Below are 72,089 nucleotides of genomic sequence, written 5' to 3'. Positions count from 1 at the left end.
GACTGCTATCAAAGGTAGGATATGTGTCAATAAATGTGCTTCGACTCTGGCACAGTGCTGTTGACTGTGCGAGCTTCGGATTGTTCTTTGAAGTCCCTTTGGTGTGGGGCATATTGACTCCCTTCTGGCTGTTGACCCTGTTGCAGTGGAGGTGGAGGCGGAGGCTGCTGCCAGGAAGCTTGAGGTTGACTTGCCGAAGCTACAGAAGCTGCAGGGTGGTTGTCTATGTATTGTGGGATGTAAGGTGGATGATACGAAGCAGTATGCATGACCTGCTTCGGCTGAGCTTGTTGAGATGCAGCTTCGGCTATTTCCTTTTGCTTCTGGATTGTAATATGGCACGTCCTGGTGGTATGGCCCTTGCTTTCTCCACAGAACAAGCAAAACAGTTTCCTTGGTTGATCTCCGAATCTTCCGCCGAAGCCCCTGGCGCCTCTGCCTTTTGGAGCTGGTGGCCGGAAGAAAGTTTGTTGTTGCCCCGAAGCCTGTGAGGAGCACTGCGGTCTGTTCTGCTGACTCCCCTTATCATCATTCTGAGTAGAGTTGTGGATGGACCTGACATGCCTCGGATAGGATCTTCCTCCAAAGCCCCTGGTCATTTCAGAAAATCTGAAGGCCTCCTCCCTTCTTTGGCGAAAGTCATTGTCAGCACGAATGTACTCGTCCATCTTTTGGAGCAGCTTCTCCAGGGTCTGAGGAGGCTTCCTAGCAAAGTATTGAGCTGGTTGGGGTCCAGCGGTTGCAGTGCTGCAACCCCAGTCGCTGAAGCTTTCTTCGGCGCCATAGCGAGGGTCTATAGCTTCCGAAGGTGTTCAAAAAACTCGAAGTGGAAGTGAGTTCACCGGAGGTGGGCGCCAATGTTGGGGACTTGTTCTCAAATGCTAAGAGTTAAGAACAAGGCAACATAAAAAGTGTTAAGTGTTAAAGTCCTTCGTCCTTCGAAGCACTATGTCCCTTCGGGAAATAATGAGTTTCGGACGAAGGTCATAAGAGACGTACCTTCGTAAACATAACAAGTAATGACGAAGGATTCATATAAAGCATGAAATATAATATAAGCATCATCATAGAATCATTTCTATTTTATTAACATGGAAAAATAGAAATGATTTCAAATTACAAATGTACCTTCGGTCCTGAGAGAAGATAAAAAGTACAAGCGTGACGCAAAAGCAAATGCCCAGTCAGCGTGAACAGTTCGGGAGTACTGTTCATCTATTTATAGACGTGGGACGCAGCCCACGTAAAATTACATTTATGTCCATTACATTTGTCAATGACTTATGGAAATCTGACAAGGTCCACGTAGTCTTTTCATCTTTAAGTCGGTTTGCAACGCCGAAGCTCTATAAAAAGGAACCTTCGGCCATTTCCTGGGGACGATTTCAGCCGAAGCTGCTTCTTCACGCAAGACCTTCGGCGCAACGAAGCATGGCCCCAACAGTTCCATTGTCCACAGTTATGGCCTTCGGCACGCCGAAGCGACAAACAATATTCTGCCAGAAGAATTTTTGGACTGTGGCCGAAGTTATTGTAGCCAAAGGCTTTGCTTCAATCCACTTAGAAAAATATTCTACAGCCACCACAACATACTTCAAATTACCTTGTGCCGGTGGAAGTGGACCTAACAAATCCAGGCCCCATCTTTGTAATGGCCAAGTAGGCTGTATCAACTGTGTGAGAGACGAAGGTTGCTTCTGATCTCTTGCACATTTTTGACAATTCTCACACTTTTGAACTAACTCTGCTGCATCCGAAGCTGCCTTCGGCCAATAAAATCCTTGTCTAAACACTTTTCCCAGCAAGGACCTAGACCCAATATGAGATCCACACAGACCTGCATGTATCTCCTTCATTAATTATATACCTTCGGTTCTAGATAAACACTTGAGACGTGGAGAACAGACTCCTTGTTTGTATAATTCCCCTTCTATCATCACATACGGTCTTGTCCTTGCTTCCATTCTCTTATTATAAGCTTCATCATCCGAAAGACAATTACCTTGGAGGAAAGATATAATTTCAGTCCTCCAATCTTCACTATGTACACTGCTCTCTCCATAAGTTCAACCGAAGGTGCTTTTATTGTCTCGAAGAATACTTCCGGTGGTAGAGGAAGCCCTTGTGCCGCTGATTTGGCTAACAGATCTGCATGCTCATTTTCTCCTCTTGGAATATTCTTGACAGAAAAACCTTCAAAAGAAGCCTCCAGCCTTCGAATTGTATCCAGATATTTTTCGAGCTTCGGATCTCTCACCTTACTACTTTTGTCTACATGACCAGAAATGACTTGAGAGTCAGTTTTAAGGATGGCCCTTCTTATTCCCAGTGCCTTTAACTTCCGAAGCCCCAACAGAAGTGCTTCGTATTCAGCAATATTATTTGTACAACTGAAGTCAAGCTTTGCTGCATAACATGTTCTGACTTTGGAAGGCGCAACTAGGACAGCAGCCGCTCCTACGCCGAAGGTTCCCCAGGAACCATCGCAGAAGACTGTCCAAGCTTCAGCGTCTTTATTTGTTTCCTCTTCCTGATCCCCTGGCATCCAATGAGCAATGAAGTCTGCTAACGCCTGGGATTGAATTGAGGATCTATGTACATAGTCTATACTAAATTCATTAAGCTCCGCAACCCATTTTCCAATCCTTCTAGTAGCTTCTCTGTTCCTCATTATGTCCTTAAGAGGCTGTGACAAAGGAACAAGTATGTGATATGCTTGAAAATAATGCTGAAGCTTCCTGGAGGCCATTAACACAGCATACAACACCTTCTCCAATTCTGTATAATTTTTCTTTGATAAACTTATAACTTCGGAGACGAAGTATACTAGGGCCTGCTTCTTGATTTGGCCATCTTGCTTCTCCTGTACAAGCGCCGCACTAACTGCAGATTGAGAAGCTGCTACATACAGGAGTAATGGAGCCCCTAGCGAAGGTGGAGTTAGAGTTGTCAGATCTATCAAGTATTGCTTTAATTCTTCAAAAGCTTTTTGCTGAGCCGGACCCCACTGAAAAACTTCGGCCGACTTCAGAATTTCAAAGAATGGTAAATTCCTCTATGTTGATCTTGATATGAACCTATTCAACGACGCAAGCCTTCTTGCCAATCGTTGAGCCCCCTTTTTTGAATTTGGTGGCTCCATCCGAAGGATAGCTTCAATCTTGCTCGGGTTGGATTAAATTCCCTTCGTTGATACCAAACAGCCAAGGAACTTGCTCTTCTTTACTCCAAAAACACACTTTTCTGGAATTAATTTTAGGCCAGCTTGCCTGAAATTGGCAAATGTCTCTTGCAAATCAGCAATGTGATTTTCTTGCTTTGTGCTTTTCACTATGATATCATCAACATAGGTCAGTACATTCCTGCCTATTTGAGAATGAAGGACCTTGGCTGTCATTCTGCTGAAGCTTCCCCCAGCATTCTTAAGCCCCTCAGGCATCCGAAGATAGCAATAGGTGCCACTAGGGGTTATGAAGCAAGTCTTCGGCTCGTGTTCCTTCTTCATCCAAATTTGATGGTAGCCTGAGTAACAATCCAACAGACTCATGAGCTCTGAAGAAGCTGCTGCATCTACAAGGGAGTCTATTCTTGGTAGTGGAAATTCGTCCTTTTGGACAGGCCTTGTTGAGATCTGTGAAATCAATGCACATTCTCCATTTACCATTGGCATTCTTCACCATAACAGTGTTGGCTAGCCATTCTGGGTATCTGTTGGGGACTTGTTCTCAAATGCTATGAATCAAGAACAAGACAACATAAAATGTTAAATATTAAAGCCCTTCGTCCTTCAAATCATTATTTCCCTTCGGATATAACGAATTTAGGACGAAGGTCATGAAGAACATATCTTCATGATCATGATAAAAGATGGAGAACATTCAAACAAAGCACAGAAGGTAACATAATTTCTGTAAACATTATTATTAATCTATTTCCATTTATATTACTTATGTAAACAATGATAAATTACAAATGTACCTTCGGCTTGAAGGAAAGAGAATACAGGCGTGACGCAAAAGTGAATGCCCAGTCAACGTGAACAGTACGGGAGTATTGTTCATCCATTTATAGGCACGGGTCGCAGCCCATGTAAAATTACATCCAGGCCCTTTGCCTATGACAACAATTCTATAGTAATGTATCCGGGTCTAAATAGTCTTTTCCTTTTTAAGTCGGTTTCCTCTTTTCTGTCATCATGTCGAAGCTCCCTTGCGTACAGCTTCGGCTCTACTCCATCCTTCATGTTGTTTCTGTGCTTCTTCACACCGTGGGACTTTGTTCGAAGATCCCTGTTCATACAATATACTCTAGAGACATTGTTAAATCATGTTTTTGAGGACCTTCGGAAGCCAAAGGCCCCCAACAGTAGCCCCTCGCAATATTAATTTATTAGAATGATGAATTTATATTGCGACATGGACGAAGGCCTTAAGCCGAAGGTCCGAAAAAACACCTTCCCTTTGCTAGAATAGCAACAGTCACTGACAAGCGGGACCCTCCAGTTCTCAACACGCTAGGCGTATAAATAAGAAGTCACCACGGGTTCATTTGGCACGCTTTCTTGCCATCTGTTCTTGCTTACTCAATTTTTAGCTCATGCGCACCAACACCTGGTTGGCTTTTTTAAATTTTTAAGCTTCGGCTTTGAGAGTACCTTCTCAGCATTTTCGAAGATGTCTGAAGACAAGAAAGTTGTCACTGAGTCGAGGCTGAGCCTTTCTGAAGAGAAGAATCTTGGTTTTCTTGAATTAATGGCAAAGACAAATACAGAGAAGATTACCAGGGAGATTTTGGAAGGTTTATCTGAAGATACTGGCGATAGCGACAGTTATGATGTGGAAAGTGGTGGAGAAGACTCCGAAGATCGACCCTGGCGACCAAGCCATACAGTCTTCGGCAAGTCGAGCATTAAGCAGAGTCATCTTGATACCATGAAGGGAAGGTACTTTCGAGACATGTCTATTGTGAGGGCGGATATTGGGGAGAGAACTGTGCCTACTCCCGAAGAAGATGAAGTCGTGGTATTCCGAAGCTTCTTGAAAGCTGGACTACGATTTCCCTTAAGCAGTTTTGTTGTGGAAGTACTGAAGGTTTTTGAAGTCTACCTTCACCAACTCACTCCTGAATCAATCATAAGGATGAATATCTTCGTGTGGGCCGCGAGAAGCCAAGGCTTGGAACCTGATGCGAAAAGTTTCTGCAACATACACGAATTGTTATATGAGACAAAACCCTGGGGTAAGGAACAGTATCATAACAACTTTGGCTGCTACAGCTTCGGCTCCCAATCTGGGTCAAGCTGCCCAGTGCCGACCTTTCGAAAGAGATGGCCTGGCGACTGGATGACGGAATGGTTTTACGTGAAGAATGACTTGAAATCGCGAGAAGATATAAAGAAGATCATTATGCGTCCCATCTGGCAACGCTTCGGCCTGCGGAGGCCGAAGGTGGAAATGAATGAAGCAGCCGAAGAATGCCAGAGAGCCTTCGGAGTTGTTTGCTCTTTTATTGGGACGAGGGATTTGGTCCAAGAACACATTGCCTTCAGAGTATGGCCGCTTGTGGAAAAATGGGAAATGTCGCAGGAGACCATTAAAGAGACTGACGGAGGTGGACTAGTCAGGCTGAAGTACACATTTAAGTTCGGAGATAAATTCGTTGAGCCAGATGACGACTGGATGAAAAGCATTGAAACTGTAAGCGATGAATTGCTTGGGGTATATTCGAAGGCCGAAGACACTGCATTGTCAGCGGCCTTCAGAGGCCGAAAAAAGAAAAGACTCAACCGAGTATTTGATGCAATTGGTTTTGTTTACCCCGACTACCGCTATCCAGCGTGGGGGCAAAAAAGAAAAGGCACAACTTCTGCAAAAGAAACTGCTTCAGCTGCTCCTAGCGAGCCAGCGCCGAAGAGAAAAAGGGTAAAGGTTCTCACACACCGGCCACGCTATATTGAACCAGCCACGGTGCCTGAGTTCGCCGGTGAGACCTCTTCGGCCACCGAAGCTAAAGAACCAACCCCGCTACCAGAAATCAAAGAGTTGGCTGAATTGCCAGTAACAGAAAAGATGGAAGAACCAAGGATTGAAGAAGCAAAAACATCAGCTGAGGGAGTAAAAATATCAGAAATTTTAAGTCCTTCAGGAGAAATTGAAGTAGCAGAAATTAAAAAGGGGGCCAACAGTGACCCCGAAAAGAAAAAGAATGGTAAATGTGTTAGATGTTTTGGAGACAATTAAATCTTCAAGCATAACTCCAAAGAAGACCACTGAAACTTCTGAAGCGCCTGCTGAAGCATCTGTTGTTGAAGCTTCGAAGCAACATACTGGAACTAAAGTCGGGCCTTCAGAGCCAACCAAGGCAAAACCCTTGGAAACAGAAGAAACAAAAGTTGCAAAGGCAACCGAAAAAATGAAAATTCCAGAGCCAATTTTGGTTGAAGAAATTGATACTGCTGCCCCCGAAGCACCTTCCAGAATATACGATTATATCGTTTGACACGCTTCGGGGAAAAAATTATCCGAAGAAGAAGTTTTTGAAGCTAATCACTATGCCAAAGAATTGAAATATCCGAAGGGGGCACTAGTGTTCAATGGGACAAACGAAGATGACTTCCTATACTGCCTCCCAGACGACAAAGAATTATCCGTCTGTCGGGAGATGGCTAGAAGTATGGGGTTTCCGAAGCTTGAAGCTGGATTATGCGCTATGACGAAGGACGATCTTGCGGATAGTCTTGCATACAATAGCCTGAAGGTATGAGAACTGCGTGTTTGGAAATTTTATAATTTGCAACTCATTCTTTTATTCTTATACCAACTCTTTCACATAAAGGGTTTAATACTAAGCAACGCGTTGAGAGCGCAAAAGAATGCCGAAGACGAGAGCTATGAAATTGCTTTCAACAACCTACGATCAGAGGTTATTAAACTGAGAAACGAAGCTCTGGAAAAGGATAAAATTCTGCTTACATTGGTAGACAAGATAAAAGAGGACGAAGCTGCCTCAAAGGCCCAGGCTGAAGCCCAAAAACGCGAAATCAAAGATCTTCAGAAACAGCTAGCTAGAGCTAAAGAAGAACGTATACTTGAAGGAACAAAACGAGAGCTTAGTGATCAATGGGCCAATCATTTAGAAATAAGTGTTAAAGAGCTTCGTGCATCCTAGAGAAAATGCTATGTTAAATCCATAGAGTGCGTTAAGAAGATAAAATCCAGCTTCGCCAACGTTGGCGCATTCTCTAGTGAAGAGAATTTCTCAAGAGGCAATCCCGAAGGTCAAATGGAATGGATCAGTCACGAAGCTGAGGCCTTCGAAGAAATCCTGAATAGCCGCGGAGACATATGTGCTTTTTCGGGTGCTAGGGGAATTGCTACTGTTTTGGAGAAGAAGGGTTGTGAGCATGTAAAATCTCTAGCGCAATCCGAAGCTACCTTGTCCTCCGAAGACATTAAAGACCCCTCAGCCGAAGCAAGCATGATCGACGGAAAATTTTTCACCGATATCTGGGACAACGGTGGCCGAGAAATGGCGCAAGAAATTATTCAAAAGAGCGAAAAAGGCATCCATGATGCTAGAAAAGTAACGGAGGCTGCCGAAAAAAGTACAAAGCCCGAAGGGCAAATAGGTATTAATTATTGGTTTTTATTATGTTGTAACTTTTGATTCCAGACTTTGTTCGCGGTTTGTAATAGTAATACAGTCGTATCTTCTCTTTCCTCAGAACCTGCTGAGGCATCCCCGGGCCCCCACCCGAAGGGGGACGATAAAATTAGAAAAATGGCCGAAGCCATTATGGACAAGGTTGTCAACTAGCTACTGAACGAAGCTGCAGAAATAGTTCTTAAGGAGGATTAAATGATGTTATAGAAACATTTGGAACGTAATATGTGTAATACATTGTAACTTTGAATGTAATATATAATCTATTTGTAGTTTAATTCTTTACGATGCATGAAATTTTGCATACATACCATTTTTTGAGCCTTCGGCGAAAAAACACCTTCCCTTCTTTTCATGCTTCGTGAAGAGAATCTTTTCTATATCACAAGAATTTGCATACTTCTCTGATGAAGAATATCCAAGCTTCGTGAAATATTCTCCGAAGCTAAAAAAGCCTCTCTAATGAAGCTACAATTCTTCTCGATTTATCTTGTGCTTTAGCACGGTTTTCTCTTTTTTCAAAATATTCTCCGAAGATCAATATTGTATCCCCTTCTTGTTCCACATGCAATATGTTGTATGATGCTTATGTTATGCAGAATGATGTGATGATGTTATGTTATGCAAAATGATATTTGTGCCGCAAATACATATCCCTGTAATAGAGCACACACACTTTTTATATCAGCGTTGACTTTTCGCTGTAAGCCTCCCTTAGGAGCTTCTTCGCCTTTTACTTTCAGCGGAATCAGCGTTTATTTTTCGCTGTAAGCCTCCCTTAGGAGCTTCTTCGCCTTTTACTTTCAGCGGAATCAACGTTTATTTTTCGCTGTAAGCCTCCCTTAGGAGCTTCTTCGCCTTTTACTTTCAGCGGAATCAGCGTTTATTTTTCGTTGTAAGCCTCCCTTAGGAGCTTCTTCGCCTTTTACTTTCAGCGGAATCAGCGTTTATTTTTCGCTGTAGGCTCAGAAAACTTACACTGCGCTCCTTAGGAACGACTTTTTACTGTTTCGAATAAATTGCACTGTGTCCGTTAAAACAAATTTTTGATAATACAAAGGTCCTTCGTGCCACCATAAATTCGTATGCTTCGGCAACTCGAGCCTATGGAAAAGACATGTATTTTTATTATGGTAAAAGACGAAAGTGTTACAAGAAATTGAAAAACGATAAAAGACACTTAAACTTCCCATAATTGTTCCTTATTAACAAAAAAGTAATACTGAATGTGAAAATACGAAAAATTTGCTATTGAGGTAGGATATTTATCAGTAAATGTGCTTCGACTCCGGCACAGTGCTATTGACTGTGCGAGCTTCGGACTCCTCTCTGAAGTCCCTCTGAAGGTGATTGTGCTGACTCCCTTCTGGCTGTTGTCCTCGCTGCGTTGGTGGTGGCGGTGGAGGTTGTTGCCAAGATGCTTGGGGTTGGCTTGCCGAAGCAACAGAAGCTGCAGGGTGGTTGCCTACATATTCTGGAATATAAGGCGAATGATACGAAGCAGTATGCATGACCTGCTTCGGCTGACTTTGTTGCGCTGCTGCTTCTGCTATCTCCTTCTGCTTCTGGATGGTAACATGGCACATCCTGTTGGTATGGCCCTTATCTTCACCACAGAATAGGCAGTAAATTTTTCTTGGCTGATCTCCAAACCTTCCCCCGAAGCCCCTGGCGCCTCTGCCCCTTGGCGCTGGCGGCCGAAAAGAACTTTGCTGCTGCCCCGAAGCTTGTGAAGAGTATTGTGGCCTTTGCTGCTGGCTCCCTCGATCATCACTTTGAGTAGAGTTATGAATTGACCTAACGTGCCTCGGGTGAAATCTTCCTCTGAAGCCCCTGGTCATTTCAGAGAACCTGAATGCTTCCTCCCTTCTTTGGCGGAAGTCATTTTCAGCTCGAATATACTCATCCATCTTCTGGAGCAGCTTCTCCAAAGTTTGTGGTGGCTTCCTGGCAAAGTATTGCGTTGAAGGTCCCGGCCGAAGCCCCTTAATCATGGCCTCAATGACAATTTCATTGGGCACTGTTGGCGCCTGCGCCCTCAGACGCAGAAACCTTCGGACATACGCCTGAAGGTATTCCTCGTGGTCCTGAGTACATTGGAATAGAGCCTGAGCGGTGACTGGCTTCGTCTGAAACCCTTGGAAGCTAGTTATCAACATATCCTTCAACTTCTGCCAAGAAGTGATTGTCCCTGGCCGAAGAGAGGAGTACCAGGTCTGAGCGACGCTCTTGACGGCCATGACAAAAGACTTTGCCATGACTGCAGTATTGCCACCATATGAAGATATGGTTGCTTCATAGCTCATCAAAAATTGCTTCGGGTCTGTATGACCGTCGTACATGGGGAGCTGGGGTGGCTTGTAAGACTGAGGCCATGGTGTATCCTGCAATTCTGTTGATAGAGGAGAAGCATCATCGAAAGCAAAATTTCCATGATGGAAATCTTCATACCAGTTGTCCTCATTGTGAAAGCCTTCCTGATGGAGCTCTCTGCGTGGAGGCCCTTGGCTCTGGTCATCTTGAACAAGATGACAAACCTCTTCGGAAGCTTCGTCTATCTGTCTCTGAAGGTCAGCTAGACGAGCCATCTTCTCCTTCTTGCGTTGCACCTGTTGCTGAAGGATCTCCAGGTTTTGGATCTCCTGATCCAAGTCATCTTCCGGAGGTGTTGGACTAACAGCATTCCTCTTCTGGCTTCGGGCCTCTCTGAGAGAAAGGACGTCCTGATTGGGATCCAGCGGCTGTAAAGTACCAGCCCCTGTCGCTGAAGCTTTTTTCGGCAGCATGACGAAGGTGATGCTTGCCGAAAGTGTTCAAGACTCAAAAAATGGAAGTGAGTTCACCGGAGGTGGGCGCCAATGTTGGGGACTTGTTCTCAAATGCTATGAATCAAGAACAAGGCAACATAAAATGTTAAATATTAAAGCCCTTCGTCCTTCAAATCATTATTTCCCTTCGGATATAACGAATTTAGGACGAAGGTCATGAAGAACATATCTTCATGATCATGATAAAAGATGGAGAACATTCAAACAAAGCACAGAAGGTAACATAATTTCTGTAAACATTATTATTAATCTATTTCCATTTATATTACTTATGTAAACAATGATAAATTACAAATGTACCTTCGGCTTGAAGGAAAGAGAATACAGGCGTGACGCAAAAGTGAATGCCCAGTCAGCGTGAACAGTACGGGAGTACTGTTCATCCATTTATAGGGACGGGTCGCAGCCCATATAAAATTACATCCAGGCCCTTTGCCTATGACAACAATTCTATAGTAATTTATCCGGGTCTAAATAGTCTTTTCCTTTTTAAGTCGGTTTCCTCTTTTCTGTCATCATGCCGAAGCTCCCTTGCGTACAGCTTCGGCTCTGCTCCATCCTTTGTGTTGTTTCTGTGCTTCTTCACACCGTGGGCCTTTGTTCGAAGATCCCTGTTCATACAATATACTCTAGAGACATTGTTAAATCATGTTTTTGAGGACCTTCGGAAGCCGAAGGCCCCCAACAGTATCTCACCTCTCTGATGACACCAGCACTAAGAAGTCTCTTCAGCTTTGTCTTTAGACATCTTCCGAAGCCTTTGTTTTCTTGGCCTGAAAGATGGATCCACATTGAGTGAATGTTCAATAACATCTCTGTTGACACCACAGAGATCATTGGCTGACCAAGCAAAAACATCTTTGTTGTTGAATAAAAATCTTAGCAAAGTCTTCTCTTGCTCATCAGATAACTGAGACCCCAGCAATACCCTTTGTTCTGCTATGTCTTCACATAGAAGCATAGGCTTCGGCTGATCCGCCGAAGCAGCCTTCTCTCTTTTGTATTTATACTGCTGACAGGCTTCAGCTCCATCTATGTTATGGATTGCCTTTGAATCTGTCTAGCTTCCATCAGCCCTTCTGGCAGCTTCTTGACTCCCATGGACAGCAATGGGCCCTTGTTTCGAAGGTATCTTCATGCATAAATATGCTGGATGAAGTATTGCTTCGAAGGCATTAAGTGTCCCTCGACCAATGATTGCATTATATGGGTATTCCATGTCAACAATGTCAAAGATAACCTGTTCAGTCCTTGTGTTGTGAATGAAGCCGAAGGTCACTAGCATTGTGATTTTGCCAAGTTCTACAATCTGCCGTCCTTCGAAGCCACAAAGAGGGTGTGTAGAATCATGAATCTTGTCCTCTGGTTCTTGCATCTGTTTGAAGGCCTTGGCAAATATAATGTCCGCTGCACTGCCTGTATCAACCAGAACATTGTGGACCAGAAATCCCTTGATGACACAAGATATGACTGTTGGAGACTTGTTCTCAAGTGCTAAGAGTTAAGAACAAGGCAACATAGAAAATGTTAATCGTTAAAGTCCTTTGTCCTCCGAAGCATTATTTCCCTTAGGATATAATGGTTTACGGACGAAGGTTATGAAGGACGTACCTTCATAAATTCATCAAACTATGACGAAGGAGAAAATGTAAAGGATATAAAAGACAATATGAACGATTATTTATTATTATCAAACATAAACAGAAATATTATTTAATTACAAGTGTACCTTCAGTCGAGAGGAGATGACAATACAAGCGTGACGCAAAAAGTGAATGCCAAGTCAGCGTGAACAGTACGGGGATACTGTTCACCTATTTATAGACACGGGACACAGCCCTTACAAAATTACATTCATGCCCTTTACATTTGATAATAACTCTATAGTAGTCTATCGAGGTCTGAATAGCCTTTTCATCTTTAAGTCGGTTCCATTCTTTGCTGTCACGCCGAAGCTTTCCTGCTCGCACCTTCGGCTCTGTATCAACCTTCGTATTATTCCGGTCTACTGCAATGCCGACTTTAGTCCGAGGATACCTGTTCACACATTGTACTGCAGAAATACTGTTAAATCCTGTTTTTGAGGACCTTCGGACGCCGAAGGTCCCCAACAGTAGCCCCTCGCAATATTAATTTGTTCGAAATAATAAATTTAGATTGCGATTTGGACGAAGGCTTTACGCCGAAGGTCCGAAAAAACACCTTCCCTTTGCTAGAATAGCAACATTCAATGACAAGTGGGGTCTTTCAGCTTTCAACGCACCGAGCGTATAAATACGGCCATACCGCAAACTCATTTTGCATGCTTTCTGGCCAACCACTCCCGCTCACTCAATTTTTAGCTCTTGTGCACTGTGATTTGCTAAGCTTTTAGCTTTGAAGCTTCGGCTTTGAAAACAGTTTTTTAGTGTTTCCGGAGATGTCTGAAGCTGCTAAGAAGGCTGCTGCTGAGATGAAGCTGAGTCTTGATGAAGAGAAGAACTTAGGGTTTCTTATAGCGATGTCGAAGACCAACACAGAAAAAATCACCAAGGAGATTCTGGAAGGGCTGTCTGAAGATACTGGTGACAGTGAAAGTTATGATGTGGACAGTGGTGGCGAAGACTCCGAAGATCGTCCCTGGCGGCCAAGCCATTCAGTTTATGGTAAATCAACTATCAAAGAGAATCATCTTGTTAACATGAGAGGAAGGTATTTCCGGGATTTGTCCGTTGTGAGGGCCGACGAAGGGGAGAAGACTTGTCCACACCCTGAAGAGAATGAAGTCGTAGTGTTCCAAAGCTTTTTGAAGGCTGGGCTGCGATTTCCCTTGAGCAGCTTCGTCGTGGAGGTGCTGAAAATTTTCGAAGTCTACCTTCACCAACTTACCCCCGAGGCAATCATAAGGCTGAACATCTTCGTGTGGGCCGTGCGAAGCCAAGGTCTGAAGCCTGATGCTAAAAGTTTCTGCAATATGCACGAATTATCATACGAGACAATACCTTGGGGTAAGGAACAGTATCACAATAACTTTGGCTGCTACAATTTTGTTTCTCGGTCTGGGTCAAGCTGCCCCGTGCCAACTTTTCGGAAAAGATGGCCCAGCGGCTGGATGACAGAATGGTTTTATGTAAAAAATGATCTGAAAGCACGAGAAGACATCAAAGGTATAATTATGCGTCCTATTTGGCAAAGCTTCGGCCTTCGCAGGCCGAAGGTTGAAATGAATGAAGCTGCCGAAGAATGCCAGAGAGCCTTCGGCGTTGTCTGCTCTTTTATAGGAACAAGGGACTTAGTACAAGAGCATATCGCCTTCAGGGTGTGGCCGCTTGCGGAGAAATGGGAAATGCCACAAGAAACCATAAAAGAGGCCGACGAAGGTGGACTTATCAGATTTAAGTACACTTTTAAGTTTGGAGATAAATTTATTGAGCCGGATGATGAGTGGTTAAAAAGCATTGACAATTTAAGTGATGAGCTGCTTGGGACCTATTCGAAGGCCGAAGACACTGCAATGTCAGCAGCCTTCGGAGGCCGAAAAAAGAAAAGGCTGAATCGGGTATTTGATGCAATTGGGTTTGTCTACCCTGACTATTGCTATCCCATCCGAAGGCAGAAGAGAAAAAACACAACCTCTGCAATAGAAGAAGCTGCAACTGCTCCTAGTGAGCCAGAACCGAAAAGAAAGAAGATAAAGGTTCTTACGCATCGGCCGCGCTATATTGAGCCAGCTTCGGTGCCCGAGTTTACCGGAGAATCTTCTTCGGCCACCGAAGCTGAAAAACCAACCGAGCCAGCCTTGTTGCCAGAAGTCGCGGAAACGGCCGAAGTGCCAACAAAGATAGAATTGGAACAATCAAACATTTTGTTATCAGAAACAAAAGAGAAAGCCGAAGCGCCGTCCACAGAAAAAATGGAAGAGGTAAAAGAAGCCACTGAGGGCTCCAAAACATCAGGAATTTTGAGTCCTGCAGCAAACGTTGAGACAATAAAAAATCAAAAAGTGCCAACAATGACTCCGAAAAGAAAGAGAATGGCCAATGTGCTAGATGTACTGGAAACAATCAAATCTTCAGGCACACCTCCGAAGAAGGCTGCTGTCATTCCTGAAATAGCAACTGAAATATCTGGTTCTACAGCTCCAGAGCAAGAGATTGAAGCCGAAGCTAGGCCCTCAGAGCCCGCAAAGATAAAACCCTTGGAAAGTGAGGCAGAAAAAATAACAAAGCCAACTTTTGTTGAAGAAACCGGTGCTATTGCCCCCGAAGCATCCCCCAAAATTCTTGATTATATTTTTCGTCATGCTTCGGGGAAAAAATTATCAGAAAAAGAAGAACAAGAGGCCCAGCACTATGCCCAAAAACTGAAATATCCAAAGGGGGCGTTAATATTCAATGGCAGTGGAGAAGAAGATTTCTTGTATTGTCTTCCCGACAGCAAGGAGATTTCTGTCTGCCGGGAGATGAGCAAGAGCTTCGGATTCCCGACTTTAGAAGACGGGCTCTCGGTGCTGTCGAAGAACGATCTGGCCGACAGCCTGGCTTACAATAGCTTAAAGGTACAACAAATGAAATCCTTGTATTTTTTCGTTCGTTTAAACCTATTGACACACACATATTTCTCTTTGCAGGGCCTGATACTTAGCAATGCCCTCAGAGCACAGAAAGATGCTGAAGACGAAGGGTGTACTATAGCCCTGAGCAACCTTCGTTCCGAAGTAATTGAGCTGAGGAACGAAGGTCTCGAAAAAGATAAAATATTATACTCATTGATAAATAAAATAAAGGAAGACGAAGCTGTTTTTAAAGTTCAAGCTGAAGCTCAGAAGCGCGAAATTGAAGATCTTCGGAAACAACTGGCCAGAGCTAAGGAAGAACGCACACTTGAAGAAACAAAACGTGAACTCAGCGATCAATGGGCAGATCACCTAGAAGTGACTGTTGAAAAGCTTCGTTCGTCCAAAAAGAGATGCTATGACAAATCTATAGATTGTGTTAAAAAGCTAAAGGCTAGTTTCGCCAAGGTCGGCGCATTCTCAAGTGAGGAAAACTTTTCTAGAGGCAATCCCGAAGGTGTCATCGAATGGATCGACCACGAAGCTGATGCCTTTGAAGAAATTTTAAGTAGCCGAGGAGATATATGTGCCTTCTCTGGTGCCAGAGGGATTGCCACCATCTTGGAGAAGAAGGGCTGCGAACATATAAAAATTTTAGCACAATCCGAAGCTGCTTTGTCCTTTGAAGATGCAAGAGATCCTTCGGCCGAAGCTAGCATAATTGGTGGAAATTTTTTTACCGATATCTGGGATAATGGTGGCCGAGAAATGGCCGGAGAAATTGTTCGAAGAAGTGAAAAGGGCATTCACGATGCTAGAGAGGTAGCTGCGGCTGCTGAAAAGAGCGCAGAGGCCGAAGGTCAATTAGGTATTAAATAGTTTTTATCGTGTTGTAATCTTAGGCTTTAAGATTTGTTTACGATTTGTAATAGCAATGTAGCCGTGTCCTGTCCTTCCTCAGATCCTACTGAAGTATCTCCGGATGCTCGGCCTAGGGGTGATGATGAGATTAAAAAGATGGCTGAAGCTATTATGGATGAAGTTGTCGATCGACTGTTGAACGAAGCTGCAGAAGTGGTACTTAGGGAAGACTAAATGCTATTGTAAAAACATTTTAAATGTAACATGTGTAATATCTTGTAATCCTGTATGTAATCTATTTGTTTTATTTTTCTTTATGGTTCAATTCTTTACGATGCATGAAACTTTACATACGTACCGTTTTTGAGTCTGGCGAAAAAACACCTTCCCTTCTTTTCATGCTTCGTGAAGAAGAATTACCATTTATCACAACAATATCCGAAGTATCCTGAAAAGTGTTGAAGCTTCGTAGAAACATTCTTCAAGGCTATACTTCAGAGATCAATATTGTTTCTCCTTGTGACTTGGCATGATTTGCCCCTTTTTCAAAGTGTTTTCCCGAAGATTGATATCATATCTCTTTCTTATGCCACATGCAGTATGATGTATGATGCTTATGTTATGCAAAAATGATGTGATGATGTTATGCTATGTAAGGTGATATTCCGAAGGTACACGCATATCTGCGCGATAAAACACATAATCTTTTTGTGAATCAGCGTTGACTTTTCGCTCTAAGCCTCCCTTAGGAGCTTCTTCGCCTTTTACTTCAGCGGAATCAGCGTTGACTTTTCGCTGTAAGCTCTGCATTCCCTTAGGAACGACTTTGGAGCTTCTTCGCCTTTTACTTAGGCGGTATCAGCGTTGACTTTTCGCTGTATGCTCTGCATTCCTTTTGGAACGACTTTGGAGCAGAAAACTTACACTGCGCTCCCTTCGGAACGACTTTTTGTGACTTCGTCAAACTTACTCTGCGTTCCTTGGAACGACTTTTCGTTGCTTCGAAGAATTTTTTCGATAATTCGAAGGTCCTCTTTGTTATGACAAATCCTTAAACTTCAACAACTGAAGCCTGTGAAGAAAATATATTTTCCTTGTGGGAACTACTTTCATGAAATCTAAACAATGTCCTTTATTACACAAAAAATAAAACTGAATGAAAAAGATTACTATTAAGGTAGGATATTTGTCAATAGATGTGCTTTGATTCTGGCACAGTGCTGTTGACCGTGCGAGCTTCGGACTGTTCTCTGAATTCCCTTTGATGCGGAGCATACTGGCTCCCTTCTGGCTGCTGGCCTTGTTGCAACGGAGGTGGAGGCGGGGGCTGTTGCCAGGAAGCTTGAGGCTGACTCGCCGAAGCAACAGAAACTGCAGGATGATTACCCACATATTCTGGGATGTAGGGCGAATGATACGAAGCTGTATGCATGACCTGCTTCGGCTGAGCCTGTTGTGCTGCTGCTTCAGCTATTTCCTTTTGCTTCTGAATAGTAACATGGCACATCCTGGTAGTATGGCCTTTGTTCTCACCACAGAATAAGCAAAAGATTCTTCTCGGTTGATCGCCAAATCTTCCTCCGAAGCCCCTGGCGCCTCTGCCTCTTGGAGCTGGAGGTCGGAAGGAGCTTTGTTGTTGCCCAGAAGCCTGTGAGGAGTATTGTGGCCTTTGCTGCTGACTCCCTTTATCATCATTCTGAGTAGAATTGTGAATTGATCTGACATGCCTCGGGTAAAACCTTCCTCCGAAGCCCCTGGTCATTTCAGAAAACCTGAAAGCCTCCTCCCTTCTTTGACGAAAATCATTGTCAGCTCGAATGTATTCGTCCATCTTCTGGAGCAACTTTTCCAGCGTTTGTGGTGGCTTCCTGGCAAAATACTGTGCTGACGGCCCTGGCCGAAGCCCCTTGATCATAGCCTCAATGACAATCTCATTGGGCACTGTTGGCGCCTGTGCCCTCAATCGTAGAAACCTTCGGACATATGCCTGAAGGTACTCTTCATGGTCCTGGGTACACTGGAAGAGAGCCTGAGCAGTGACCGGCTTCGTCTGAAACCCTTGAAAGCTAGTTATCAGCATATCCTTCAGTTTCTGCCAAGAAGTGATTGTCCCTGGCCGAAGAGAAGAGTACCAAGTCTGAGCAACGCTTCTGACGGCCATGACAAAGGATTTTGCCATGACTGCCGTATTGCCACCGTACGAAGATATAGTTGCTTCATAGCTCATTAGGAATTGCTTAGGGTCTGAGTGGCCGTCATATATGGGAAGCTGGGGTGGCTTGTAAGTCTGTGGCCAAGGTGTAGCCTGCAATTCTGTTGAGAGAGGAGAAGCATCATCAAAAGCAAAGTTTCCATGATGGAAATCGTCATACCAGTCATCCTCATTACGGAAGTCTTCCTGGTGAAACTCTCTGCGTGGAGGCCTTCGGTTTTGATCATCTTGAACAAGATGACGAACCTCTTCGGAAGCTTCGTCTATTTGTCTCTGAAGATCAGCTAGACGGGCCATCTTCTCCTTCTTGCGTTGAACCTGCTGCTGAAGGATTTCCAGATTTTGAATTTCCTGATCCAGATCATCCTCCGGAGGTGTTGGACTGGCAGCCTTCCTCTTCTGGCTTCGTGCCTCTCTAAGAGAAAGGACGTCTTGATTGGGATCCAGCGGCTGCAGCGTGCCAGCCCCTGTTGCTGAAGCCTTCTTTGGCGGCATGACGAAGGTAACGCTTGCCGAAGGTGTTGACAAGCTCAAGAAATGGAAGTGAGTTCACCGGAGGTGGGCGCCAATGTTGGAGACTTGTTCTCAAGTGCTAAGAGTTAAGAACAAGGCAACATAGAAAATGTTAATCGTTAAAGTCCTTCGTCCTCCGAAGCATTATTTCCCTTAGGATATAATGGTTTACGGACGAAGGTTATGAAGGACGTACCTTCATAAATTCATCAAACTATGACGAAGGAGAAAATGTAAAGGATATAAAAGACAATATGAACGATTATTTATTATTATCAAACATAAACAGAAATATTATTTAATTACAAGTGTACCTTCAGTCGAGAGGAGATGACAATACAAGCGTGACGCAAAAAGTGAATGCCAAGTCAGCGTGAACAGTACGGGGATACTGTTCACCTATTTATAGACACGGGACACAGCCCTTACAAAATTACATTCATGCCCTTTACATTTGATAATAACTCTATAGTAGTCTATCGAGGTCTGAATAGCCTTTTCATCTTTAAGTCGGTTCCATTCTTTGCTGTCACGCCGAAGCTTTCCTGCTCGCACCTTCGGCTCTGTATCAACCTTCGTATTATTCCGGTCTACTGCAATGCCGACTTTAGTCCGAGGATACCTGTTCACACATTGTACTGCAGAAATACTGTTAAATCCTGTTTTTGAGGACCTTCGGACGCCGAAGGTCCCCAACAATGACCATAGCATCAATGTGAGGATAGTCCTTTAGCTGATGGTCCTCCTAGGAGAAGGTAATTGGGATGTGAGACCACTTGGACCTAACGAAGGGTCCTTGCACCCCAACATGCTACACTCTTCTCTGCGCTTCCTTCTTCTATTTCTTGTTGGCTGGTTCTGCACTTGAACCACCCGTGATTAGAAGAACCAGCTTCGTAGCCGAAGATGCTACCACTTGGTTGTCGAACGAAGCCATTAGCTCAATTAGTGGAAGTGAGTTCACCGGAGGTGGGCGCCAATGTTGGGGACTTGTTCTCAAATGCTATGAGTTAAGAACAAGGCAACACAAAAAATGTTAATGGTTAAAGCCCTTTGTCCTTCGAAGCATTATTTCCCTTATGATATAATGATCTTCAGACGAAGGTCATGAAGGACGTACCTTCATCATCGCAGTTTATATTAATGAAAGAAGAAGCATATGAAACATGAGAAATAACATGAATAATCATGTGACATCAGCATAAATCTTTATTATATCATCATGAATAAACATGAACAATATTGAATTACATTTGTACCTTTGGCTTGACAGAAGGCAAAAGTCCAAGCGTGACGCACGAGTGAATACAAATCAGCGTGAACAGTACAGGGGGTACTGTTCACCTATTTATAGGCACGGGATGCAGCCCGGTCAAAATTACATTTATGTCCTTGATAACTAGTTACAATCATGACACAAATTATCATGGACTGATCGGTCTTTTCCTCTTTAAGTTGGTGCGGCCCTTTGTCTCAAGGCATGTCACTATGCCGAAGCTCCCTGGATAGTAGCTTCGGCGTGTACCTTCGCGCTGTGTTTGCTTATACGCTGATCTTTCGAAAGTGTTTCTTCTTAGAGGACCTTCGGCGAAGAAGCAGGCCCCCAACAGGACCGCACCACCACCCTGTTTTCTAAAACCTTTTCAAAAAGGGGGATAGATTATTCAAATTACAAAAACCCTCTTGACAGCTAAGGGGAGAACTTCTTCAGGGGAGCTTTTTTTAGCCAAAGGAAAAGCATTTGAAACAGGGGGAGAATTTTCAAAAACTTGAAAATGCTTTTAGAAATTATATTTTTATATAATTGGCTATTTGCAAAAGAATTTAAAGAGACTTTTCCAAAAGATTTGCAAAAATAAGCTAAGTGGTGCAAATGTGGTCCAAAATGATAAATATATCAAAACCATCATGTATGCTTAGAAATGCTTTCATTTCAAAGTAACTTATGCACATCTGACAAAATGCAAACTAGTTACATTTATACACTTTGTATTTGCTTTGATTTATGTTGGCATCAATCACCAAAAATTTGGAGATTGAAGGGAAATGGGCTTAACCATTTCCTATAACCGATTTTGGTGTTTGACGACCGTCATAAACCATATGGACTAACTAGTCTGCCTAGTGGATATTTTCTCAGGTGCATAAAGTTCACATAAACATACAAAGAAAAGAAAAGACCTTGGGGGAATTCTATTCGGTTGGAGCAAAACAAAATTGTTGCAGCTTGTGGCGCACCGGACACTATCCGGTGCCTAGGCTGGACCCCTTCGCGAACTGGCCGCTCTCGGGTTTTCTCAGAGCTCGTCCACTAAAATTCATCGGACTGTCCGGTGTGCCACCGGACTATTCGGTGAGACAACGGAGCAACGGTCAACTTCGCCCAACGGTCGACTGCGCTGACTGTGGCGCAGTCTGCAGCACAGAAGTCAGAAGTCAGTCTGCAACGTCAGGATACACCGGACTGTCCGGTGCAGCAAGAGGACAAACAACTTCAACGGTCAATCGCTTCAAACTCCAACGGTCGGCTGACATGGCACCCACCGGACAGTGAATGGTGGAGTGTATGGTGTGCCCATCGACAACAACAGCTAGAATAGTGGTTGGGGGCTAAAAATACCCCCCCCCCCAACCACGACCATTCAAGCCATCCAAGCATTCCAACTTCCTCATTCAATACTAGAGGAAAGAATACACTCCAAAGACACAATCAAAGCATCAAATCCTCTCCAAGCTCCAAAATCAAGTCAAGTGATCAAAAGTGTTTAGTGACTTGAGAGAGGGTGATTTGTGTTGCTTTTGTTGCTCTTGTTGCTTGGTTGCTTTCTTCTTCTCACTCTAATCTTTCCAAGTGTTATGTAAAGATAGCAAGAGACACCTAATTGTGTGGTGATCCTTGCGGGGTCTTAGTGACCCATGTGATTATGAAGAAGCACTCGACCGGTCTAAGTGACCGATTGAGAGAGGGAAAGGGTTGGAATAGACCCGGCCTTTGTGGCGTCCTCAACGGGGAGTAGGGTCATTGGAACCGAACCTCGGGAAACAAATCACCGTGTTCATTTGTGTTGACCTTCATCACTCAATTTGTTTCTTCCCTCTTCTCTCTCTCTAAAGTTCTCTTGCTCATATTGTTTTGAGTTGGCTCCCAAAGTTATCTGCATTGATTGAGCAACTCATAGGAAGAGGAAAAAATATTCCGCACTCCTAATTCATATTATTTATTTCTAACCCTAACCTCGGGTGAAGTGCATGTTCAAAGTTTATAATTTTAGGTTTCGTCTATTCACCCCCCTCTAGGCGACTTTCAGATAGGAGCCATCGAAAGCGAAATGTAGCGTGCAAAGCCACTACATGTGCGCCAGCTGTCATCTTTTTGACCCATGACAAGTAGAATTGTATATTAGGTGGAGGCTTGCGGTGTTACTATCCCAATGGCCATGCCCGAAGTGAGCTGAAGAGAGTTTTTAGACGTTAGAGAGAACTCATATGCCTAGTATGGTGCTGAAGTCTTTGTTACTAGCTTTGGTGTGTTACAAGGCAATGTGCTAGGCTAATGTGCTTGTGTGAGAAGTATATAGAGTGATTTGCTTGCCTTTATAGTGCGGCTCTTATCCCTTTATATAGCTAATGGAACGAGTCATGATTGTTACATAAATATTTTTATGGTGACGTCATTCCTAATTTCAGGCATGTAGTCCATCTAGCATGTCATGGCGCATGCATTTGCCTTGTCGTTCTTCAGTAGATTAGGCCATGGAGGTGGTTGAGTCATGCAGATGTCTAAAGCCTTGTTGCTGGATATGCTCTCGAGACACGTCAGGGACTTAATTTGATTCCTCGGTTGCAAAATGAGTTTCCTAAAGATGCCATGAGAGTTATACGCAGTGACAATGGCACAGAATTCAAAAATACTCAATTTGCAACCTTTTGTGCTTCTTTGGGACTCGAGCATCAATTTTCCTCTCTGTATGTGCCCCAGTAGAATGGTATTGTTGAACACAAAAATCGGACCCTTGTTGAGATGGCCAGGATGATGCTTGATGAGCATAGGACTCCTAGGCGTTTTTGGGCCGAAGCGATCAACACTGCTAGCCATGTGTCCAATCACATCTTTCTTCGGGATTTTCTGAACAAAACTTCTTATGAGCTGCGATTTGGATGGCCACCCAAGGTCAGTCATTTCAGGGTATTTGGCTGCATATGCTTTGTGCTAAAATAGGGTAATCTGGACATGTTTGAGTCACAGTCTTCTGATGGGGTTTTTCTAGGTTATGCATTACATTCTCATGCTTATCGTGTTCTTAACATAGAGACTAACCATATTATGGATACTTGTGAGGTTACATTCGATGAGACTGTACCTTGTCCATCCCCTGTCTTTGAGCTTGCAGGTCTAGATTAGATGGGACAAAACCATCTTTGTGGAGGAGGAGCACGACTATGCTGATTGGGTTGCTCTCGAGCCAACTCCATCGGTCACCCCAGTCGAGCCTGCTTCCACTACTACGGCTGACGGACCCGACCCCACTCCTTCCACCACTTGGGGTCCACTTGAGCCAGCTCCTGCTGAGACTGGAGGATTTGAAGCTGCTGTTGAGGGGGAGGCCAATTCCTCAAGAGAGGCTCCACAGCATATTCAGCGCTGTCACCTACCTCAGCAGATGCTCGGGGAGCTTCACGAGCGAGTCACTTGCACTAGGTCACAACACATTTCTCATTTTGCTCACTTAGGTTTTGTTGCTACTTTTGAGCCCCGAGATGTTGGACATGCTTTATCTGACCCTAACTGCGTTAATGTTATGCATGAGGAGCTTGAAAATTTTGAAAGAAATCAGGTTTGGGTTTTGGTGCCACCTCCTTCTAACTGCCATTCCATCGGTACAAAATGGGTTTTCAAAAAGAAGCTGAGTGAGGATGGTTTGGTAGTGAGAAACAAGGCGAGGTTGGTTGCCCAAGGGTATTGCCAAAAAGAGGGAATTGATTATGAGGAGACCTTTGCCCCTGTTGCCCGTTTAGAGGCCATTAGGATCCTTTTAGCCTTTGCTGCTTCAAAGGGTTTTAAGCTTTTTCAAATGGATGTCAAAAGTTCCTTTTTGAATGGGTATATAGAGGAAGAGGTATATGTTAGGCAGCCCCCTGGTTTTGAGAGTTCCAAGTTTCCAAACCACGTTTTTAAACTCCAAAAAGCTTTGTATGGTTTGAAACAAGCCCCTAGAGCCTGGTATGAGCGTTTGAAATCTTTTCTGCTTTCTAAGGGTTTTAAAATGGGCTTTGTGGACAAAACTCTTTTTCTCCTCAAGCATAATAATGACACCCTTTTAGTCCAGATTTATGTGGATGATATCATCTTTGGTGGTTTTTCTAATGCTCTTGTGTCTAGATTTTCAAATCTTATGAGTAGGGAAATTGAGATGAGCATGATGGGCGAGCTAAATTTCTTTCTTGGGTTCCAAATCAAGCAGACTCAAGACGGGACCTTTGTGCATCAAGGCAAGTATACAAAGGACGTCCTTAAGAAGTTCGACATGGGCGAGGGCAAGCCTCTTTCGACGCCCATGTCCACCTCGACGACACTTGACACTGATGAGGATGGTGAAACCGTGGACCAGAAGGAGTACAGGAGCATGATTGGCTCTCTCCTGTATTTGACTGCGACGAGGCCGGACATACACTTCACAGTGTGTTTGTGCACTCGTTTCCAGGCTTCCCCACGCACATCTCACATAAGGGTGTGAAACAGATTATGAGGTACCTATGTTTCACTCCTGGGTTTGGTTTGTGGTACTTCTCATCGTCCGTTCTATCCTTGTGCGATTATTCTGATGCTGATTTTGTGGGTTGCCTTTTGGAGCGCAAGTCTACTTCTGGGATTTGTCAGTTTTTGGGTACTTCGTTGGTTTCATGGTCTTCTCGAAAATAGTCTATTGTTGCCATGTCTACCACAGAGGCCGAGTATGTTGCTGCCGCTAGCTATTGTTCGCAGTTACTTTGGATGATGTCTACCTTACGGGATTTTGGCTTGGATTTTCATCATGTGCCTCTGCTTTGTGATAGCACGAGCGCCATAAGTGTTGCCGAGAATCCTATGATGCATTCGAGGACCAAGCACATTGATGTTCGCTTTCACTTTCTTCGTGATCATTATGAGAAAGGCGACATCGAATTGTGCTATATTGATACCACTCGCCAACTTGCTGACATTTTGACCAAACCCCTTGATCAAAAACATTTTGTTCATTTGTGAGGGGAATTGGGTGTTTGTTTCCCTTTTTTATTAGAGGGATCCCTTTTGGTCTTTTCTTCTTATTTTCTGCTTTGACTTTCTTTTGTGTTATATCTGCATGTCATATTGAGTTTCACTTGTATATGTGCTAGAATGTGATTCTGCTCCTAGTAGTATGTTCTTTGTGTACATGATAATGCTATGGCATGCTTAGGCTCTTTTTGCTCATATTGGTACAATATTGTTGAGCTAAGTTGTTTTCATAATTGTGAACTTGACTACTACTTGCTCAATCTAAAATTGTTCACCATTAAGATTGGCACCTAGCATGTGTAGGATGTGTTGAAATCCTTTTTGCTATTAGAAGTATGCTAGGTGGCTATGTCTCATGCCTTGAGTCATTCACTTGCCTTGATTTATTCATATCGTGCTAAAAATTCAAAATCAAGATAAGTGATAATCAGAAAGATCGAGATGAGTTTGTATTTGTCACCACATCATTGTATCGAGACTGCTTCCATTTGCACTTTTGGATGAACTTGAGCAGTGTAGTGGACGATCGAAACTGGTGTTTTAGCTTCTGATTGCTTGTCGGCATAGGCTACACCCAGTTGAAAAGTCAGACAAAGACAATGCTTACAACCTCTCGCACTCACATGCTTTTTAATGAAATTTGGAATCCGCTGCAAAATCCAATAAATTTTGAAAATTTCAAATGATATCTATTTCAGATATGTTTCTAGCTTGATGAGTGATCACTGTTTGGGGTAGGTCACCTTGTTCACTTGTGACTGGCACTTAGTTTATTTCCTGCTTACTATATGCTTAGTGTTGTCTTTGTGGTGAACACCTCTGTGAAATGCTTAAAACTGAATCAAAATACTTACACTTCACATATCTTGTGCATATGCCTAGTTTGAGCATCTGCTAGCACGTGCATTTATTGCTGCACATTTAGCACAACAGCACTTAGAGCATTTTCTACACTCTAACTGGCATACTCCTGAAGCTCATGCATTTTCTCTATTTCATACTCTTTGTTGCATTTCTATTTTTTTCTCAGGGGAGGTTCTCTTGTCAAGGGAGAGTTTTTTCTTTTTACCCCTGTTTGTGCTTGATAAGTTCACTTGTCAACAAGGGGGAGAGATTTTGAGATTTCCTGTTTCCTCTATCTAGGGGGGGAATTTTGTCTTTCGGGCTTCCCCTCATTCAAGAGGGCGAGATGTGTTATTTGGAGCTATTGCTAGTTGTGTTGAGCTGTTTGCCTCCTTCAGGAGGAACTAGCTTTGATTTTACCTTTTGTGCTGATCTTATGCTCTGAATTGTTTTTTTATGCTCTAATAAAGCCTTTTGTGCTCCGTTGAGATTTTGGCTTCTAGCTGGTGGTGTTGAACCCTGCTTTTGCCTCTTATTGAGGGCTAGCTTTTCTTGCTTGGTCGTGTTGAGCCTTTACCCATTTCTTTAGGGACCAAGTTTTGCTTACTCTAAATGACTTGTCTGGCTTTTATCTGGCTTATGTTCATTTGATTGAGTTTCTCTTCTTCTTCCTCTTTCTATTTACATATGTTCAAATGGTGGTGTTGACAATGCATTCATCAAGGGGGAGATTGCGAACACAAGGTTGACTTATCCCTTATGGTTCGGGTTGATGGTGAGTGATTGTCAACGGGTAGCACACTAGGGTAGTCAGTAGACTGACCAGAGTGTGAGATTATGCTTGTGCAACCATGTCGGTCGACTTGTGGTGTGCAGGTGTGGAGCATAGGAACGGTGGTCGATGGCTGAGGTGAAGGTCATGCTCGTGATGATGGACCGGGAGCGGTGAAGGGAGAGTGTTGGGTCTTGATTGACGGACCAGAGCAACCAGGTGACCAACCGTGGTGGCTAACACCTGGGACACGCACTTGTGCGAGGATGTGGTGGAGTGGACCGTGTTGCCGGCATGGTCGAGGACTGGCGGGACACACGTCTAATCGTGGAGGACGTGCACGAGGTGCGATGCTCACGACAGGTTTGGTGGTTTGGGCCTCAAAACCACCCAGCGCTACGGATGGTGGGTTTTGCTGAGTTTGGGGCTCAAAACTCGACGGTAGTGGTTTCGGAGGGAACCGGTGATCACGCAGGGTGATCCCGGAGGGTGCGTCAAGGCGAAGCAACTTCGTGTGAAGGACGTGGTCGTCGGATCGAAAACCTAGGAGCTGGTCCATTTCGCCCCCGATGGAGTGGATAGGCTCTATGTAAATAGGGGTAGTTTAGAAAGTGAGAATAACCCTCTATAAATAGTGGGGAGGGCTGGTTAGTTCAGCATCTTTTGGGTACCATTTGTTTTGAGCACTCATTCTAGAGATCCTAGTTTTCTCTCTAGGTAGACACCAGTTGAGCCGAGGGTTCCGCAGCGATTTTGTACTTCCACTGTGTTCTTGATTTTCAAGTTTAATCAGAGGAAGGGTCGCCGGTCTTGCCCACAGGGTCTTTGGCTTCAAATCTCAATTTGTACCCTTGCTGGAATTTCTGAAGTTTTATAGTCTTGGTTTCTCCTTTTTCCCGATCTTGAGTTGTTGGTGAAAAACCTTTGATTCCTTGAGAGGATTTGGTTTGGGGATTGATTGGTGGGGAATTGCACTCTTCGGACCACTGCATACACCTAGTTGTTGCAGATTTTGGTCGCGACTTGAGAAAAACTCAGTTTGAACTCGTTCTAGAAAACCCCAACAAAACCCCAATTTTTGGCTGTATTTTTAAATCTGCGGGTGATTCACAAGTCTGATTGAGCTATAAATTCGGGGAGGTTTTGGAAATGTATTTTTTCAGGTGTGTGTAAAATTTCATCTCAATCGGAGTTCGTTTGGTTCAGTTTTGAATTCAAGAACAGAATTTTGTACTGCTGAAAACATCACTTGTTCACGATACTGTATTGAACCGTTTTGGACTTTTTGGTGTTCGTTTTGCGATCTATTTGTTTAGCTGGTCTCATGTGGGTATTAGGAATATTTTATAATCATAATATCACTGGTTCGCTGATTGTTCATGGTTTGAGCACTTGCTTCACCTCAATTGAAGTGAAGTGTTCATTTTCAGTGTTTGGAAGCAAAATCCGATTGGCTCTCATTCACCCTCCTCTGGTCGCCTTATCGGTCCTACATAGAGTTAATATCAATTTAATAGAAGCAAGGAGTAGAGACATATTTTTCAATTTGAATAGGTTCAATTAAAGGTGTCCCGGGGGGTGCTATCGGTGTTTTCTAGTTTGCTAGTTAACTCATTGTTATGTATGCAAAAAAGTCCATTTTTCTAACAAAGTTTCATAAGCCACAAAAGAGCTAGCTAGCTTTGTTTTTCAATTTTTTTTAAATCTTTTTAATTAACATTTCATCGATAGTTGAGGATGGTGCACTTGATTTTAATTGCTCAATTTTTATTATTTGCTCCATATTCAAATTTGCACATTTTTCAAGCAAATCTTGCTAAGATTTTTGTGAGACAACATATTTAGATTTAAGAAATTTTATTTGAGTATTTTTTTGTTTAGTACAAACCACTTACAAAATTGGACGATATATGCAAGTTCATCTATTGAGGGGTTTTCCTTCTTTATTATCACTATCATACACACTCGAGGATAAATTAGTTATGTTACCTCGTTCCGTAAGGCATTTGTGAGGTGAGCGTGATGAAGAATGATGGTGGTCTCTCCTATGTTGGGGTTCACCTTCACATGATGAATCATCCCAAGTCTTGATCGATGTTAGAGATTGGCCTTTACCTATCTTTTTCTTTGGGCAATTATCTCGAAAGTGACCCTTCTCCCAACATGTGAAGCATCCCTTTTTTATTCGTTCTTTTATGTGCATGTTTAAAAGGAGATCTTCTACCTACAGAGGCACACTCATGAGATTATTCTCGTGAATCATCCTCATTACCTTTTTGACACGTCGAATTTTATTTTCATCTTTGGAGGATGATGTGGAGGGTTGATCATCTTCATCATTGTCTTCTTCTTCTTCATATTCCTCTTCTTCACTTGAGGAACTTGAGCTTTCAATCTTTTTCTTGACCTTCGTCCTCTTATGCTCTTCACATGTGAAAGCAATTCCTCTTGATGAAGAGGTCTCTTCTTGACCCATCTTTTGTGACATCTCAAATGCCACAATCTTGTCAATTAATAGTGCCATGGTCATTTGGCTTAAGTACTCCATATTATGAAGAACGGTGATGATGCTCCCATAGTTTTGTTGTAGTAATAGGGAGATGAACTTATTCACAATGTCTACATCACTTAGCTTATTAATGCTAAAAGAATTGAGCTCATTAATAATAAGATTTAATCGAGAATACATATTTTTAACAAGCTCATTATCTTTCATTCTAAAAGAATTGTATTCATTTACCGCTAGGCAATGTTTTGCTCACGGACATTGTTTGTGTCGTCATGGAGCTTATGTAATTTAAGCCAAATTTCATTAGCAATTTTCAATGTAAATATTTGGTTGAATATATCAATGCTAAGAGATTCATACAAGCAATTTTTAACATGAGCATTTGCATGAATTCTCTTTCTTCACTCACATGGGTTTAGGGTTTTTAATGGGTTTCATCCCATCGCGAGTGACTCTTCAAACACCTAGATCAACGTCATCTAGGTAGCAAGTCATTCTAGCACTGTAATAGGGAAAGTGAAAGTCGCCTAGAGGGGGTGAATAGGGCGAAACTGAAATTTACAAAATTAATCACAACTACAAGCCGGGTTAGCGTTAGAAATAGAAACGAGTCCGAGAGAGAGGGCGCAAAACAAATCGCAAGTGAATGAAGAGTGTGACAAACGGATTTGTTTTACTGAGGTTCGGTTCTTGCAAACCTACTCCCCGTTGAGGTGGTCACAAAGACCGGGTCTCTTTCAACCATTTCCCTCTCTCAAACGGTCCCTCGGACCGAGTGAGCTTTTCTTCTCAATCACTTGGAACACAAAGTTCCCACAAGGATCACCACACGATTGGTGTCTCTTGCCTCAATTACAAGTGAGTTTGATCTCAAGAAAGAATGAGAAAGAAAGCAATCCAAGCGCAAGAGCTCAAAAGAACACAACAAATCACTCTCACTTAACACTAAAGCTTTTGTGGAATTGGGAGAGGATTTGATCACTTGGGTGTGTCTTGTATTGAATGCCTAGCTCTTGTAAGTGGTTGGAAGGTGGAAAACTTGGATGACTTGAATGTGGGGTGGTTGGGGGTATTTATAACCCCAACCACCAAACTAGCCGTTTGGTGGAGGCTGTTGTCGCATGACGCACCGGACAGTCCGGTGCGCCAGCCACGTCACCAGGCCGTTGGGTTCCGACCGTTGGAGCTCTGACATGTGGGCCCGCCTAGCTGTCCGGTGGTGCACCGGACAAGTCCTGTAGACTGTCCGGTGTGCCACCCGCGCGTGCTCTGCTCCTCTGCGCGCGCTAGTGCACATTTAATGCGTTGCAGACGACCGTTGGCGCGAAGTAGTTGTTGCTCCGCTGGCTCACCGGACAGTCCGGTGTGCACCAGACATGTCCGGTGAATTATAGCGGAGCGGAAATCCGAAGCTGGCGAGTTCAGAGTCGCTCTCCTCTGGAGCACCGGACAGTCCGGTGAATTATAGCGAAGCGCCTCTGAAAATTCCCGAAGGTGCGAAGTTGGGCGTCGAGTTCCCTGGTGCACCGGACACTGTCAGGTGGTGCACCGGACAGTCCGGTGCGCCAGACCAGGGCAGCCTTCGGTTATCCCTTGCTCTTTTGGTTGAACCCATTTCTTGGTCTTTTATTGGCTAAGTGTGAACCTTTGGCACCTGTATAACTTATAGACTAGAGCAAACTAGTTAGTCCAAATATTTGTGTTGGGCAATTCAACCACCAAAATCAATTAGGAAATAGGTGTAAGCCTAATTCCCTTTCAATCTCCCCCTTTTTGGTGATTGATGCCTACACAAACCAAAGCAAGTGTAGAAGTGCATAATTGAACTAGTTTGCATAATGTAAGTGCAAAGATTACTTGGAATTGAGCCAATATAAATACTTATAGAATACGCATGGATTGTTTCTTTTATTTTTAACATTTTGGACCACGTTTGCACCACATGTTTTGTTTTTGCAAATTCTTTTGTAAATCCTTTTCAAAGTCCTTTTGCAATATAGTCAAAGGTAAATGAATAAGATTTTGAGAAGCATTTTCAAGATTTGAAATTTTCACCCCCTGTTTTAAATGCTTTTCCTTTGACTTAAACAAAACTCCCCCTTGATAAATTCCTCCTCTTAGTGTTCAAGAGGGTTTTAAGATATTGATTTTGAAAATACTACTCCTCTCCCCTTTTTTGAACACAATGAGATACTAATTTGAAAAATCATACCAATTGAAAAACTCTTTTTAAAATTAGGTGGTGGTGCGGTCCTTTTGCTTCGGGCTGATGCTCTCTCCCCCTTTGGCATAAATCGCCAAAAACGGAATCATTAGAGCCCTTTCCTAACTACTTTCTCCCTTTGGCAAATAAAACATGAGTGAAGATTATACCAAAGTCGGAGAGATGCTTGGAGCGACGGCGAAGGATGAGTTACGTAGTGGAAGCCTTTGTCTTCGCCGAAGACTCCAATTCCCTTTCAATACACCTATGACTTGGTTTGAAATTTACTTGAAGACACATTAGTCATAGCATATATAAAAGAGACATGATCAAAGGTATATTTATGAGCTATGCATGCAAGACATCAAAAGATGTTCCTAGAATCAAGAATATTTAGCTCATGCCTAAGTTTGTTAAAGGTTTGTTCATCAAGTGGCTTGGTAAAGATATCGGCTAATTGATCTTTAGTATTAATGTATGCAATCTCGATATCTCCCTTTTGTTGGTGATCCCTTAAGAAATGATACCGAATGGATATGTGTTTAGTGCGGCTATGTTCAACGGGATTATCCGCCATGCGGATTGCACTCTCATTATCACATAGAAGAGGGACTTTGGTTAATTTGTAACCGTAGTCCCGAAGGGTTTGCCTCATCCAAAGTAGTTGCACGCAACAATGTCCTGCGGCAATATACTCGGCTTCGGCGGTAGAAAGAGCTACGGAATTTTGCTTCTTTGAAGCCCAAGACACCAAGGATCTTCCCAAGAACTGACAAGTCCCCGATGTGCTCTTTCTATTAATCTTACACCCCGCCCAATCGGCATCCGAATAACCAATCAAATCAAATGTGGATCCCCTAGGATACCAAAGCCCAAACTTAGGAGTATAAACTAAATATCTCAAGATTCGTTTTACGACCGTAAGGTGAGCTTCCTTAGGGTCGGCTTGGAATCTTGCACACATGCATACGGAAAGCATAATGTCCGGTCGAGATGCACATAAATAGAGTAAAGAACCTATCATCGACCGGTATACCTTTTGATCCACGGACTTACCTTCCGTGTCGAGGTCGAGATGCCCATTGGTTCCCATGGGTGTTTTATGGGTTTAGCATCCTTCATCCCAAACTTGCTTAGAATATCTTGAGTATACTTTGTTTGGCTTAGGAAGGTGCCCTCTTGGAGTTGCTTCACTTGAAATCCTAAGAAATACTTCAACTCCCCAATCATAGACATCTCGAATTTTTGTGTCATGATCCTACTAAATTCTTCACATGTAGACTCGTTAGTAGACCCAAATATAATATCATCAACATAAATTTGGCATACAAACAAGTCATTCTCAAGAGTTTTAGTGAATAAAGTAGGATCGGCCTTTCCGACTTTGAAGCCATTATCTATAAGGAAATCTCTAAGGCATTCATACCATGCTCTTGGGGCTTGCTTGAGCCCATAAAGCGCCTTAGAGAGTTTATAAACATGGTTAGGGTACTCACTATCTTCAAAGTCGGGAGGTTGCTCAACATAGACCTCTTCCTTGATTGGTCCAATGAGGAAGGCACTCTTCACGTCCATTTGATAAAGCTTGAAGCCATGGTAAGTAGCATAGGCCAATAATATACGAATTGACTCAAGCCTAGCTACGGGTGCATAGGTTTCACCGAAATCCAAACCTTCGACTTGGGAGTATCCCTTGGCCACAAGTCGGGCTTTGTTCCTTGTCACCACACCATGCTCATCTTGCTTGTTGCGGAACACCCATTTGGTTCCTACAACATTTTGATTAGGACGTGGAACTAAATGCCATACCTCGTTCCTAGTGAAGTTGTTGAGCTCCTCTTGCATTGCCATCACCCAATCCGAATCTTGTAGTGCTTCCTCTACCTTGTGTGGCTCAATAGAGGAAACAAAAGAGTAATGCTCACAAAAATGTGCAACATGAGATCTAGTGGTTACCCCCTTATGAATGTCGCCGAGAATGGTGTCGACGGGGTGATCTCGTTGGATTGCTTGGTGGACTCTTGGGTGTGGCGGCCTTGGTTCTTCATCCTCCTTGTCTTGATCATTTGCATCTCCCCCTTGATCATTGCCGTCATCTTGAGGTAGCTCATTTGCTTGATCTTCTCCTTCATCAACTTGAGCCTCATCCTCATTTTGAGTTGGTGGAGATGCTTGCGTGGAGGAGGATGGTTGATCTTGTGCATTTGGAGGCTCTTCGGATTCTTTAGGACACACATCCCCAATGGACATGTTCCTTAGTGCGATGCACGGAGCCTCTTCATCACCTATCTCATCAAGATCAACTTGCTCTACTTGAGAGTCGTTAGTCTCATCAAACACAACGTCACAAGAAACTTCAACTTGTCCAGAGGACTTGTTAAAGACTCTATATGCCCTTGTGTTTGAATCATATCCTAGTAAAAAGCCTTCTACAGTATTAGGAGCAAATTTAGATTTTCTACCTCTTTTAACAAGAATAAAGCATTTGCTACCAAAGACTCTAAAATATGAAATATTGGGCTTTTTACCGGTTAGGAGTTCATATGATGTCTTCTTGAGGATTCGGTGTAGATATAACCGGTTGATGGTGTAGCAAGCGGTGTTGACCGCCTCGGCCCAAAACCGATCCGAAGTCTTGTACTCATCAAGCATGGTTCTTGCCATGTACAATAGGGTTCTATTCTTCCTCTCCACTACACCATTTTGTTGTGGCGTGTAGGGAGAAGAGAACTCATGCTTGATGCCCTCCTTTTCAAGGAAGCCTTCGATTTGTGAGTTCTTGAACTCCGTCCCGTTGTCGCTTCTAATTTTCTTGATCCTTAAGCCGAACTCATTTTGAGCCCGTCTCAAGAATCCCTTTAAGGTCTCTTGGGTATGAGATTTTTCCTGCAAAAAGAATACCCAAGTGAAGCGAGAATAGTCATCCACAATAACTAGACAGTACTTACTCCCGCCGATGCTTATGTAAGCTATCGGGCTGAATAGGTCCATGTGTAGGAGTTCTAGTGGCATGTCAGTCGTCATTATGTTCTTGTGAGGATGATGAGTACCAACTTGCTTCCCTGCTTGGCATGCGCTACAAAACCTGTCTTTCTCAAAGTGAACATTTGTTAATCCTAAAATGTGCTCTCCCTTTAGAAGCTTATGAAGATTCTTCATCCCAACATGGGCTAGTCGGCGGTGCCAGAGCCACCCCATGTTAGTCTTAGCAATTAAGCAAGTGTCGAGTTCAGCTCTATCAAAATCTACCAAGTATAGCTGACCCTCTAACACTCCCTTAAATGCTACTGAATCATCACTTCTTCTAAAGACAGTGACACCTACATCAGTAAAGAGACAGTTGTAGCCCATTTGACATAATTGAGAAACAGAAAGCAAATTGTAATCTAGGGAATCTACTAGAAAAACATTGGAAATTGAATGGTCAGGAGATATAGCAATTTTACCCAATCCTTTGACCAAACCTTGGTTTCCATCCCCGAATGTGATAGCTCATTGGGGATCTTGGTTTTTCTCATAGGAGGAGAACATTTTCTTCTCCCCTGTCATGTGGTTTGTGCACCCGCTATCGATTATCCAACTTGAGCCCCCGGATGCATAAACCTACAAAACAAGTTTAGTTCTTGACTTTAGGTACCCAAATGGTTTTTGGGTCCTTTGGCATTAGACACAAGAACTTTGGGTACCCAAACACAAGTCTTTGATCCCTTGTGTTTGCCCCCAACATACTTGGCAACTACCTTGCCAGATTTGTTAGTTAACACATAAGATGCATCAAAAGTCTTAAATGAAATACTATGTTCATTTGATGCACTAGGAGTTTTCTTCTTAGGCAACTTAGCACAGGTTGGTTGCCTACAACTAGATGTCTCACTCTTATACATAAATGCATGGTTAGGGCTAGAGTGAGACTTCCTAGAATGAATTCTCCTAATTTTGCTCTCAGGATAACCGGCGGGGTACAAAATGTAACCCTCGTTATCTTGAGGCATGGGAGCCTTGCCCTTAACAAAGTTGGACAATTTCTTAGGAGGGGCATTAAGTTTGACATTGTCCCCCTTTTGGAAGCCAATGCCATCCTTAATGCCAGGGCGTCTCCCACTATAAAGCATACTACGAGCAAATTTAAATTTTTCATTTTCAAGTTCATGCTCGGCAATTTTAGCATCTAATTTTGCTATATAATCATTTTGTTGTTTAATTAGAGCCATGTGATCGTATATAGCATTAATATCAACATCTCTAAGATCGGAAATTGTAACATTGCAAACATCTAGTTCTTTAGCCTTAGCAAGCAATTTTTCATTTTCATTCCTAAGGCTAGCAAGAGTAATGTTTAATTCTTCAATCTTAGCAAGCAAATTATCATTATTATTTCTAAGATTGGAAGTTGAAACATCACAAACATTTAAATCAACCTTAGCTAACAAATTAGCATTTTCATTTCTAAGATTGTCTATAGTCTCATGTCAAGTGCTTAGCTCACTAGATAGTTTTTCACATTTTTCTACTTCTAGAGCGTAAGCATTTTTAACTTTAACATGCTTCTTGTTTTCTTTAATAAGGAAATCATATTGGGAGTCCAAGAGATCATCCTTCTCATGGATAGCACTAATCAATTCATTTAATTTTTCTTTTTGTTGCATGTTTAAGTTGGCAAAAAGAGTACGCAAATTATCTTCCTCATCACTAGCATTATCATCACTAGAGGACTCATATTTAGTAGAGAATTTAGATTTAACCTTCTTCTTTTTGTCGTCCTTTGCCATGAGGCACTTGTGGCCGACGTTGGGGAAGAGTAGGCCTTTGTTGATGGCGATGTTGGCGGCGTCCTCGTCGGAGGAGCTCTCGTCCGAGTCCCACTCGCGGCATACATGGGCGTCGCCACCCTTCTTCTTGTAGTATTTCTTCTTCTCCTTTCTTCTCCCCTTCTTGTCGTCGCCCCTGTCACTGTCACTAGAAATAGGACATTTTGCTATAAAGTGACCGGGCTTACCACACTTGTAGCAAACCTTCTTGGAGCGGGGCTTGTAATCTTTCCCACTCCTTTGCTAGAGGATTTGGCGGAAGCTCTTGATGACGAGCGCCATTTCCTCATTGTCGAGCTTTGAGGCGTCGATTGGTTGTCTACTTGATGTAGACTCCTCCTTCTTCTCCTCCGTTGCCTTGAATGCAACCGGTTGTGCTTCGGATGTGGAGGGATCATCTAGCTCATTGATTTTCTTTGAGCCCTTGATCATATACTCAAAGCTCACAAAATTCCCGATTACTTCCTCGGGAGTCATTAGTGTATATCTAGGATTACCACGAATTAATTGAACTTGAGTAGGGTTAAGGAAAATAAGTGATCTAAGAATAACCTTAACCATCTCGTGGTCATCCCACTTTTTGCTCCCGAGGTTGCGCACTTGGTTCACCAAGGTTTTGAGCCGGTTGTACATGTCTTGTGGCTCTTCTCCTTTGCGAAGCCAGAAGCGACCGAGCTCCCCCTCGATCGTTTCCCGCTTGGTGATCTTGGTTAGTTAATCTCCCTCGTGCGCGGTCTTGAGCACGTCCCAAACTTCCTTGGCGCTCTTTAATCCTTGCACCTTGTTATACTCCTCTCGACTTAGAGAGGCGAGGAGTATAGTTGTGGCTTGGGAGTTGAAGTGCTCAATTTGGGCCACCTCGTCCTCATCATAATCCTCATCCCCTACGGATGGTACCTGTGCTCCAAACTCAACAACATTCCATATACTTTTGTGGAGTGAGGTTAGGTGAAATTTCATCAAATCACTTCACCTAGCATAATCTTCACCGTCAAAGGTTGGCGGTTTGCCTAATGGAACGGAAAGTAATGGAGTATGTTTAGGAATGCGAGGGTAGCGTAGGGGGATCTTACTAAACTTCTTGCGCTCATGGCGCTTAAAAGTTACGGAGGGCGCGTCGGAGCCGGAGGTGGAAGGCGATGACGTATCGGTCTCGTAGTAGACCACCTTCCTCATCTTCTTTTTCTTGTCGCCACTCCGATGCGACTTGTGGGAAGAGGCTTTCTTCTCCTTCCCCTTCCCCTTGTTGCGGGACTCTCTCGATGAAGCCTTCCCATGGCTTGTAGTGGGCTTGTCGCCGGTCTCCATCTCCTTCTTGGCGTGTTCTCCCGACATCACTTCGAGCGGTTAGGCTCTAATGAAGCACCGGGTTCTGATACCAATTGAAAGTCGCCTAGAGGGGGGTGAATAGGGCGAAACTGAAATTTACAAAATTAATCACAACTACAAGCCGGGTTAGCGTTAGAAATAGAAACGAGTCTGAGAGAGAGGGCGCAAAACAAATTGCAAGTGAATGAAGAGTGTGACACACGGATTTGTTTTACCGAGGTTCGGTTCTTGCAAACCTACTCCCCGTTGAGGTGGTCACAAAGACCGGGTCTCTTTCATCCCTTTCCCTCTCTCAAACCGTCCCTCGGACCGAGTGAGCTTTTCTTCTCAATCACTTGGAACACAAAGTTCCCAAAAGGATCACCACACGATTGGTGTCTCTTGCCTCAATTACAAGTGAGTTTGATCTCAAGAAATAATGAGAAAGAAAGCAATCCAAGCGCAAGAGCTCAAAAGAACACAACAAATCACTCTCACTTAACACTAAAGCTTTTGTGGAATTGGGAGAGGATTTGATCACTTGGGTGTGTCTTGTATTGAATGCCTAGCTCTTGTAAGTGGTTGGAAGGTGGAAAACTTGGATGACTTGAATGTGGGGTAGTTGGGGGTATTTATAACCCCAACCACCAAACTAGCCGTTTGGTGGAGGCTGCTGTCGCATGGTGCACCGGACAGTCCGGTGCGCCACCGGACACTGTCCGGTGCGCCAGCCACGTCACCAGGCCGTTGGGTTCCGACCGTTGGAGCTCTGACATGTGGGCCCGCCTGGCTGTCCGGTGGTGCACCGGACAAGTCCTGTAGACTGTTCGGTGTGCCACCTGCGCGTGCTCTGCTCCTCTGCTCGCGCTGGTGCGCATTTAATGCGTTGCAGACGACCGTTGGCGCAAAGTAGTCGTTGCTCCGCTGGCTCACCGGACAGTCCGGTGTGCACCGGACATGTCCGGTGAATTATAGCGGAGCGGAAATCCGAAGCTGGCGAGTTCAGAGTCGCTCTCCTCTGGAGCATCGGACACTGTCCGGTGGTACACCGGACAGTCCGGTGAATTATAGCGAAGCGCCTCTGAAAATTCTTGAAGGTGCGAAGTTGGGCGTCGAGTTCCCTGGTGCACCGGACACTGTCCGGTGGCACACCGGACAGTCCGGTGCGCCAGACCAGGGCAGCCTTCGGTTATCCCTTGCTCTTTTGGTTAAACCCATTTCTTGGTCTTTTTATTGGCTAAGTGTGAACCTTTGGCACCTGTATAACTTATAGACTAGAGCAAACTAGTTAGTCCAAATATTTGTGTTGGGCAATTCAACCACCAAAATCAATTAGGAAATAGGTGTAAGCCTAATTCCCTTTCAGAAAGTTAGTGTCGTCAAAGTGAGGAGGCCTACTTATATCCATATGTCCCTCTCTTAATAGTGTCGATTCAATGACGGTTAAGCCAGAAATTTTAAATTGAGCCACCGACTTTGATACCACTTGTAGGGAACATGACATCTAAGAGGGAATGAACCAGGACAACTATTTTTTCTCTAATCTAGGCCTCTGATGTTATCTCTTAAACAAAACCTATGCGAGTAACCAAACAAGCCAGTGCAACTTAGGTTTGTCTAAGTGTTGCTATCTCTATTACAAAAGGAGTTTAACAACCTAGGTTATAGTCCTACCAACTATCCTATAATCTAAGCTAGGAAAGGTAAAGCACACAACCAAAGGTAGCAATAAAATATGGAAGCTTAAATGTGATAGAGAAGCAAACTCTTATTGAAATGATGATATTTATACCGAGAGATCAAGAATGACACATGGTTCTTACTAATCCTTGTTTGTGGCCTTACACAAAGGGAAGCCCATGTGAGGGCCAAGCACCAGTCAGGTAACTCTGTAGGTAGCCACAGATCTTCTCCACGCACACGAGTGGTGTTCCACTTTTGATGTCTCTCGAATGCTCCCTATCGTCTCCACTATCAAGCTTCTGGCTAAAATGTAGCGGGCCTCATTTCCTCCAGTACACGGTAGCAGCTACGCTACAATAACGGTTAGTGTGATCTCGTAGAATTCTCACCCCACTCAATATAATTACAACGACACACGCAAGCGTCAGGGGATTGAGGTGTCTAACCTCACGCTGATAAACAAGGACTAAGACTAAACCAAACGTTATAGCAGCAACCTAACTAACCTAAGCACTTTGCAAAGCACCTACGCTAATCACCGAGTGATTCTATTAAGCAATTAGGTGTCTAAAAGGTCTAAGATGGAGTCTCAACTCACTTGCATTGTTCCTCAAATCCCTCACTTATAAATGGACGGTTCATGTGGTATTTATAGCCCCTCACACTTAAAAGAGTCATTGGAAAGGTGACAAACTTTTCTGTGCAGCACCAGACATGTCTGGTGCGCCACTGATGTGTCACTAGACATGTTCGGTGCCTTCCACGTCAACTAGCCATTATGAGCTAGGCATTGCTGATCGTTGAGCCCTCTATGTATCCAATGTGCCACCGATGTTACTGTAGGAAACGGGTGGCGCCTAAGAGGGGGGGTGAATTAGGACTTCTAAAACTTTTACAAACTAGGCCACAATTAAATCCCTAGAGCAAAACCTATGCAAATAATCAAACTAGAATGTGCAAACTAGGTTTTGTCTAAGTGTTGCTATCTCTACCGCAATGGCTAAGTTTCAATCTACACTAAATAAGTATGTATACAAGATTGAAACTTAAATGCTTAATATAAATGCGAAAACTTAAAGAGCAAAGTAGAGAAGCAAACTCTCGTGGATGACGCTGGTATTTTTACCGAGGTATCCGGAACCGCACAAGGTCCCGACTAATCCTCGTTGGTGCCCCTACGCAAAGGGAAGCCCATGCGAGGGCCAAGCACCTCGGTCGAGTAACTCCGTAGAGAGCCACGGGCCTTCTCCACGCACAAGTGGTGCTCCGCTTCCGGCTCCTCTCGGACGCTCCCCGCCGTCTCCACTATCGAGCTTTCGGCCGAAACGCCACGGGCCTCGTTCCCTTCGGTACACGGTGGCGGCCGTGACACAAACGCGGCTGTCACGGTCTCGCAAGACTCTCGCCCCACTCGGTACATATACAACGACTCACGCAAGAGCCGAGGGGTTGTGAGGTTTGTCTAAACTCACTCAACAATCTAGGGTTCACCTAGAGAAAGCGCTAAAGTGGTCTAACTAACCTAAGCACTTCGCAAAGCACCTACGCTAATCACCGAGTGATTCTATTAAGCACTTGGGTGTTTGAGCTCTTGGAAATGTGCACTATATGCCTTGGTATGTTGCTTGGGCTCCCACACCTTCAAATGGCCAGTTGGGTGAAGTATATATAGGCCCCAACTCCAAAATATTCGTTGGAGAAAAGCTGCAATTCTCTGCGGCACACCGGACAGTCCGGTGGTGCACCGGACAGCGCACTGTTGCCTATCCGGTGCGCCTAGCCGTTGCCCTGTCAGAGCAGGTGACCGTTGGCGCCGCAGGCTTTTCACACCGGACAGTCCGGTGGTCTTTTCTCCGAGTGCCACCTGGAACTAGCCGTTGGGCTGGAGTTCCCTGGTGCACCGGACAGTCCGGCGTGTGGGCACCGGACGGTCCGGTGTGCCACCGGACAGTCCGGTGCGCCTCGCACAGACAGTCCGCAGCAGCACACTTGGACTTTTCTTGGATCTTCTTAATGTCTTCTTTTGAGGTGTTGCTTTCCTCAAATCCTTAGTCCAAGTAAATCTTGCATCCTGTGAACTACAAACACAAACACTGGAAAACTTATTAGTTCACGGATTGTGTTGATCATCAAACACCAAAACTCAATTAGCCAAATGGCCCGGGGTCCATTTTCCTTACAATCTCCCCCTTTTTGGTGATTGATGATAACACAACCAAAGCAAGCAAATAATACAAGTATTTGAATGAAAATATGCACTGTACTTGCTATGATGCATGTTTGTCCCCTCAATGTGATATTATGGACTTAAGCCTCCCCCTAACTCCATAATTCACTTTCTTCCTATTTTAGGACCAAATAACCAAAACCACTTGAAATATCATTTGGAGATATAAAATTTTAAATTGGTGGTGTTTGGTGTTTGATATAGTTTTCATTGCTTTGGCCTCTAAACTTCTCCCCCTTTGGCATCAACCACCGAAAAGGAAGACATTAAAAGCATGAAGGAAGTAAATAAAGACTTGTCCTCTTTAAAGAATTGTCAAATAGTGTCGAAAGATTACTCCCCCTAAATGAGTGTTCTCCTTTAGAGAGAATTTTCTCCCCCTTTAGAGACGAAGAAAAGCTCCCCCTGACAGAGATCATTTACTTAGGGAAAAAGCATGTGAAAATTAGAGGTGCAAGACATGATTTGAAAAGACTTACTTCCCTTATGCATAGGTAACAGAATATGAGTTAAACACTTATGCATTTTTAGCAACATGGAAGTATATGATATGAAATACAGTCTAATCAAATATAGGAGAAGACATGTAAATGATACTAGATGTAGTCTCAAAAGATACCGATTAGAATTCAATGGTGAGCTTGAGAGACATGAGAGTTCTTGGAGATTTTGCAGTGGAAGATTGTTGTCATTCTCCGGGGACCTCATTTTCCTTACAATGAGACTATCACATAAAAATGTACTTGAAAAGATGTTAGTCTCAAAGTCTTAGATTATAGAGTAATCTCCCCCTGAAAGTGTGCATACAAGTTTTGAATACTTGTAGGAGACATGCACTTTGATTTGATATCAAGAGGGGCAAACCATCTATAATCTGATCTTTGGCACATATAAGTTAAATGATACCAGTTGTAGGATATAAGCTTTTGATGCATTAGTGTCATTTACTTAGGATATTCAATAAGCTATGTGCCAAGCTTAATTAACCATTTTAAACCATGTAGATTTGCTAAAAAGTATGAATTGAAAGCAAGCAATCCCACCATTTGATTTACCTAGTATGCATGCATTGTCTAAAGCACTTATAAAATGAAATACTAGGCATGAAAGGTAACACTAGATGCAAGAAAATAGATACGCATATCTAGAAATAAGAAATATAATAAATCTAGTTACCTTAGTCATGGGTGGGAAATTTGGGTCCAAGATTTTTCAATAACTCACTTGGCAGTAGACTTGATCCAATATGATGTATCCCATGATATACATCCCAACTTTGCCAAGTCTCCAAATTTCCCGAAGACCTTCGGTCCACTCACTTCCCTTTTGGGATCCAAACCTTCTTGGTGTTTTTCATGGTTGAAATTATTTCCTTTGGCACCCAGATGCGTTTGGCCCCCTTTCCTTTGTTGGCTTGCTTGTTGGCCTTGATAGCTATCACCTTTCCATTCTTTTTCTTCTTGATCAAATATGGTGTAGCGGCCCTTTTGTCCACCTTTTTGATGTAGGTGTTGGAGATTTTGCTTGATGGCTTTTGCTTGAGCTTTTGCCTTTGTTTATCCCCGGTCATCGCCTTGCATTGGAAAGACTTATGGCCTTCCATGTGGCATAGCCTACAAATCACAGTTTCTCCCTCCATAGGCTTGTTCACTCCCGCAGTGGTGTTATCCTGTGGAGGTCGGATTTGTTTGGCTTTGCCTTTCTTGTCATACAAAGCCTTGCCAAGGCGAGCCACTTCTTGCCTTAATTGTTCATTTTCCTTTGCAACCTCATCCGAACATGTTTCTACAACAATATCCTCAACAAGAACTTGGTTGCAGGGGTTAGAATCATCAATTAAGTCAAAGCAAGAAGTAGAAGCATCCTTTTTAATAATTTCAGGAATTTTAACTAAAGATGCTACTAGGGTGCTACCGATGTTCTCTAGCTTGGTAGTTAGCTCATCATTGTGTATGCTAAGAATTTCCATTTTCTCTAGCAAATTTTCAATAGTATTTTGTGAGGTAGCTAACTTAGCCTTAAGTTTTTCATTCTTTTTAACAAGGCCATCATCGGTAGCAGTGGATGGAGCACTAGACTCTAATAGCTCAATTTTAGTTGACAGCTCACTATTTAAGTTTGCAAAAGTTTCAAATTTTTCTAGCAAACCTTTGTAATCATTTTGAGAGCTAATCAACTTATTTTTCAAGGTTTTAAGTTGAGCTTTTTGCTTAGTGCAAACATCCTGGAAAAATTCAACGGCTTCCGCAAGTTCATCTATAGAGGGCTTTCCCTCACCTTCATCATCACTACTACATTCATCACTAGAGGATGGAATGCTTTTGTTACCTCTTGCCATAAGGCATTTGTGTGATGACCGTGATGAGCGTGATGAGGACCGGTGGCTGCGCGTCCTTGGAGGTTCATCTTCACTTGAAGAATCATCCCAAGTTCTAACACTTGTTAGCGCCTTGCCTTTGCTCCTCACCTTTTTGGGTTTGTCCATAGTTGGACAGTTGTCCCTGAAGTGGCCCTTCTCCCCACATGTGAAGCATCCTCTCTTTCTTTGCTTTTTCCTGTCAATGTTAAAGAGAATATCTTCAACCTGCAGAGGCACACCCATTAGATTAATCTTGCGGATCATCCCCATTACCTTTCCGACGCGTCGGATTGTTTCTTCGTCCTCGGAGGATGATGTGCATGGTTGATTATCTTCATCATCATCACTTTCTTCTTCTTCATCTTCTTCACTTGAGGAACTTGGAGTGGAAGCCATCTTTTTACCCTTCCTTTCATCACATGCAAAAGCATATGGTTTTGAGGAAGTTGGCTCCTCTCCCCGACACATTTTTCGCGACATCTCAAAAGCCGCGATTTTCCCAATTACAATGGTCGGGGTCATGTTACTCAAGTCCTCCATGTTGTGAAGGATGGTGATGATGCTCTCATATCTTCGTTGTGGCAGCAGGGAGATAATCTTCCTTACAACGTTCGCATCACCTAGCTTATTTATGCCAATAGAGTTGAGCTCATTGATGATTAGATTTAAACGAGAGTACATGTCTCTAACAAGCTCATCATCTCTCATAGCAAAAGTATTATACTCATTTAAGACTAGGCAATGTTTTTGCTCACGGACATTTGATGTGCCGTCATGGAGCTCATGCAATTTTAGCCAAATCTCATTAGCAGTTTTCAAGGTAAATACTTGATTAAAAATATCCATGCTAAGAGATTCATACAAGCAATTTTTGTCTCTAGCATTTAAATGAATCTTTTTCCTCACTCGCGGTGGGTTTTTTGGGATTCTTGGGGGGTTTCATCCCGTCGCGAGTGACTCTCCAAACACCTAGATCAATGGCCTCTAGGTAACAAGCCATTCTAGCACTATAATATGGGAAGTTAGTGTCGTCGAAGTGTGGTGGCCTATGGGTATCCATCCTTTCCTCTAAAAAGTGTCGGCTCTTTTAGCGGTGAAGCTAAAGCGTTTCAAATGAGCCAAACCAGGTTCTGATACCACTTGTAGGAAACGGGTGGCGCCTAAGAGGGGGGTGAATTAGGACTTCTAAAACTTTTACAAACTAGGCCACAATTAAATCCCTAGAGCAAAACCTATGCAAATAATCAAACTAGAATATGCAAACTAGGTTTTGTCTAAGTGTTGCTATCTCTACCGCAATGGCTAAGTTTCAATCTACACTAAATAAGTATGTATACAAGATTGAAACTTAAATGCTTAATATAAATGCAGAAACTTAAAGAGCAAAGTAGAGAAGCAAACTCTCGTGGATGACGCCGGTATTTTTACCGAGGTATCCGGAACCGCACAAGGTCCCGACTAATCCTCGTTGGTGCCCCTACGCAAAGGGAAGCCCACGCGAGGGCCAAGCACCTCGGTCGAGTAACTCCGTAGAGAGCCACGGGCCTTCTCCACACGCAAGTGGTGCTCCGCTTCCGGCTCCTCTCGGACGCTCCCCGCCGTCTCCACTATCGAGCTTCCGGCCGAAACGCCACGGGCCTCGTTCCCTTCGGTACACGGTGGCGGCCGTGACACAAACGCGGCTGTCACGGTCTCGCAAGACTCTCGCCCCACTCGGTACAATTACAACGACTCACGCAAGAGCCGAGGGGTTGTGAGGTTTGTCTAAACTCACTCAACAATCTAGGGTTCACCTAGAGCAAGCGCTAAAGTGGTCTAACTAACCTAAGCACTTCGCAAAGCACCTAAGCTAATCACCGAGTGATTCTATTAAGCACTTGGATGTTTGAGCTCTTGGAAATGTGCACTATATGCCTTGGTATGTTGCTTGGGCTCCCACACCTTCAAATGGCCGGTTGGGTGAAGTATATATAGGCCCCAACTCCAAAATAGCCGTTGGAGAAAAGCTGCAGTTCTCTGCGGCACACCGGACAGTCCGGTGGTGCACCGGACAGCGCACTGTTGCCTGTCCGGTGCGCCTAGCCGTTGCCCTGTCAGAGCAGGTGACCGTTGGCGCCGCAGGCTTTTCACACCGGACAGTCTGGTGCTCACACCGGACAGTCCGGTGGTCTTTTCTCCGAGTGCCACCTGGAACTAGCCGTTGGGCTGGAGTTCCCTGGTGCACTGGACAGTCCGGCGTGTGGGCACCGGACGGTCCGGTGTGCCACCGGACAGTCCGGTGCGCCTCGCACAGACAGTCCGCAGCAGCACACTTGGACTTTTCTTGGATCTTCTTAATGTCTTCTTTTGAGGTGTTGCTTTCCTCAATTCCTTAGTCCAAGTAAATCTTGCATCCTGTGAACTACAAACACAAACACTGGAAAACTTATTAGTTCACGGATTGTGTTGTTCATCAAACACCAAAACTCAATTAGCCAAATGGTCCGAGGTCCATTTTCCTTACAGTTACACTGAACATGTCTGGTGCCTTATTTACGGCTCGGTTACATTTTTCAACCTCTATGAGTGTCGCATCCGGTGCGAAGTCTAGTGCTGCACGGGATATGTCTGGTGTCTTTCAACTCCTAGGGTTGCCCTATAGTGATCTCTGTGTGTCCTATATGATGCCTTTTATTCAGTGAACACTCTAGTGTCTGATGCACTTAGTTTTTCAACCCAATCTTCAGCCCAGGCTACACACTTGTCTAGTGCGACATCTAGTGTGCCACCTGACACATCATATGCACTCTATGCAGCATGTTTTCTTTGTGTTGTCATGTTTCTTCACTTGGGCTTCTTTTATCCTATGTCTTGTACTCTTGCATGATCTTGACAAGTCTTCAAGGTCTTCTAATGTTTTCTTTGAGGTGTCGATCTCCTTGATCACCATGTTGCCTTCGTCCAAGTCCACACTACATCCTTTAAACTAAAAACATAAACACTATAAACCACATTAGTTCAAATGGTTCTATTGATCAGCAAACACCAAAACCTTTAATCAAATGGCATGAGGTCCATTTTCCTTACACCCTCGATGTGGTCGTATTAAAAACGCATGACCATGCCAATATGAAGAGTTAATCATGACGTGACTAAAGAGTCATTCATAAGTTGTAATCCACTACAAGGTTGAGTGAAATGTTAGTATTACAAGGGTGGCATAAATCTCACATTGAGTTTGGCGAATATTGTGTGGCAAAAGGATTGAGACTTGTGTAGTGGTGTGGCTAGGATTTTTTCATGGGGTATGCCATAAGATTTTTTTCATAAATAATTTAATATAATTTAGTATACAATTTAGAATATAAAGATAATAGTAACATATAGAACTATGATTTAGCATTTAAGTTCATAAGTGCATACAGTAGAATACAAATATAACATGAAATGTCTAAATATCAAGCACAAAATACATTACTGGTGTCAGGGTTTTTTGGACCTCGGCAAACTGGTGGTCCGATGGGCCGGCTAGGGTATGTAGTGGTCCGCCCGGACCACCCATTAGATACACCCCTAGACATGGTATATCAAGGTCCACTTGATATAATCTTTTATATGTTAACATGATTCAAAATGTGTTGCTAGATGTCGTTTGTAAGGAAAATGGACCTCGGGCCATTTGGCTCAATAGATTTTAGTGTTTGATGATCAACACAACCTGTGGACTAATGTGTTTGCTAGTGTTTATGTTTGTAGTTCACAGGATGCGAAAAGGATTAGACTAAGGCAATGAGGATGCCAAACCTCAAAAGAAGACATAAAAAGAAGCATAGAAGTCCAAGACTCAAGAACAAAAGAAGCCCGAAAGATTCAGCGAAGAAATCCAAGAAAAGGGCAGTCAGCCAGCGCACCGGACAGTGAACAATAATTGTCTGGTGGGACAACCGGACAGTCTGCGTAGAGGGGCCCACAGACAGGCGCCCTTGAGCTGTAGCACCGGACTGTCCCGTGTGCACCGGACAGTCTAGGTAACGGTCGGATCCTACGGTCGACTGCTACAGACCCCAACGGTCGGCTGACGTGGCAGGCACCGGACAGTGAACAATGCCATGTCCGGTGCGCACCGGACTGTCTGGTATGCCCGTCGATAGAAAGCTGTTGCTTTTTGTCCAATGGCTAGAAATGGGGTTGTGGCCTATAAATACCACCTCAACCGGTTATTTCAAGGTGTGGGAGCCCAAGCAACATTCCAAGTCATAGTATAGACATTTCTAAGTGCTCATACACCCAAGTGCTTAATAGAATCACTCGGTGATTAGCGTAGATGCTTTGCGAAGTGCTTAAGTTAGTTAGACCACTTTAGTGCTTGCTCTAGGCGAATCCTAGTTAGTTGAGTGAGTTTAGAAAAACCACACAACCCATCGGCTCTTGCGTGAGCCGTTGTAATTGTACCGAGTGGGACGAGAGTCTTGCGAGACCGTGACAACCGTGTTTGTGTCACGGTCGCCACCGTGTACCGGAGGTAACGAGGCCCGCGGCGTTTTGGTCAGAAGCTCGTTAGTGGAGACGGCGCGGAGCGTCCGAGAGGAGCCGGAAGCAGATCACCACTTGCGCGTGGAGAAGGCCGCGGCTCTCTACGGAGTTACTCGACCGAGGTGCTTGGTCCTCACATGGGCTTCCCTTTGCGTAGGGGCACCAACGAGGATTAGTCGAAACCTTGTGTGGTTCCCGATACCTCGATAAAAATACCGACGCCATCCACGAGAGTTTGCATCTCTATCTTGCTCTTTAGCTTCCACGTTTATATTAAGCATTTAAGTTTCAATCTTGTCTTTACAATTAGATTGTTTAGAATTGAAACTTAGGTCGTGTTGTAGAGATAGCAGCACTTTGAATAAACCTAGTTTGCACATTCTAGATTGTTTATTTGCATAGATTTTGCTCTAAGGATCTAATTGTGGCCTAGTTTAGAGAAAGCTTTAGAAGTCCTAATTCACCCCCCCCCCCTTCTTAGGTGTCACATGTTTCCTTCATCGTTATTGACTAATGTCTTAAAAATAGTTTTCAATCATGGTTGTCTACACATGAACCTAATGGGTCATACACCAGAGTTGGAACAATTACATATATGATTGACTATAGTAAAAGTGAAAGATTGTTGAATACATACCCAAAAAATAATCATAAAAAACTCGAGCTGGGAGCCCCCTCCCGGAACTGCCTGGGGGCGGCACTCAAGGCACACATAACACCAACTACAGCATGAGAAGAACCCGAAACGATAGTCCCGACCGAGAAAACCCCCATACCCCACATCACTAATGGGCCGAGTACAACTGCCCACTCTGCAATGGCCCTGTCAAAGGGTGACGCACATGACATCGATCCCCAAGAGAGGATGAGACACAAGAGAACTTTTTAACCAAACTGTAACTACCCAACCGAAGGGTGATGCACAGGACGTCGATCCTCGAGCGGGTGGCACACAACGAGAGAATTTTTTAACCAAACCTAAAAATTTACACTAAAGGGGAATCAAACCCAGGAGTTAGAGGTGCTACTCGGAATCTTTAACCAGTAGGCTAGATACCCTTTCACCCAAAAAAATAATCACGATCAAGTAAAAACTCATTAGGAAGTATTTATATATAAAGGGAGTGGTATGATTAAAAGCATTAGCTACTAAGGCCATCTGTCGTGTAAATGGTCACGCAAAGAACTGTTTTGCACTGTAAATTATATTGTTTACAAAGTGTAGTTTGAAATAGAAAGTGGAATATAGAGTCTACGAAGATAGTCTAAGAAGTGGTCTTAGCCACCACCGCTGACTCGCTAGAATTGATGAGGCTCGAGATGTTGTCGTTTCCCCGTTGTATATACTATGTGCTCATTGTATATACGTTGCTTGCTAACACATCGATGTCATAGATACAATGTAAACGCTATTGTTGTTACTGTGATGTTGATCAACAACAAACTTAAAGATAGATAAACATATTGCTACTGATGATAGCAAGAACATCTAACTACTTCCACTACATCATTTTTCTGCTACGTGCACATCTAACTACTTCCACTACATCATTTTTCTGCTACTTCCACTACATCATTTTTCTGCTACATTGCACGTATACTAGTAACGATATATGATCCTCTACTCATAAGTTATCTTAGTTAAACATGGTACACATTTTTTTCAACAATGGCTATATTAGCTTCTTGGTTATGGTAATCAATTAAAGCTGTTTGGAGATCAACAATTGAATCCCAAGATTTGAACTCCACGTGGAAGGGCAATGGGTTAGCAACTTAGCTCCTGAGGCAGCGCGAGTACCTGCATGCACTGATGGAAGTAATATGCACAGCCACTCCATAAAACAGAAAATATTCCAACAGATCAAACATATCTGCTGCAGGAACAAAATACGTGGCAATCCATGTGAACCCTCCCCACAAGCATGGAAGGAGACCGGAAAAGGTTCGTGTTTGTTTGGCGCACTTTGTCTTCAACAGCAACAATGGTACAGATCGACAGAAGTACATGCGCCATCACTAGGTAAATTTAAGACATGTTACAGTACAAGAGACGAAGAAACAGGCATGCATACGACTGATATCACCTTCTACGGCACTGCATTTGCTCGCTCCGGAGCCGTATCAGAAATGAGGCCTAAACGTAGGTCAGCCTAAACCTTTGGTTTTCATGGTTGCCTACAGTAATATACTGTACAAACACAAAAGGACCTCTAGATGAGTTTGAACCCAAAAATAGCCTTAATACAATGCCCGACATCACACAGGACAATTCCTGTTCGTATAAGAACCCAAACGAAAGTCTGAATTAGTAATCAATCAAAACCCATACACATTTCCTGGTGATGTCCATGCCGACCTGTCAGTAGTTATACAACATCATCAGCCTTACTTAACAAATAAAAAGAAAAAAGAAAAGCTATATTAACCCATAAAGTTATGTTGGGCCAGTACGAGCTCAGCCAATAACTCTTTACCCTTTACAAACAATATAAAAAAGATCTGATAACCTAATAGTCACCACAAACAAGTTTCATTGCAAAGCAGCATTCAATAAAGCATAGTGATGCGCGTAGCAAACTTAGTAGCACAAACCCAGTAAAAAATTAGGCAAGTAGACTAAATCTGCCTAATAATTTCAATGCAAAATGACAATCTAAATCTAAGGAGCTTCCATTTATTACTATATTAAGCGCGGGAGCAAGGCTGTAACGTGGTTAGGCCACGTATTCTCGAAACATACCTATCGTTCGATCCCACATCAACGCTGCACATGAAGCGTTTGTCTACGGCGTCGACATTTTGCTGGAAGCCTCCGAAGATCGCCATATGAAAATGGTGTCTTTCGGTTTTCCAGTCATCCGACCGTGCCTTCACGGCCCTGCACAGCCTCTCCAATCCGCAATTTGTGACGCAACGCGACGTGAACCTTCCAGGTGCTCCATCCTCTGGCTTACGTCCCGAGCCGCGGCTAGCGGTCGTGGTGGCGACCTGCAACGCCGGCGCCTGCGTCCCACCTTTCCTCCCTCTCCGCGGACCTCGCGGTGCCGTTCCACCCCCGGCTAAACATCGTCGTGAAGCTTCCCCCACCCCCACCATCTCCTATGCCACTGACGCATCAGGCGCCCACCATTCCTCCCTCTCCTCGGACCCCATCGTGTCGTTCCACCTCCCTCCCCCACCATCTCCTATGCCACCGACGCAAACCCCCCACCCTCTCCATTCCGTGAAGCTTCCAGGAGCTCGAGCTCCTTCCCGGTTCCCCCTCCCCACAGACCGCCGCCGCCCCATCTCCTATGTCGCCGGCGCAACAAGGAAACAACACCACATCTCTAGGGCGAGCTCCAACAGACCACGAACGACCCAACCAGCTGGCCGCCATACCCAACACCAAAGGAGACCATCCCCGTGGCGACGCTGCTATCGCACGTCTGGATCTCGTGGCACCTACCGCTGCACCAGCCTTGACGCGACGGGTCGCCTGCTCTTGTCGTGGCCTCTCGGACGCCACACCCGGGTGTTATCGTTGTTCTGTTTTACGAAGTCGAGGTGAGGGGAGGGGAATCGACGAGTTGGGAGAGAAGGATCTACCCTTTTCTCGCTCGTTCGCAGTTCTACATCGTGGCCATCAACGAAAGCGACTGCGACAGCCATTGGGAGCCGCTAGCGCCCAACAAAGAGGTTCAGGTACGTACTGTCCTCCTTCCTGGTCTCTTATCGCTCCGAACCTGACATCCGCCAAATATTTTAATGGTTCCATGAGCTAGGTGAGGATAAGTTAGGGCTTCTGATCTCTGGATAGCACTGTGTCTGGGCAATCGTGCTTCATCTGATGAAATTGTTTCATAATTGCCCTGTCAAGCCATAGTTCAGAGACCATGAGTTATGCAGCACAATAGTCCTCTTATTTCGTGTACTGTTGGACATGGTAAAGTCTACAAATTCTGAACACTAAAATCTGCATTTAAGTTGACATGGCAGTTCCATATGCATTGTTTGCCACTCTATCTGCTTACTTTTCCACCTAGGCACAACGTCAAGAACAACAACAGTCATCCATCAGTATTTCATGTTGGACTAACACTGGTGATTTTGGATATCAAAATGTACAGTTCTTAGTTCTTACTAATCGTCAATAAACTAGGGAGCCATACAAGGAATCTGCTTAGAGTGAAGCGCAAGATTGAAATGGTTGACGTCATGTTTGAGCAAATTCTTGACACAGAGTAAGGACGAGCTGCACACTGAATACTTCTTTCAACTCATAGTTGCTTATAATTTTGCCTTGTGAACTGTTAAGCTCCATATTTCCTTACAATGCCTTCTCAATCAATTTGATCAATCAACATTGTTTTTCAGGGGCAACTCACTATGGGATGCGACAACAGTGGCTTATGCTCAGGTCTTTAACATTGTTTTCCAGGGGCAACTCACTAATTGATGTGGCAACAGTGGCTTATGCTCAGGTCGTTGCTCCTCACCCTGAATGGGCAATAAGGAAAGCAGTTGCTGCTGGATGTACGCCCTTCCCTCAAAGTCACAACTGTTGAAGAAATTAAATGAAGATGGTAAGTACTTTAGATCTCTTGTCCGTTCAAGCTTCAGCCCCCAACAAAACAGCAAGCGACTGGTTTTTGTGCAGAAATGATGTCAAGGACTGTGTACCCTTGACTCGCCGGACCGCGGCTACGCAGCTCGTAGCCGTCGGCCGTCTTCTCCGGTGGGGATTATGCCTCCCAACCGCAGGTTTAACAGAGGTAGGAAGGTGAGAGATAACTGATTATTGCTTTCCTTCAAAGGTCCGGTTACAATCAATTTATAAGGCCAGCGGCCAGCGCAAATGGGGAAGCTCTCCTTGATTATAGAACCTGCCCAATACTTAGTTTCCTTCCTAGGCCTTTCCTTCCTAGCCGCCAATCACTCCTATGCCTTTCCTTTCTAGCCCTTTCCTTCCTAGCCGCCAATCACTGGCGCCATTTCCTGTTCTGCGCGATCTCCTGCTGCGCGGTCGGCACGTTCCTCAGCGCGGCGAATGTCCCGCGCGCGCCTCCCCCTACGGATATACGGTTGACCGTACATGACATCTCTCCCGGCCTCGAAGGCCAGCTCGTCCTCGAGCTGAAAGTCGGGAAAGCGGGCGCGGAAGTCGTCGAGGTCCTCCCACGTCGCGGACGCAGCCTGCTCATCTTGCCACTGGACCAGCACCTGACGGACGCCGCGGGCCAACCGACCAGCAAGGATGCGACCAGGGGCGGACACTACCGCGCCATTGAGAGTCGCTGGCAGCACTGGTGGCTCTGCAGGCGGTGTGCCCACGAATTTCTTGAGGACACCCACGTGGAAGACGTCATGGAGCTTGGCGCCCGCCGGAAGCTGTAGTTGCACCGCTGCCTCGTTGATGACTTCCTGGACACGGTAGGGGCCGACATAGCGAGGCTTTAGCTTCCCAGTAGGCGTTCGTGGCAGCGACGCTGCCGACCGTTGACGGAGACGGAGGAACGCCCAGTCGCCCACTTCGTAGACCACCTTTCGATGGTGCTGGTCGTAGGCACGTTTCTAGGACTCCTGGGCCTGCTGTAGCCGATAGCGGACGTCGTCGAGGAAGGCGGCGCGTTCCTCCATCTCTTGCGCCACTGCTGCCACCCGCGTCTCGCCGGGTTCGTAGGAGCGAATGGAAGGAGGGTCACGTCCGTACACCACCCTGAACGGCGTCGCGTGGAGTGAAGGTTGGTAGGCGGTGTTGTAAATGTACTCCGCCCAGGGAAGCCACTGTCGGGGCCGGTCGCTGGTGAAGCATCGAAGGTACATGGTGATGACGCGGTTGGCGGCCTCTGACTGGCCGTCTGTCTGTGGGTGGAAGGCGGAGGACATGTACAGCTTCGAGCCGGTGAGTGTCATCAGCTCTTTCCAGAATGACGAAGTGAAGACCGGGTCGCGGTCCGAGACGATGGACTGTGGCACGCCATGAAGGCGAACCACCTCAGCGAAGAAAGCTTGCGCCACCGATTCCGCCGTGTAGGGGTGCGCTAGCGGGATGAAGTGGTCGTATTTGCTGAAGCGGTCGACGACGGTGAGGATGACCGTTTTGCCGTGCACCCGAGGCAACGCCTCGATGAAGTCGATGTCGATGTCTGACCACACGCCGGAGGGAATCGGGAGAGGCTGGAGGAGGCCGGCTGGACGTAGGTGGTCCGACTTGTATCTCTGGCACGTGCTACAGGCCTGGACGAACTCCTGCACAATACGACGCATGGCCGAAAAATGGAAGTCGCGCCGAATTCGATGCAGGGTGCGATGGACGCCCTCGTGACCATCATTGTGTACCGCGGCCACGATCTCCTGCAGAAGGGGTGAATCGGCTGGTATGTAGAGGCGACCCTCCATGGCGACCATGCCACCTACAATGGACTAGGGCGCCTTGAGCGTGCCTGCGCGGATCTCATCGTAGATGGTGACGAGGGCCGGGTCGGTGGCTTGGGCCTGCCGTAGACGCTCTATGAAGTCGAAGCGGGTGCTGTTACAGCCAGCAGCTCGCCCTCCTCGGTGTCCCGTCTGGACAGGGCATCGACGACAGCGTTCGTGGCGCCGGAGCGGTACTCAACCTCAAAGTCGAAGCCCAAGAGCTTGCCAACCCAGTGATGTTGAGGTATCGTGGCGAGCCGCTGGTCGAAGAGGTACTTGAGGCTGAAGTGGTCAGTCTTGACGATGAAGCGGCGCCCCCACAGATAGGGCTGTCAGTTCCTGACCGCCTGGACCAAGCCGATGAGCTCGCGCTCGTAGGCTGCGAGCGCCCGATGTCTGGGCGCGACCGGTCGGCTGAAGAAGGCACTGGGTGTCCTTCCTGGACAAGTACCGCGCCAAACCCGGACGATGACGCGTCGCACTCGACAACGAATAGCTTGGCGAAGTCCGACATGGCGAGGACGGAGGGTAGACGTGACGGCCGCCTTGAGCGCCGTGAAGGCGACCTTCGTCGCGTCATCCCAGACGAAGTCGTCCTTCTTGAGGAGGGTCGTGAGGGGGGGCAGCCATCGTGTCGTAGTTGTTCACGAATCGGCGGTAGTATCCTGCGAGGCCTAGGAAGCCCCGCACGGCCTGGACGGAGCGAGGCGGTGGCCAGTCGTAAATGGCCGCTACCTTGGCCAGGTCCATGGCCACGCCTGCCGCTGAGATGATGTGGCCGAGGTAGGTGACGGAGGATGCGCCAAAAGAGCACTTAGAGCGCTTGACGAAGAGCTGGTGGCGGCGCAGCTCGTTGAGGACCGCCCGGAGGTGGCGAAGATGATCTTCCCATGTCTTGCTGTAAATTAGAATATCATCAAAAAATACCAGCACGAAACGGCGTAGGAACGGCCGGAGCACGTCGTTCATCAGAGCTTGGCACGTGGCGGGGCGTTGCAGAGCCCGAACGCCATCACCAGGAACTCGTACAAGCCGTCGTGGGTGCGGAACGCGGTCTTGTGTACATCTTTCGGCCGCATGCGCACCTGGTGATATCCCGACCTGAGATCAAGCTTGGTGAAGAACTTGGCGCTGTGGAGCTCGTCGAGGAGTTCCTCCACCACCGGATTCGGAAACGCGTCCTTGACGGTGAGGGCGTTCAAGGCTCGGTAGTCGATGCAGAAGCGCCATGACCCATCGGGCTTCTTGACCAAGAGGACAGGCGACGAGAATGGGGAGTCGCTGCGACGCACAATCCCCTGATCAATCATGGCCGCGCACTGCCGCTCCAGCTCATCCTTGTGGGTCGTCGGGTACCGGTAGGGGCGAACGGCCACCGGTTGCGTGTCCGGTTTAAGGAGAATGCGATGATCGTGGGCCCGCTTGGGGGGCAAGCCCGTAGGAGCCGCGAAGACCCCTCAAACGCGTCCAGGAGAGCCTCCAGTAGTGTGTCGCCCGCGGTCGTGGTGCGCACTGCCGGCCCTTTGTTGCCTGGAGCGCCTGCCCAGGTGGTGGAGCGACCCCTTTGTTGGAACGCCATGCGGCGAACGGCGAGGTCCCACACAATTGGTCCCAATGCATCGAGCCAGCGGGTGCCAAGGACGACATCGTACCCGGCCAAGGGCATCACGAAGAGATCGGTCGGGAAGGCTTCCCCGTCGACATGGAGCGGCGCGTTGCGGAGGACGCCGGCGCAGGTGATCCGCTCGCCATTGGCCACCATTGCCGTGAGGCGTGGTCGCCGTTGGATGGGGAGGCCGGAGCGATGCGCCGCTGTTGCGGAGATGAAGTTGTGGGTACTGCCTGAGTCTAGCAGTGCGACCAGAGACACTGGGCCAAGGGTGACGGTGATCTGCATCGTGTCGGCTGTTGCGACCCCGGCCACCGCCTGCAAGGAGAAACAGGGCGCATCTATCCCGGCTGTCTCTGTCGTGTCTATTGCGTCATCGACCTCCACGCCGTCGATGAAGAAAATCCGCCTGCAGAAACGGTTGTGGCCACGGGTATACTTCTCATTACAGTTAAAGCAGAGGCCCTGGCGGCGCCGATCCACCATTTCCTCCATCGACAACCGTCTGTTGTTGCCTTCGTCGCGGCCCTGAGGTGCGCCCATCGGCGGCGCGAGGAGGGCAAGCTGCTGCTGGGGCGCCGGAAGCGCATGCTTTGATGCCGGTAGTAGGCCTCGCGATGCTGGTCGGGCCGGAGTTGGAGGCTGTCGATCGAGTTCCATTATCTCAACCTGCCGCGCCAAACTCATGGCGGCCGCCAGTGTCTCCGGGTTGTGGATCCGCACCGCGTGGCTGAGCGGCGGCAGGAGCCCCCCGGTGAAGAGTTGGACACGCTGGGACTTGTCCAGCCTTCCCGCTCGTGAGAGCAGCTCCTGGAACCGGTTGGAGTAGTCCTCAACGGATCCGGTGCGGCGGCACTCGGCGAGTTCGAACAACGGCGCCGACCGAAGAGCAGGGCCGAACCGTAGTTGGAGCAACTCCTTGAAGCGACCCCATGGAGGCATCCCTTCGTCGTCCTGGAGTTGGATGAACCAATGTTGTGCGATGCCCTCGAGATTATACGAGGCCATCCAAACCCTTTCTTCCCCCATGGTACGTTGCTGGCGAAAGTATGATTCGCACCGGTTGACGAAGAGGAGAGGATCTGACTTGCCATCGTACCGTGGGAAGTCCAATTTCTGGAACTTCGGTGGACGATCAAGGTCGCGGTGAGCGTCGGTGCGGCCGCCGCTGGACGACGATGTGTCGGACTTCTCCTTCAGCCCGGCTATGTCGGCCTGCATGTCCTTCATCATCTGGATCACATCGGCGAGGGTGGGCTCGGACATGGTGGTGGCTGTGGGTGGCGAAGTGGGCGATGGTGGAGCGGCTACTGGCGGGTGAGCATTGGTGGTGGAGGGCACGGTGGGCTAGGAGTGGTCGGGCGAGGAGCGCCTGACTCGGGATACCAAGTTGTCAAGGACTGTGTACCCTTGACTCGCCGGACCGCGGCTACGCAGCTCGTAGCCGTCGGTCGTCTTCTCTGGTGGGGATTATGCCTCCCAACCGCAGGCTTAACAGAGGTAGAAAGGTGAGATATAACTGATTATTGCTTTCCTTCAAAGGTCTGGTTACAATCAATTTATAAGGCCAGCGGCCAGCGCCAAATGGGGAAGCTCTCCTTGATTATAGAACCTGCCCAAAACTTAGTTTCCTTCCTAGACCTTTCCTTCCTAGCCCTTTCCTTCCTAGCCGCCAATCACTCCTAGGCCTTTCCTTTCTAGCCCTTTCCTTCCTAGCCGCCAATCACTGGCGCCCTTTCCTGTTCTGCGTGATCCCCCTGATCTGCGCGATCTCCTGCTGCGCGGTCGGCGCGTTCCTCAGCGCGGCGAATGTCCCGCGCGCGCCTCCCCCTACGGAAATACGGTTGACCGTACATGACAAATGATCACAGCACAACAGTATTCTAGGTCCTTATAAAACTCAGAGTCATATCTGATTATTTTGTTGTTCATGTTATAGCACATCACTCTTAATTTGTGTCAGAGGAAATGGCCGAAAGTGGCAAGCCACAAGTGACAGTCTTATGCATTTCCTTTCACAAATTTTCTTTTCACCATTTGTAGTCGGTTCTATTCTACTATTTACGGTTGCTGCTGCCTTAACCATTGTCATGTTATCATATAAACACACTTACTGATTTTTTTTTCTCGAACACGTGGGAGAACCACGTATCAATATATTAAGAAGATAAGAAAAAAGGTCTAGAAAAGACCCAGTACAAAGGTGCCAAGAAAGCACCCACGGAAATAAAAAACCAAAAATCAAACTACAGCTAAACCTGCCTAAGAGCAGCAGCCCCGCCAAGACCCCATAACAAGGCCTCATCATGGATGGACAGCAAAATTGCGTGAATGTTTGGGGAAGCATTGTCAAACACACACGCATTTCTATGCTTCCAAATCTGCCAAGCTACTAAAATTACAATAGAGTTGAAACCTTTTTTCTTATGCTTAGACACCAGTCTTTCTGCCTCACTCCACCAATCTTGAAACCCTGTAGCATCAGACGTAGGCGCAAGATGTTGCAAACCCAGCCTGCTTAGTGTTCTAAACCAAACTTCCCTCGTAAAAACACAAGCCACCAGCATGTGATGCACTGTCTCATCCTGCTGATCACACAAGGGACAACTATCTTGATGATCCATTCCATGACGTGCCAGTCGATCAGCCGTCCAACATCGGTTGAGAGATGCAAGCCAAATGAAATACTCGCAGCACGGGGGGCCCAAGTCTTCCAGATTCTTTTAGCAGGCTCAAAGGTTGTTGCACCACCATGGAAGCGCAAATAAGCAGAGCTGGCGGAATACAGCCCCGAGGAGGATGGCAACCACCGATGCTGATCCTCAACATTAGGATACAGCTGCACCTCTTGGAGTAAATCCCAGACCAACAAAAACTCAAACAGCACCTGCGTCGTAAGGCTTCCAGAGATATCATGCACCCATCCATTGGCTGTTAAGGCTGCTTGGACAGATCTGCGCCGCCTTATTTTCGCGGGCACCCGATTTATTAGAGCGACACTGACTGATTAGAGTCTAGGCCAAAATGATAGTCCTTGGTGCCTTCCTATGAATAGATTCTAGGATGTCAAAGCCTCCAAGGAATGACCAGATATCTTTACAATTTTCAGATTTTATTTTGTATTTCTCTCATCCCTCTAGAAGCACTCGCAACATATTGCGAGCCACATGGGTCTTCACTACCAATGTTGTACACTACAGTTTCTGAACATAAAAAACTGCATTGTGATTTTGGAAATTTCAATGTAGTTTTTCTTTTATACAATAACTGAAGTATTTCTCCATAGGAGGAACATGGTAGGAACAGAAAATTCTCTGATCAAATAATGCCTAGTAAGTTTGAAGTGCAAACAACGCCAATGAGCAGGGGCGGACCCAAGGCGGCTGGCGCAGCGGCACGGCGGTGCCCCTGCCCCGTCTACTTCCGGCGCAGCCACACAGTCGCGCAGGCGCCCGGCGCACTCGCCCCAGCCCCGGCGGCTCGACTAGCGCCCGGCGCCTGGTGGTCACCCCTTTCCAGCCGGCGGTGCCCCCTTCGAGGGCAGCGCAACCAGCGCCCACTCCCAGGACTACTGCAGCAAGCCGGCAACAACCAACAAGGTAAGCATGCTGCAGACAAGTTGTACTAGTGTACTGTGCTGTAGATTGAGCCGTCGAGTGGATGAGATGAATATTTGCAGACAGGCTGCCTTGATAAATTGTGTCAACCCAAGCCCTGATCATGAGACTGGCTAAATCAGCTCGTCCACCAACCAGGTGTACCATTTGAATTTTATGCAGCATGGTAATTTGAAGCTGTTTTTATGGTATGTGGTAATATTAATGTTGCACCTATGCAAATTATGCTTGTCCTCTTCTACTTAGTAATAAAAACCGGTGTGCGGTTTATGCTGTAAATACTATATAATATCAAATAAAATCACTGGGTTTTACTAGAGTTTCTGGTCATTATAGTTTTTTTGTTTGGGGGACATTTCACATCACACGGGAAGAATCAGTTATTCTGAGTGCAATCTGTTTTGAGGAAATGACAATACTCTTCATTTATGTCCGAGGAAATGACAGCAACAATGCTAACTTATTTGAAAAAAAAAACATTTGGCATGCTGCTGCATTCTGTTTGAGTGCAATCTGGATTTGGGGAACTAAGACATTGAAGCAATAAGTATGTTTTCACGACATGGCAATTATATGTGTGCTTTGCTTCTCTTATAGGTGCAGAGATAAAAGGGAGGAAAGAAACAGATGTGCATTATGCTCTCCACATTCTAATTATTACCCATATGATCATTTCGGATTGACACATACACCATATGCATCTTGCTGTTTATCTTCTGAATAAAATAAAAAACATTATTATTCAAGCTTAGTCTATACGGTTTGCTTAAAAGTGATGATATCGATGTACTTAGCTATATATTTGTTCTAGCTACTTAGGTATACATTTACTCTGAATGTTGTTATCTAAAAATTTTGCCATGAACTTACCAAGCATAGATGTTCAATTTATTTAGACATATATAAGTACTTCCTCCTTCAGATACAAATGGTCATTTTTCTCACTTGCCTGTCTATTGTTCCAATCATTATCTCTAAAGGCTGCCTTCATAAAATTGTGTTATTTGAAGTGTTGTCTCTAAAGTATAATTCTGATGCCCCCAACTACATGTAGATCAATTTTTTGTAGAGCTTGGTACAACAGCAGCTCTACGACATTGTTTGCAGTATTATCTCTAAAGGATCCATTTATTTATAAAAGTGTATTGTTGCACATATTATTTCTAAAGTATAATTCTGTTTTTTTCAGATCTCTAAAGTTTAATTCTGATTTCCTAGGTGCTTATAGAGCAAGTTCTGGGTGAGAATGCAGAAGCAGTTCTAGGACGTCCAGGTTTTATTTCCCTTTCTTTTTTTAGTGAATAGTGGGTTACAACTTATTTTCTTGGTGCCAGACAACCATCACTAAGTACATTTGATTTAGGGTTGTACTATCATCGATCTTGGATTATTCTGCACAGTGCTGCTTTACGCAGGGAATAGTTTGCCCTTTAAAGCTACATAGAGATGAGTGGATGGTCTCTAATTACTTATTTATTTATTTATTTATTTATTGTATTTTACACGTTCTTGGCTCTGACTGAATTTGGTGTGGTGTACTCCTCGAAATGGAAATCAGATAAGGAAGGTATGGTGCAATCTCAGTTCATATACACTAAGTGTTGTTTAAAATTTTAATCATGGGTTTATAAGGCATAAATACTCACTTTATTTAGACATGACTGCATTCTTTTTTGGAATAAAATAGTTAGTGCATACCTGCAAAAACTCACTTCAAACTTTCTTTCATCGTATCGTTAATTTGTGGCCATTAAGACCAATACCCCCTCCGTTCCAAAATAGTATTCGTTTTAGCCCTTATTTTTTATGCCTATCTTCAACTAGATGATGATGAATGTAGACACATATATAGAACATATACACTAAGTATTGTATGAATCTCATAAGTCATAAAAAGGCAAAACGAATTTTATTTTGGTACAGAGTATTATATTGCTTCGGCAGTCGGCACAAAGTATAGCATTTAGACTGCTCATGCTGCATTGCTGCTACATTTGTAGACTGAAACGTTCTACTACTAAAGACAATTATCTGTTTAGATAATTCTACCACTTCTATATGTATACATCTATACATACTAATGTTCCTACATATCTAAAGCAACACTTTTTAACATTGTAAACGGATCAAAGAATAGAGCAGGGCGCGAGCCAGTTACTAGTTATCATAAGTACTAGTAGTACCAGCTATCAGAGCACACTAATCAAATCTTGTCTTTAATGTATTAAAATATCAGAAGTATAATTTTGAGTAATCAATGAATTGCTGCAGTCCGTAGCTATGAACTTGATACATATAATTATATAAATGAACAAAATGGTTTTAACTCAGTCAACCTTTTATACAACATAGGTTGCAAGAGAACAACTGAAAATTAACACAAGACAAAATGGACACTAAGGAACTACAGCTAGCACAGTCCGTGTTTGATATTTAGCCTCGTTTAACTTGTCCATCAACATAGTTTGCTTAACATCAGCATTGCTTTACTTCCTGTCCATTGTAGATGTATTTGATTTTGTATTTAACTAAACATGTTAGCAAATATTGAAGTAAACCTCAGTCAACAATCCATAAATAGTTGAAAATGTTGATATGTGTTTGATTTTGTATTGAAGTGAACTTAAACATCCTTGCAAATATTTAAGTAAACTTCACATTCAACAATCCATAAATACTTGAAAATGTTGATGGGAACAGAGCCCTCTGAAAATGGCAGCATACCTTAAGCCATGGAAAGAAATTGCCAGGCACACTTCATTTGAAAGATTATGAGAATTGTATTATCATAATGAGTAATACCATCCAAGGATTATTCAATTATAGCAGATCAGTATTAGGACACTCATGTTGATGTTATCAGGACCACTCAGTAAAATACATCTTCCCGTACCCGTATAGAACAGGCTACGAATCTGAACGGATCAACTGTGCCGGAACCTTATTTATTAATGGTTTCAAAGTGTCCATAATATTTGCAAACGAGGGTCTTCGCCATGGTTCACTACAGAAGGCACAGCATTCGTATAGTTAGGCCCAGGTCCTTGTGATTAAATTCAGAGAAATAAAGCTGAAAGGGGGTATATAGGTGGAACAAAAATACATACTTGGCCCAGCAAGATTCAATTAATACGGCTACTAGAGGATTCAGATCTTTTGGGATTTCAAGCCTTCTTCCTTTGAAACCTACAGCAGCAACCACCTGCAGAATAGCATATAGCCATATACAAAACTGAGGATAAAGAGAGTAATGGTATGCATCACTTCGTGTGTTGTTGTATGTCCATGAGCACAAAATGTGTTCTTGATGCATTTGATAGTCACCATGAGTGCATGTGTTGCTTTATCAATGCCGCTACCGGATAATGAAGTTACCTGGGCAGGATTCAGGTTACACCATGGTTGTTGCAGTGTCATTAGTTCCCATAGGATAACACCGAAGCTATAGACATCAGATTTCTCATTGGATGGTTCATCTCGAAGCACTTCAGGTGCCATCCATTCAGGCTGATATTTAAAAGACAGGATTATACAAGGCAAATTTCAGTGAAAGGGGAACTTAAAAAAAGTTGAAGAGGCTCTTACAGTTCCAGCCAAAGACTTGGAAGACAGGAAAGTGTTAGCTTTCAGTCTTGAAAGGCCAAAGTCACATACCTAAGAATAATTAAAAGGTAAAATCTTTAGCCAAATACCTAAGAATAGTTAAAACCACATGGAAACTAAAAGAAAAATGTGAATCAAGTAAATATTAGATTAACGAAAACTTTTATTATGACTTCTATAAGGAACAATGCCACAACTAGGGATGAAAGTGGATATCTGAATTGTTAGGACAGATTTAAAATGTATGAAATTTGATGTTGATCTTTTCTTATGTTATCAAGCACATTATTACATTTTGCATTAATTGTTTTATGCATTGTTTGCTCCCTATAACAAAAAAAAGTGAAAATCCGAATTTGCATCTGAATTTTATATGTATCATTTGAGAAGATATATGGTAAATTTGAGGTTTAGCTTTTATGAATCTTTACAAGCTCAATGCGAAAAACAAGAATATGAAATTGCATAGTAGATTTTATATCATGTTTATTCGCAATCAAATAAAAAGACCAAAAAATTGATATTCGAATAAGTATCCATTTTCATCATGCTATGTCCAGAGCACAGTATTTCTGAATTTGGTTAGGGAACTTAGCACATCTGACAAGTACTTTCCATGAATATGTTTACTAAAAACCATGATCACTGAATACCATGGCAATCTGAACTTAGAAATAAATCATGACTGCAAGCTGCAATCAGCTCCAGTCCTACAAAATCATTACAATAATTATTTGTGGTCTTTCATTGAATTTTCTCTATCAAGATTCAAGGGAGGGTTTGGATGCAATGGGGTTAGGCTCAATCACCATGGACTGACAGGAAGGGAAAATAAACATCCCCACCAAGAGTGGAGCAAATCCCAGGTTATCCAATGGAAAAACAAGAACATGCAAGATTATAGCTCTATTGTCTTCCTAAAAATCATGTTCGCTAGGATTGGACAGTATTAGATTCAAATGCCATTGCAAATTTGCAGTTTTTGAAGTGCACAAGAATATTCACCAAGATATCTATGATTACCAACCACATGTCATCAAAACATGGCAGATAGCATCAAAATGCAATTTTGTTTGCTTAAATGCGGTAAGATACAAGAACCATACTTTGACAGTATACTTCTTGTCAACTAGAAGATTTGGAGACTTCAGATCACGATGAACAATAGGAGGGCTGCGTCGATGAAGGTAATTCATTCCTTTGGCCTGTAAAGCCAGCACAGAGGGCTCAGATAGTAACATTGTATTGCTTTAATTCCATAACATGAGGTAAAGCTGAGGAAACAGGTTGTCACAATACCACATCAAATGCCATGTTTAATCGGCGTCTTTCATCTAGAACTTCCTTTGCACCACTCCTGTGCAAAAGTTTATACAAACTGCCCCTGCAATGGAAGAAGAGTATCGCTTGTTAGAAGTAGCTAAGCTGATAAACTATTATGGTACCATATAATGAAGACAAACAAAGGTATAACTACCATACCTAGACAAGTATTCTGTAACTATAGATAGATTTGGTGGTTCAGTAACAGCACCCATGAATAGGACAATATTTGGATGTCTCAGACTTTTCATGATTGCAACCTACCACATTAAGAAAAGAAATTATAAGGCAACTACTTTGAACAAGAATTCTCCATAAAGGCATAAACGTGATGTAGATACAGAGGAGTATTGCCATAAGGCAAAATATTGTGCCCTGCCATAAATTATTCAAAAGATTCCCATGCAACCCATCAAAATTATTCAACAGACCTCTCTCATAAATTCCCTGAAACGCTCTGGGTGAAAATCTTGCTCCATAAGTATTTTGACTGCAACATCCTGTGACAATATAGAGTTTATTTTAACATAGCCAAAGATCACCAGGAACAGAGACCCGTTCAAAGGACAAACAGAACAATAGATGAACTGAGACAAAACAAAGGCTCAGATGAAAGAATGTAGTGTTATGGAGTTTGCTAGAATTTTTCGTGGACACTGTTTGGTGATAAATGAGTTTGCACACGATGAGCAGTATAAGTTGTCTGGATTAAGAAAAGAAGCCCAGCTTGATTTTAGGGAAAGAACAAGTCCAATCAGTCAATCTGAAATTCTGAATTTTTAATTATAAGTTCAGCTAAGTTAAACCCATTACCCATACATCATGGTTCTTAAGGCGGCAAGGCGAGACAAGGCGTTGGACCACCGCATGAACGTCTAGGCAACGCCTAGGCACTTACTAAGGCGATGCCTTACCAAACAGACAAACAGCAGCATAGATGAGGAAGAAAAAGGATAAAGGAGAAGGGTTAGGGGAGATGTATAAGGAAGAAAAAGAAAAAGGATAAAGGAGAATGGTTAGGGGAGATGTATAAGAAATGGCCCAGCCCATATATCCTCCCCTTGTGGTGGTTAGGGTTGCCCCTGACCTCTTCTCTGTGCGGCGCTCGCCCCCCCCCCCCACCCCCTGTCTCGTCTCTACACGCCGCTCACCCCTGTCTCTGCAGCGCCGCTCCCTCGATTCTCTGAATCACCTCCTCTCCCAAGCTTTGTGCCGCCGCTCCTGGAGCCTCCGCGCCACCACTCTCGTCCCCCAAGTCTCTGCTAGGCTTATTGATTGATATCCTTCCGTTCTTCCACATCCCCTCTTGCCTCTCTTGCTGTTTCTTGGCTAGGCGACGGGGTCGCCTAGAAATTTTGAGCGTCTGGACGCCTAGGCGACGCCTTTGAAACTATCCCATACATAGAAGGGTTCATCCATAAGGGCCGACTATGTAATAGACTGGATGAAGCAAGAAAGAAAGGAATCCACTTTCCATTTCCCAGCCCCTCTAGTTTAACATACCTATATCTTCACAGAGAAGTGTGCTCATGACAGAATAATAGAGCAAGGTTAATTAAACAAAGAAGCAAAAGCAGCAATCCTATTTGAAGTTGCCAGTTATAGCCTTTAGGTTATTGATAAATAGAGAACACAAAAGCTTACAGATCCATGCCAATCAGCACGATGAACTGTTCCGAAAGAACCTGGAAAGAAAATATATTTATGTAAATCAGAAAATTGTTCCTTTCATAGGATGAGATCTAACAGGCAAATTTCTCAGTGTGATTTATATCTGATTAAATACTAAGATTGCTAACACAGTGGAAAGAGTAGTCCTATTAAGAAAAAAAATGCTATTGTTTCCGCCAGACTAGAAAAGGCTGAACTTTCGAGTACCTGCACCAATCTTCTCCTTTAAAATCAACTCATTCCATGGAATGATCAAATCATCCGCAGCAAGTGACAGATCACTGACTGTATTCCGCAACTGTGTAGTCACCAATTCTTTCTTTTTGTCAAGTTCAAGCTTAATATTGGAGGAAGTAACAAGTGGCAAAACCACCCGAGGAGCTTCTGGCACCATAATATCTGGCTTCATTATTCCTTGCCCTACATCATCAGAACATGCATATAGTGAAAAAAATATAGCAACTTCAGACAACCATGCAGTTATATACGCGAGATGTATGGGCTACAGTTAATTATGTGACTTCCTAGTACATGAGCAAAAAGGATATCTTGGGGTGTGTATCTGTTTCTTGATAATGTGTCCATGTAGCATAGTATGACACCAAACCCCATAATAACGGCTGAGAACAAAAAGAGGTGGTATATTTTCAAAACCTATGAGCATTGACATGATTTACCTTTTCCTGGCACCCAGCTGTTAATAACATCATCCCCAGCAACATGTTTCTTAGAATAGGGATGGTCCAGAGAAATTACTGTGCTATTAGCAACACCTGAAAAATGTTTGGGACAGTCTATGTCACACTCCTGACAGATAAAAACATCCTTGATGAAGAATCCATCATTAGCCTATAGCAACTGCTTAATAGACAGACACCAATATAAGTACTAATTCCCTGTTGACACATGAGGAAAGAAGTTAAGACATCCAGAAACTAACAACCTGTGGAAGAATCACTGAACAAGAGATTCAGGGAATGGCAATCTGAGAAGTATTGCTTGGCTACTGAACCAAAATTTGAAGTTATCTCCAATGACCTAAATTTTGGGGGATGGAGAGGTGAGGATACTGATAGTGAGTAGGGACCATTGACAAAGGAATCAGGATCAGTAAGTTGGCCTGGATCCCTAATTAAATCAACCAAGAACTCCCTGCAAAATGAAGTTAACAATAGTTGAGTACATAACACAAGGCAAATTAAGTCAACCAATCAATGATATCAAAATAACAGGTAGAATAAGATAAATATTCCAGATGCACATGAGAATGAGTCATCATTGCCCATAAATTATCAAAACAATGATTAATGGAGAAGCAGTATATCTGCTAAAATGGTTCAAGGTTCAGGCATTAAAGGGTTCTAATCCAAGATCTTCAGAGGCAAAATACCTTTCAAGCCCAAAGCGTACAAGGCAGGAGGAGGCATCATCAGATTTACAATATTTACAACCCTTGACAACTCTACAAGGAATATTGACTTTATCTGCTAACACCTGCAGCGGATACAGTACAAGTGTAACGTCAGTAAAGATCCAAGGTTGCAAAAAAAACTTAAGTGGTAAATCAGCTATTAATTTCTGAATTAGGATATAGTTACAGTCACAAGCATACATGTGAAAGCACTCAGATAGAACTCTTTACTAAAATTTCGGTCGTAGTTGTCACTGTATTAACATACTTCCACAAGATGAACAATCAGGGAAACAACTTAAAACAGAAAACATACTTTAAATAGCAACGAGCGATGCTTGCAAAGACCGATAGGGAGCTTTCCAAGATGAAGCACAACAGATCCTGTACTTGACTTGATGGCCTCAATGCACTCTTTCCATCGTTGAAGCAAGTTCTCTTCATTGGAAGTTGTACCCCTTAACGATGAACAAAAAATTACATAGTATATATATATATATATAAAAATTTTCAGAAACCACATGAACCAGACCAAATCAAAAGGAGTATAGGAGCTTATTGATACAACTCTCACCCCATTCTTGAAGATATGAGTTTGGCCAGTTGGATTACCACATCTTTGGCATCAGCAGAACTGGAAAGAATGCTGGAAGCATAACTCTCCAACATACCTAATTCAAAATCAGTTCTTCGATCGATAAGAATGGCTTGAATGGAAGGATCATCAGGACGGACAGACTTGAGTGATTCCATGGAGGGTATGTGGTTCTCTTCCTGTACATCAGTGCATAGTGACCATACAAAGGGGTCCATCCCATGAATCAAGTAAAATCCATCTGGTATTGTGCTGTTGTATGATAGCGAACCATTTACCTAAAAAGGCATTAGGAACCAAGCATGAAAGCGAAATACAGGACGGCTACAAACAACACAAATACAACAATAAGATTTGTCTCAATAGGTAGTACATAGAATTCCAATTGCACATATATAAATGTATCTTTGGTGGTGTTTGATACACTGACATACTGTATGATTTCATTTTACACGAGTCCAGCTGCAATCCAAACATAAGATGTGGTAAGCATGAACTGCAGTATGATCTACCAAGTCAAGTAACTGAACCTAAGGCTTTTGTTTGCAGGTTAATTAATGGTTTGTTCAGCACAGTTTGTGACCAACTGACCATGTTGCAGCATTCTGAAATTTGGATTTCTCATAAAGAGAGAAACACAAAGGAAGGGAAGGTATGCTGAGAGTACCCAGAAGCGATGCGAGAGCGACTCCGCAGAGGGCGCGGGCTGCGCGAGCGGGAAGGCTCTCCCGTTACCGCTGCCCCTCCCGCTTCCTGAATCGCCTGGGTCGAGGAAGCCCGGGTCGGCAGCGCACGCAGCATCGGCGCAGAGGCGGAGCGCGAGCGCGAGCTGCAGCTGGTAGGTCTCCTCGGCCTGCTGCGCCCAGCTCTTGCAGGGCGAGCCAGCCGCCCCGGGAGGCGCCGCTGCCGATCCGGGCGGCGCGACCCCCGCGGCCGAGGCGGGGGGTTGTAAGTGGAATGGGTAGTCGCTGGAGGTGGAGATAGAGCTGCCGGCGCCGTAGCTGCTGCCGCTGGACTGGCGCTGCAGGATGTTGGCGGGGGCGGGAGCAGGTGCGGCGGCGTCGTCGGGGAACTGTGGGAGGAGGGAGTAGGTGGTGCGACGGCCGGCGCCCGGGGGCAGGTCCATGGCCGGGCAGGCCGGCGAAACCAAACCCTAGCGTCGGCGTGGCTCGTCGTCCGGGTCCGCTCCCCTGAAAGAGCAGGCGGTTAGTTTTTGGTGGCAATTGGCGGGTGGGCGGGGCTTAGACCAAGTCGCCGTCGACGTCTCGTCGGTAGTAGGGTGAGGGTAGCAGTAGCAACTTGCAAGGAGGCAGCCGCTTGTCTAGCGCGACTGCGCGAGGAAAGAGAGCCGCTGTGCGAATGCTCGCTAGTCGCTACGCTGCTTCGAGCGGTGGGCGTGTCCGCGTGGGCCGTGGAGGCGACAACGCGCGTGGCTGCGGATAGGAGCAGTGGCCACACAGAGTGACAAACAGCAGCCGAGAAAACGAACCAGACCGCCCGCCGCCAGAGACGGCCTGCATGGGCATGGCTATTTACAGAGTTAAGGTCAGCGCAGTCATGGCCGAAAACGAGCCTGCTCGGTCAGCTCGGCATTGTATGAGGCTATGAGCTAAGAATAAGGTTCGGGAGCCGTAACCGATAAATATTATTATATTATAAATATTTAAAAATATATAAATATGGAATATACAATCATCATTCAATATTATAATTAATCTAAATTATAAAATTACATAAATCCATCATCAAAAGCTAAGAAACAATCATACTATTATAGAAGTATTCAATATCCATTACTATTTTGTAGATTAATTAATTTAGTATAACTCGCGAGCCCACCTCGGAGCATCAACTTCTGCGTACCAGGACGCTCCCAGTTCCAAGGGGCAGGGCGACCTGACAATGACAATGGCGAACAAGGCTAGACATGCCAACATCCCAACAGAAACTAACCTTTGAATTAATGACAATGCTATTCTAGATTATCCTATTGTTGGTACCTCGGAGCATCAACTTCTGTGTACCAAGACAAAAGGCAGCATGTGTGTTGGATCAAAATATTAGCGCAAGGAAAAAATCAAATGTAGTTGATTAAAGGATAAAACTGATAATCAGATGATCGGGAATAGCATTGTCATTAATTCAGAGGTCAGTTTTTGTTGGACTGTTGACATGTCTATCCATGTTCGTCATTGTCATTGTCCGATCGCCCTGGCCCCTGGTACTGGGAGCAGCCTGGGATCCAAGATCCATCCATCCCCGTGTATATTCAAAAAACACAAAAAGAGTTGTATGATAGTTGAATATGCATGTATATTCAATTGCATGCATTATACACGATATATGTGAATGGTAGAGCGTCCGATAGGGCAATGTATTTTTCTAGTAGGTTAAAATATGTGCATTTATGTGCCTATGGGTATACCCGCGGGTAGCGAGTATTGGTAGGATATTGTACCCATCGCGGGTAGTGTGTGCATGTACATATTTGGTATTAACCTCGCAGTTACGAGTTTGTAAACCCTACACCCACGAGTTTCGTTGTCATCCCTAGCCTTGGCTAGACATTTCGAGCTCAACCGGGCAACCAGAGTGACGATGCCTCCCCACCAATCATGATTAGTCTAACGGGTGGGCATCATGTGGTCGGTACCGATTGTGTCGACCTCTTGGTCCGTTTATTCGTTCGATGGGTTTATTGATTGGTTGGTCTAATTGATACCAACCATATTGAAGTTGATGTTGCTCAGTATTGACCGATCAACACTGACTAGTGTGTAGGACGATCTAGTTGGTACTGTCTCAAACCAATATCGATTTTGGTCAACTTTTAGCAACGTGATATGTTCTAGTTGGTCCACACATGTGCCATGTCAGTTAGATATTTTTAAATCTTTGGGACATTTCCTTGTATGTCACTATAATTTTGTTCATTGCCTTATTTACCATCGTAAATAATTCTATTCCCTTATATACCAGCCGAATGTAATTTTTTATCCTTCTATGTCATCGAGAGTGGCATCCACATGTGATGGCATGTAAGGTAGTGTTTGGTTAGAGAGCCAAGTAGAACGGAGTCGTTCTGTTCTATTTTGTTGTTGTTTGGTTACAAAGCAACTAGAACGGAGTGACTCCAATTAGAGAATATTCTCCTCAGATCCGGAACCATCCCACTCCAAAAAATCAATGGAACGGAGCCGCTCCGTTCCCAGCCCGCTCGCACAGCTCGCTCTCCCATCCGTGCGCGGCAGCTCGCGCGCCTCCCTCTGCAACCAAACAAAAAACAGAGCCGCTCCGTTCCAGCTTACCAAACATTGAACAGAGCGGCTCTGTTCCTAGAATCAGGAATGGAACGGCTCCGTTCTACTTGACTACTCAACCAAACACTACCTAAATGTAAGAAATTGCATATGAGTGGCATAGAACGGACTGGGACTGTTGAGCACCAAATTGAGCGGGCGGACGGTCCGGCCCTGAGGCCGGACGGTCCGGACAGTCCGCGCCTGTGGGCCGGACGGTCCGCGCTTGCGCAGAGCAGTTTAGGGTTCCGAGTTTTGTGCTATGATTGTTGGCTAGATTCGCGGAATTAACTCGGAATCTAGTCGTGTAAAGGGTCCAGCCCCCCTCCTCTATATAAAGAGAGGTCTACGGCCGATTTGTAACAAACAATCGAATCAATACAACTTTTATTCGCATTTTATCCTAGGAGTAGTTCTAGTCTAGTTTAGGTTTAGCCTCTCAATTTCCAAATTCTTCGCCTCTCTTCAA

The 72,089-nt window shown here is 44.6% G+C and overlaps 1 protein-coding gene across 4 annotated transcripts; it reads right to left on the bottom strand.

Annotated features, from left to right (window-relative positions):
* Positions 1–49,942: 49,942 nt before the first annotated feature.
* Positions 49,943–69,827, bottom strand: LOC100278572 (serine/threonine-protein kinase CTR1). 4 transcript variants are annotated; one of them, XM_034059670.2, is made up of 17 exons: positions 68,989–69,822; positions 68,301–68,599; positions 68,043–68,184; positions 67,706–67,809; positions 67,259–67,467; positions 66,993–67,088; positions 66,523–66,735; positions 66,289–66,329; positions 65,076–65,144; positions 64,804–64,904; positions 64,621–64,705; positions 64,428–64,526; positions 63,304–63,372; positions 63,094–63,225; positions 62,826–62,920; positions 62,443–62,722; positions 49,943–50,449 (listed from the first exon to the last, which is right to left on the bottom strand). In XM_034059670.2, exons 1-16 carry the CDS (start codon positions 69,445–69,447, stop codon positions 62,626–62,628), a joined length of 2,310 nt encoding a protein of 769 aa, XP_033915561.1. In that variant the 5' UTR covers positions 69,448–69,822; the 3' UTR covers positions 49,943–50,449; positions 62,443–62,625. The 4 variants fall into 4 exon arrangements, with proteins under 4 accessions (XP_033915561.1, XP_033915563.1, XP_033915564.1 ...); XM_034059672.2 differs by lacking the exon at positions 49,943–50,449 and adding an exon at positions 52,463–52,633 and having other exon boundaries at positions 68,989–69,827; XM_034059673.2 differs by lacking the exon at positions 49,943–50,449 and adding an exon at positions 58,626–59,146 and having other exon boundaries at positions 68,989–69,827.
* Positions 69,828–72,089: the final 2,262 nt, after the last annotated feature.

The sequence above is a fragment of the Zea mays genome, chromosome 2 (genome assembly GCF_902167145.1).
Source record: "Zea mays cultivar B73 chromosome 2, Zm-B73-REFERENCE-NAM-5.0, whole genome shotgun sequence".
Taxonomy (NCBI): Eukaryota; Viridiplantae; Streptophyta; class Magnoliopsida; order Poales; family Poaceae; genus Zea; species Zea mays.
Note: the sequence above shows the minus strand (reverse complement) of the source record. Positions and strands in the feature narration are given on the sequence as shown.

Excerpts from the sequence above, each read along its gene's own strand:
- LOC100278572 (XM_034059672.2), bottom strand. The coding sequence starts at position 69,447 with ATGGACCTGCCCCCGGGCGCCGGCCGTCGCACCACCTACTCCCTCCTC. Across the intron at positions 66,736-66,992 it reads CAGCTGGGTGCCAGGAAAAG|GGCAAGGAATAATGAAGCCA; the intron begins GTAAATCATGTC and ends CTGATGATGTAG. Across the intron at positions 64,905-65,075 it reads TCAGGGAATTTATGAGAGAG|GTTGCAATCATGAAAAGTCT; the intron begins GTCTGTTGAATA and ends TTAATGTGGTAG.